At 52.3% G+C, this 68,619-nt stretch overlaps 3 protein-coding genes across 13 annotated transcripts; 1 reads left to right on the top strand and 2 right to left on the bottom strand.

The window, feature by feature from the left end:
- The first annotated feature begins 22,053 nt into the window (after positions 1 to 22,053).
- Positions 22,054 to 29,183, top strand: TMEM9 (transmembrane protein 9). Of its 2 annotated transcripts, none has more exons than XM_041422512.1 (6): positions 22,054 to 22,097; positions 24,420 to 24,521; positions 24,618 to 24,709; positions 25,139 to 25,247; positions 26,700 to 26,831; positions 28,103 to 29,183. In XM_041422512.1, exons 2-6 carry the CDS (start codon positions 24,429 to 24,431, stop codon positions 28,250 to 28,252), a joined length of 576 nt encoding a protein of 191 aa, XP_041278446.1. In that variant the 5' UTR covers positions 22,054 to 22,097; positions 24,420 to 24,428; the 3' UTR covers positions 28,253 to 29,183. The 2 variants fall into 2 exon arrangements, with proteins under 2 accessions (XP_041278446.1, XP_041278447.1); XM_041422513.1 differs by lacking the exon at positions 22,054 to 22,097 and adding an exon at positions 22,358 to 22,379.
- Positions 29,184 to 29,315: 132 nt separating this feature from the next.
- On the bottom strand, positions 29,316 to 40,516 carry LOC121345499 (alpha-1,6-mannosyl-glycoprotein 4-beta-N-acetylglucosaminyltransferase-like). 8 transcript variants are annotated; one of them, XM_041422504.1, is made up of 4 exons: positions 39,547 to 40,516; positions 33,029 to 33,149; positions 32,587 to 32,737; positions 29,316 to 31,639 (listed from the first exon to the last, which is right to left on the bottom strand). In XM_041422504.1, the coding sequence occupies exons 2-4, from the start codon at positions 33,128 to 33,130 to the stop codon at positions 30,498 to 30,500; spliced, it is 1,395 nt and encodes a 464-aa protein (XP_041278438.1). In that variant the 5' UTR covers positions 33,131 to 33,149; positions 39,547 to 40,516; the 3' UTR covers positions 29,316 to 30,497. The 8 variants fall into 8 exon arrangements, with proteins under 8 accessions (XP_041278438.1, XP_041278441.1, XP_041278435.1 ...); XM_041422507.1 differs by lacking the exon at positions 39,547 to 40,516 and adding an exon at positions 36,696 to 36,717; XM_041422501.1 differs by lacking the exon at positions 39,547 to 40,516 and adding an exon at positions 35,799 to 36,635.
- Positions 40,517 to 40,658: 142 nt separating this feature from the next.
- Positions 40,659 to 54,105, bottom strand: TMEM183A (transmembrane protein 183A). 3 transcript variants are annotated; one of them, XM_041422510.1, is made up of 8 exons: positions 53,957 to 54,105; positions 53,162 to 53,251; positions 50,085 to 50,240; positions 47,752 to 47,908; positions 46,165 to 46,345; positions 42,895 to 42,975; positions 42,111 to 42,266; positions 40,659 to 41,129 (listed from the first exon to the last, which is right to left on the bottom strand). In XM_041422510.1, exons 1-8 carry the CDS (start codon positions 54,051 to 54,053, stop codon positions 40,944 to 40,946), a joined length of 1,104 nt encoding a protein of 367 aa, XP_041278444.1. In that variant the 5' UTR covers positions 54,054 to 54,105; the 3' UTR covers positions 40,659 to 40,943. The 3 variants fall into 3 exon arrangements, with proteins under 3 accessions (XP_041278444.1, XP_041278443.1, XP_041278445.1); XM_041422509.1 differs by having other exon boundaries at positions 47,752 to 47,911; XM_041422511.1 differs by lacking the exon at positions 53,957 to 54,105 and adding an exon at positions 53,847 to 53,865 and having other exon boundaries at positions 47,752 to 47,911.
- Between the last annotated feature and the right edge of the window lie 14,514 nt (positions 54,106 to 68,619).

The raw sequence follows: 68,619 nt of genomic DNA on the forward strand, positions 1-68,619 counted from the left end.
AGAGGCAGTTGTACCCATTGTCACAATTGTCACATCCCAGACAGCCTTCTGACCCCCAGCACACTGTGTTGACAGGAGTGTCCCACACAGACACCACAGCATTGTTTGAGATCCAAGCACAAGCTCCACACCACCCCAGGATGCAGCTGGCAGCAGAGCACCTCTCTGAGGGGACAAAGATCTCATTTTTTTTTACATTTGCCATCCCTCAAGCAGCCATCCAGTGTGACATAGTGTGTCACAGTCCCTTCAGACACCTGAGCTTGTACAATTCACTGTCCCTTTAAAGGTCACACTCCTGCAGGGAGCACTGGAAGTCTGGGCTGTGGAGAGGCTGATCCAGTGGAGAGCCAGCCCAGCAGCTGAGTGACCTGTCCATAGCCAAGAGCTCAGCACACACCTGGATACCAAGTGAAAGATACTGAAATACAGAAACTCTATCAGGGAAAGTGCAGGGGATCCATTCCCTCCATTACCCTCTCCCAGGGAGGAAAGCCAAACTCCCCTCCCCGCTGTTCTACAGCCTTGGACCAAAGGGCTGGGAGACCTGTGAGGCAGAGGAGTTCCTGTGAGAGCAGGGTGTTGGGGAGCTGTTCCCTGGTGGAAGGGGCAGCCCCAGCCCTTCTGACCCCCAGCACACTGTGTTGACAGGAGTGTCCCACACAGACACCACAGCATTGTTTGAGATCCAAGCACAAGCTCCACACCACCCCAGGATGCAGCTGGCAGCAGAGCACCTCTCTGAGGGGACAAAGATCTCATTTTTTTTTACATTTGCCATCCCTCAAGCAGCCATCCAGTGTGACATAGTGTGTCACAGTCCCTTCAGACACCTGAGCTTGTACAATTCACTGTCCCTTTAAAGGTCACACTCCTGCAGGGAGCACTGGAAGTCTGGGCTGTGGAGAGGCTGATCCAGTGGAGAGCCAGCCCAGCAGCTGAGTGACCTGTCCATAGCCAAGAGCTCAGCACACACCTGGATACCAAGTGAAAGATACTGAAATACAGAAACTCTATCAGGGAAAGTGCAGGGGATCCATTCCCTCCATTACCCTCTCCCAGGGAGGAAAGCCAGACTCCCCTCCCCGCTGTTCTACAGCCTTGGACCAAAGGGCTGGGAGACCTGTGAGGCAGAGGAGTTCCTGTGAGAGCAGGGTGTTGGGGAGCTGTTCCCTGGTGGAAGGGGCAGCCCCAGCAGAGGCAGGACAGGAACCTTACTGACCAGGTAAACTCAACCCCGCGCCCGAAGTGGGTGAGCAGAGAGGGAACAGTGACAGGGTCCACCAACTGTCCCCATCAATGGTCCTGTGATCATCAAAGGCCAGGAAAGAAGTCAGGTCCAAGGTCAGCCTGAGAAGGCCAAACAGTTTCAGGAAAACCTCAAAATCGGTGCAACTGCAGCAAAGCACAGGAAGTGGGTGAAAGCTCAGGCCTAAGTTTAAGCAGAGCCCCTTGGCCCTGGGCAGAGGTATAGGAAGGGACCCCAAGTGATGTTGCTCAGGGTAATTAGGACCTAATTAATGCCTTCATAGCCCTGTTCCTGGATTCCAAGAGAACGTTTCTGTGACACAACAGCTCACCCAAGTCTTGCACAACTGGGGCTCTCAGCAGCACACTTCAAACTCAGCTCCCTCCCCTCCCACTCTCCATAAACTCTCCTGCCCCTGGGGTGGATCTGCTCTCCTGCTGGTTTCCAGGCCTGGATAGTCTCCCTATCCCCTCTGCCAGTCTGTGCCCTCAGGAACACTGGTGTGCCCATGTGCCCTCCCTGTCCATGGCTGCAGGGAAGGGCAGGAGCAGAGCCCTGGGAGGAGGCAGGGAGCGGGCAGGGAAGGCACCCAGCAATGGACAGACAGTCAAGCAAACAGGGATTTACCTCTCTCTTCTATCACTCCCCAGCATGTGACAGGAAAAACTGTACCATTTAATGAATGTGCCACTCCCTAGTTCGGAGCTGAAGAGGAAAGTCCTTTCTTGTTGGGAGTTTCTGTTGTTCTGATAAATCCAGACTGAGATGTTACTCCCTTCTATGCTCTCTCGGTGTCTAGAAAGAATCTATGAGATCCCACTGTCTTGACTTTCAAAACCATTGCAAGACTTTTCCCAAGGAATTTAATTTGATTCCTGTGCATATGCAGTGAATTGATCAATGCTCTCCAGCACAAAAGTTCTCATCCAGGTTCATCCCTGCAGGTGCAGCTTCCACCCTGCTTTCACACTAATGCTGACTTTCTAAAGTGTCACAGGAAGCAATCCTTCTGTTTAGGATCAAAGTTGCAGCAAGGAAGGTCTCAAAAGTCTCTGCCAAAGTAGTTCTTTGCTAGGGCTGTGCTGTGAGACTGAACCAGCTGAGAACCCAACCACGGGAGTCTCCTGCCAGTTATTTCTCTGCCCCAGGGATGAGCCAAGCCCAGAAATGGAGATGCCCAGGAAAATCATGGTTAGATGGCCATGTGGCCTGGCGGAGGCAGTGGGAGAAAATGAAGCCACTTCAAGGCTCCTGAAGACGCAAAACTTCATTTTTCAAGTCACCTCAGTTTGAAGCATCCAGACCTAAGAGGTACCGAGTACCTGGAGCCTTCCCTAACATCACTGGGTTCATCTGGATGCACATCTCTTGGTGCCTGCATGCTGGGGAAACCACTGGAATACATCTTGGTGCTAAGGGATACCTGTATTTGATCCTGAGTGAATGAAAACATTCTGTGTTAAAATAAATCACTTTCCCCTCCTTTAATGTCTCACACTGATCTTTGTCACCTCTCTGCAACATTATTCCCTTCACCACAGTTGAGTTTGCAACTGCCTGGGAAAAGCAGAGCCTCTGAGAAGAACAGGCTGGTGATCTCGTGTCTGCAGCCCAGTTTACAAACTGTCTTTGGCAGTTTCCAGGAGCTGGTTTTCCTGGATTGCTTTGATGGCTCACAATCACACACACACTGTGTTTTCCACCCCCAGGCACGTCCTGCTGTTCCCAGACAGACAGACAGGCAGGCTCTGGGCTGGGGAGGGACAAGTGGGCAGGTCACTTTTCAGGTAGATGGATAGATGAGGAATGGATGGGTGGATGGATGGATCATTGAAAGGAGCAGGATAATGTCAGGGGTGCTGATCCATCCTGGTCAGACTGGGAGAAGGGAGGAAAGGAGGAGTGGGTGTCAGAGAGGGATCCTGTGTCAGAACTGTGATGGATGAGGGAGATCTGTGTTCTGGGAAGGGTGGCTGGGGCAGACAATGCCAGTGCCAGGAGCTGAGCAAGAGGAAACCAGACCCACGCAAAGGCCCTGATTAACCCTGCATTGAGACAGACCTGGGCTGCTCTGGGGCAAACTGAAGGGCAAACAAATTGCTCATAGTTTGAGCATTTCCAAATCCAGTATGTCCTTGTCAATCTCTTGGACTGACAGACTGAGTGTCCCAGGTGGCTCAGGGCTGTGTGTGACCATAACAGTGAATGGGTCATGCTCTCATTCATGAGCTCTTCAGCTTCATTCAACTTATTTTCCAGACATCTCTCATTTTACATTCACCTCTCACTCCTCTCTTTGCACACAGTGAGTTCCAGTTTGAAGGCCTAACCAGAGCAAAGTTTCTTTCCCCACAGTGACCACAGAGAGGCTGAGGTGTCCTGGCAGCCCTCAGTGGAGAGGAGAAGGAGAGAAGCCTCACATGTTTATCACCCAAACCAGCTGACCTGTATTGCTCAGTTCTACTACTAGTCTGGACTCCCCCTGGCTCCTCAGGCCAGCTGGGTCACACTGCAGTTGCCCAATCCTTGCTGGAAGCAGGAATGTACTGGTGAGATGCTCTCCTGGCCATCCTTCCCACCCTTTCATGGCAATATTGAGGGACTTGGATCCCACTCCAAGCTGGCAGCAGAACAGAGAGCAAGCTGATGCAGGAAGGTCAATGCATCAGAGAACATCAGCAACACAGAGGAAAACTCTAAGGAGCTCTAAAAAGCAGGGAGCAATCCAATAAACCATTAACTGCTGCTTCTCACCTTCTGCAGGTATATGAAGGCAAAAATTTCTGGGCTTTGTGCATGTTTGTATTTTAAAGCACAATTTTAGCTCTCTGTCCGATTTATCTACACTAAAAATCCAGGTTTCTCTTCCTGGTGTAGTATTTACCCATTTATCCATCATCTTCTAAGTGGCTATCTGATACTCCAGGTGCCTTTCTTGTCCCTGTTCTCCCTCTTTATTTATCCTGTTGGACAATTTGTGTCTCCTTTGTAGCTTATGAATATACACCTCATTGATAAGGACATTGAGATCTGCAGTTTGTCTTCTCTGGAATGGTTCTGGCCTCCTTCCTGACTCTCTAGGTATGCCTGCAAATATAGCACAAGTGCATCGCTCACTGCTGACCACAGCCTTGAGAAATAAACTTCCTTAAACAACAAGCCACAGCCGTCTGCGGCAGAAGCCAAGACTCACTGGCCTTGCCACATGCCACAAAGGTCACCAGCCCCAAACTGCCCCAGCAGACAGGACAGAATGCCAGAAGCAAAGGACATATAAATCTAATGGCTGTCAGCTTAACTATGTCAGCTGATTGCTGAGCTCAGCCAAAGGGGGAAAGAAGAAGATTGGCCCCAGTTTAACTTTGTAAGTCTCAAGGAATTGGGACCCCTTTAAACACAAGTGATTTTAGCAATTCCTTAAACATTTCACCCAAGAAAGATTCTTTAACCCTCAGCTCTGCGGTGTATCAGTCGAACCATCCACAGGTCCCAGAGCTGGTCAGAGGATGGCAGGAAGGCTGGGAGTCTCCACAGAGCAGCTGAGACCTGTAGGATTTATTTATCTGCTGTAATTCTTGAAAAGGGTTTATTATTTGCCACTTTCCATTGCCCTAATCATTGTTTCCAGAGATGCAAGGGCAGAGCACTCCTACAAGGCTCAGGGTCAAGAACAGTCACAGAGTCACAGAATCGTGGAGTCATTTAGGTTTGAAAAGTCCTCAAAGATCATTGAGTCCAACATTCTCCCAGCACTGCCATGCTCACCACTAGACCCTGCCCCCAAGTGTCCATGCATTTTTGGACACTTCCAGGGATGGTGACTCCACCACTGCCCTTGGCAGCCTGGTCAGGCCTGGTGAAGCTGAAAGACACCTGGCCTGGCAGGTGGCAGAGAGATACAGCTGATAGTCACTGCACCATGGAGGTGGCAGTGACCAGGGGCTCTGGAGGTCCCCAGTCCATCCTCCCACTCAGGGCAGGACTATCTGGAATACCCGATTGGAGCAGCCAAGGCTTTTTCACTGAGTCCCAGGAAACACCCCAAACTCTCACAAGGATGGAGCTTCCCCCTCTCTCGTGACCTGTCCCAGGCCTGCACCAGCTTCCTGGAGAGATCTTTTCCTAGTGCCCACCCTGGACCTCCTGAGATGGAACATTTGGCCATTGCCTGTTGCAATTTGGAAGCACAAAGACGAGTTTGTCCCTCTGTCCCCTCTGTGACCACCCTTGCTCTGCTGGCCACACATCTCTGGATTTAGCCTAGGGTGCAGAACTTTATGATGGGCACACAGAACTAGTTCATCTTCAAGCTGGCACGCACCCAAGAACATCACCTAGAATGGTTGTGCTAACTTTGAGCAGTGAACATGAGATGATAGTGAAGTTTCTGTGTACAAGTACCACGACAAAACTGCAGACACTTGCTTCATTAAATGTGTGGAAATGGACAAAGGGCTAAAAGGAGGCAACAAAAATTAATACAAGAGAGCTCAAGATGAAGGTTGGAGTGACAGTGCCTGTCAGCAAAGGCATGTAGAAGGGCAAGCACTGCAGAAATGAAAACTCCTGAGCTGAAAACCATCCTGACAAATCATGTCCCATAAGGCAGTTTGGAGATGGAAGCTTCTAAACCTCAGCATGCCAGAGTCAGGGATTTAAGATTCCTGGCAACATTTCCCTTCTAATGATTTTGCTTACCAGAAAGTCTGTCATTAAGGCCCTGTGAGGAATTGCTGTCATGCTGCAGTCTGATATCAGCTATTATTAATAACTGGGGAGTCCTAGCTTATGAAAGGAACACATTTGGGTGCGCTCCGAGAAGATCCATGTTGTTTCATCTGTGTTCATTGTGGAGGAAACCATGAGTGATCAGCTTCCTTTGACCTTGTACAGATGCTCTGAACATGCCATTCTTGCCAGGGAATTGGGTCTATTGCTGCACTCAGGGGCCTGACTCTGATCCTCAAGTTTTTGTCACAGTACAAAGTCAACTTTAAGTATAAGACCGCAGTTCAGGTGTTTCATCCCTGTACTGGGGGAGATTTTCATCTCTCTGGTCCATTTTCGTATCTCTGTTGAAATCCGCTGGTTTCCTTCATTTCTACATTCCACAGCTTCCTGAGGCTTCAGTCTGAGACTGACTTAAGTGGAGACACTCACAAATGAGAGACCCAAGCATGGGGACCTCCATATGAAACACAGACGGAAAAAAATAATAGGTTATTTTTATTTCTACTATGACCTTGATTCCCCAAGGTACTCCCTTCACATCTTCCTCACATCTACAGACTCTGTCATGTTTCTTGTCCTGATGAGTCTGAGAAGGGATGTTTTGCCAGCTTTTATACCTTTTCAAACTGGTCTGTTTGCAAAGCCTGGTTAAGTGTTAAGTAAGAATTGACAAATATCAACCGAAGTAGGACAGTACATATTCCTTAAGACAAGCAGTGAAAAAATCCAGACCAAAAAAAGAAGATGAAATGGGTTGACTCTGCAGCACTGAGAGAGCGAGAATATGTGAAGCCTCCATTTTAAATCATAACGATGGCAAAAATGGTGATGACAAAGATGACTGGAGAACAGAGGACACAGGAATGGAAATCACCATGAGCGTGTGGATGGAAAACTCCAAGTGCAATTCCAGCATGAGCTGGTAAGTATTGCTATTAGGGAAATATCCCAATTTCTGAGGCCTCCACCACAATCCAGGAAACATGGCTGTTTGTCCATGTTGAAAACCAAGTTTCTCAAGCAGGAGGATGTGTGGAGGTGGCACCATGGGCTGCTTAGCCAGGGGAGGACAAGTTGTATTAAAATAGAGTGAGTAAGGTTACTTTGTTCAACCCAACAAAAGAGAGAAGGGTGATAAAAAATACTAAATATCTTACAAAGGTAAATAACAAAAGGGGACACAAGGCAAGAGAAGGACAAAGAAAATAACTGTCCATAAAGAGGAATATCAGGAGACTTTTAACCACCAGATGTGGTTAGTCCAGCCTCCTTGTTGGAATAACAAGGTGGAGTGTCTGACACAGTTACCATAGATTTATTTTATAATGGGAACTTGGTGTCACAGCTTTCTGCCACTCAAATTCAGAGGCCTTTTCTAAGGTCAGAAGATCTGGGAGGACAAATGGCCAGGAGACACTGAGGTCAGAAACTCTTGGCTGCAGTAAATGCCAGTTGGGGGTGACTTGCTATACAACTATTTTGGCAATTTGTTGTCCTGACCCTTGGACATTCTCTTTGAATTGCCAACCTACAGTGAACTGTGTGCGCAGCACGATGGCTCCTGTGTCCCAGCCCAGCAGCAGGGCCATGGGCACAGGTCTGGATACTCCAGTGCACTCATTTGGGTGAACAAGGCAGTGTCACAGAAAGCTTACAGGCTGCCAACACCCTGCCAGAGAAGCCCTTGGAACAGAAGGTACCAATTCTTACCCACTGTAAGACCTCCATGTCCTTTAGACAGAAATCCCAGATGGGTGTTTCATCCAAACAGAAATACACCTTTTGTGTGTGTCTGTTCTCTGCTGTGATGGTTCTTCCATCATTTGTGTGCGGGTGTCTCTGACAGCATTTCATGGGACCTGCTGGGGGCTCTGGGGCCTCAGAATCACCACAGTTTCCTGGGGTTCATGAGTCTGCTGACTTGTGATGGAGAGTGTGGGAAGCTGTGACCAAGGAATGTCCCCTCCTCCCCCATGTACACCCAGCTGACAGCAGAGCTCCTGCCCCAGCACCCTGCATGCAGGGGCTGTGTCCCTGCTGCAGACCATAAATTACTCACAGCCAGCTTTAACACCTCCACAGAGTTATGCCCCAAAGCTTTCGGTCCCAGCAGCTCTGGAAGGGGTCAGTGCCTCTGCATGTCCAAGCAGGTGTTGATAATAAGGAAATGACCCCCCGTGGTGAGAGGAATTTTAGAAGCTGTGAGGAGAGGTCGCAGGCGCAGGGAGGGCAGTGCAGGTGGCTGCACCCACTGATTGCCCTGGGCACTTGGCCTCAAGAACAGAGCTCTCCCTGCAAACAGATCCCTGGCAGAGCCTGTGCCAAACACAACAGCTACAACAGCTTTTGGGCCATGCCTTATGGTTAGGAGCAGTCTGCTGCAGCAAAAATCCCCAGGCTTTCCTGAGGAGGTGGGAAACGCAGAATTCTTGCATCATTTCACTTGAGAAATGAGCATTCCTGAGGCAAAGGCTAGGAAAATCTTTCTCTGAATTTCAGAACAAAACACACAAGACACAACCATTCTACAGTCCACAGTCCCTTTTGGAGCTACAGAGTGCATACAGAAGCTCTCAGTCCTTTCCCCATGTTTGATGAGATGCACTGAATAACTTGATTGTGAATCAAAGAAGTCTCAGTGCCACTGTTCAGAAAGGAAATTCAGCATGGAAACAGCAGAAAGCAAGCCAAATAAAACTCTCTTCATACTAATAAATGATGTTTTCTCACGCTCCATCATTCCCCAAAGGCGAGGAATTGCCTTGCTTTGATTACTTTGGATGAAGAAGGTGAAGGGGACCCAGGCTGAGGTGCTAAGACCAGTGCCATGCTAACACAGCTCTGGCACAGCCCCATCACCACTTGCAGCACCTGGCTGTTTGTGCTGACTTCCTGTGAGTACTTGGGGTAACCCCTGAGTTCCCAGCATGCTGATTCCAAATGACATCTTCCAGCAGAGCCTCTATTCCCACCAGCGCTAGAATCCACCTCCATTTCATGCCTCATTCCCTTCACGGGACTGCAGGAAGGGAGCTAGCCAGGGCCTGCTTAAATTGAATATTAGGAAAAATTTCATCACTGAGAGGGTGATCAAGCCCTAGCACACCTGTCTGGGGCAGTGGTGGAATCACCATCCCTGGAAGTATCCAGAAAACAAGTGGATGTGGAGCTTAGGGATGTGTGTTGGTGGTGGCTTGTGCAGAGCTGGGTCAATGGTTGCGCTGGATGATCTTGGAGGTCTTTTCGGCATAAATGATTCTGTGATCTTGTGGCTCATGGTCACAGGACCTCCAGCCTGAGTACTGCTGGTCCTGAGAAGATGCCATTCCTGCTCCTGGCTTTTTGTTTGCACTGACATGGCCACACAGTGCTCTGCAGATCTCCTATTTTCAATGGTGTAGGACAGTTAACTCCATGTTAAAGCTAAGGATTGACCCTGCAGAGGAAGCCCTGGAGCTGGGAAGGTGTGATCCTATCCCAGTCTCCCAGAACAGGCCACCGAAGCAGGTCTCCGTTCCTCTGCCCTAGAGTCTGTGTGAGGAGGGCCTCCCCTGAACCATCAATTACAGCACACATTTAGTTCCACTGAGCCAGAGTCTCCCAGCACAGTCCTGGCAAACTGCCCTTCCTCCCACTTCTCCCTCATTAGGCTGCTCCTCCCTTGCTTGGTCTTTAATTAGCTTGTCATCAGCAACTTGGCCTGGACTGAATACCCTGCATTGTCCCAAATGAAACTGTGTAAGACAGATGGGACACCAAAGCAGCAAGAGAGGAGGGCAAGAAGACTTGCAAAGTGTCTGACTGCAGGGACAGGCTTGCCAGGAGCAGCAATAAGATTTCATCTGGTTTGGCAAACTGGGGGTGTTCAAACTGTAGATTGGCTGAGACCCAGCAACCCGATTTCAGCAAACCCAACAGAAGTCCAGCACAGGGAGAGACAACCCCTAGCAAAACCAGTGGCCTTAAGGAGTGAAGCTCTTTATTGTGGCATTGAAGTTGTCAGTCAAATTAATCCACAAACACCAGAGGTTTATGTCCAAAATGGAGACAGGAGTCCTGTAACCTTATTCGAATAAAGGGAGAGGCCATGGGGCATTTCCCCTGGGGTCTCTCAAATTTTTAGAGGACACAGCCTCCTAATTTCCCAGCCACATTTCCCTCTCTCTTCCCCCATTGGCTGAGGTACTTGACAGGTACAGACTTCCCAAACTGCCTCACACAGACCCCCTTCTAATGTATACCCCCCTCCCCCATTTTATTCTCCTATGGGATTTATGGTTCCTCCCATTGCTTCTTTCATCTCTCAGTATCTAGCTTTACCCACAGTTTGTTTATAAAGACAGGTCCCTCTCATTCCTTTCAAAGTGAAGTGCTCAACCTGGTTTGGAGCGGCTTCACAAGGAAGCATCACACCCTCAACTCCCTTTTTCCCCTAGTTCAGAAGCCAGCCGGTGGCCTCAGATCCCCTTTTCCCTACATTCTGCAGGAGGTTTGTTCCCTGTGTGCCACACACAGAGCTCACAGATACTCCTGGCGCCGCTGCAGAGCCTGGAGCCAGCACACAGGAGAGGACGGGGCAGCAGCAGTGCAGGAGGGGAGAGCAGCCCAGCAAAGTGGCACCTGTTGTCAGGAGAAGCCAAGGCTTGTGTCAGCCTGCTGAAAATGTTTCCCCTTCGACCTTGGCGACCTTTCCCATCACACTTTATGAGGCAGACTGCTCCCATTAAGTGCCACTTGATCCTCTGCTAATGCAGCAGTTATGAAAGGCCCATAGCACTTGTCACTAGGATAAACACCTTCTGAGCGAGAGAAGCTGTGGGGAAGGGGTACACACACCCTCCCCTCTGATCCCTCACGTCCCTTCCCTGTCTGTCCATCACCACTGGCACAGCCCCTGGTTTGGAGCAGGAAAGCTGAGCCTGGCTGCAGCACTGCCCTGCCTCTGCTGCCAGGGCCTGCATGATTACACAGAGAGGGGCTGCTTGGGTTAGGCAGACATTGCCCTGCAAGAGAGGGATTCAGGACACAGCACTGGGTGTGTACTGTCTCTTCAATCCTGCAGATCACACAAGCTCAACCAGCTACGATGGGGACAGGTCCTGCTGAGGCCACCCCTGTCCAGTCAGGGCTCAGAGCCCTCTACAGCTTTAGCGTGCTCAGGAAAAAAGGCTCAAGGTGTGCCAGGGAAGGCTGGACATTAGGAGACATTTCTTCATAGAAAGGGTTATTAAACATTGCAAGGGGCTGCCGAGGGAGCTTTGAAGTCCCCAACCCTAGGAACAACTGGATGTGGCACTCAGTGCTCTGGGCTGGGTGAGGTGGGGGTTGAGCATAGCTTGGGCTCAATGATCTCAAAGGTCTTTTTCAACCTAAATGATTCTGTGACTCAGTCTCAGGGGAAGCATAAAAACACCTTCCCTGCTGGAATGCTCCTTGGCACTGCCCACAGCCTCTACAACTGTGGCTTGGCTGTTTGGGTAACCTGAGCAGGATCTCCAAGGGGCTGGCACTAATGGGGGGGTAGGTGGGCACTACTGCCCTGCAGGACTTGCCCAAAGAAAAGAAGAGCTTGAGGGCCAGGGCAGCCTGCTCAGAGTACAAACAAGCTGCTGTTAATTTCCTGCCAGCCAACCCTTCCAGGTCCTCCACATGCTCACAGGAGTGACCAGCACCAATTCTGTCACCCTTTGAGAAGGGTAGCTACATTGATTCTTCTACCCCAGAACAGGATTGGACACACACAGAATGTAGCTCATCATCCCTGTGGAGAGACTCCCAGAAAAGGGACTGACTTTGGAAGAAATAGCACACGTGGGCAGATTTTAGCGAATTGAAAGGTTTTCACCATCTGCACTGGAATATTTGTCAAAGGAGAAGAAAAAGCAATCAAATGAAGTCCCTTTCTTTTCCAGAAGCTCTGGTGCACCAGTCCTGGCTCTCTGAACTGTGTCAGAGGCCTCCTGGGTCTCAGGGAGCAAGAGAGCTGTCAGCCAGCAGAAGTATCTGAGGTGTTTTCAGTAGCTGCGATGAATGGTGATGGTGGCAGCACTGTTTGGGCTGTGGGTTACCTGGTGAGAAGTGCTCAAGGCATGCACATTTCCCCTGTCCCGGTCTGACAAGGGCTGCATGGGCTGAGATTGCTTTGGGGCAAACAGGAGGTGAGTTGGCAGAGACACTTCAGTATTATCTGCTCTGGGTTTGAAATAAATCCCTTCTGGACCAGACATCTACGCAGGGGGCTTCTGCTGGTCACTAATCCCTGTGCAATGCCTTGAATCATGACTGTGTCACAGAACAGAAACACAGAAGGGAAGGAACTTTTGAAGTCCCTAATCCAAGCCCAAACTCTTCAAGAGCTCTACCTGCTCAGGCATTTTTGGCTCTTGTGGAAGCAAACTTAAAAAACAACAGTGGTTTGTAGGATCGCAGCTCTCCGCACCAGTAAGAGCTGGATACTGTGAACACAGTGGTGATCCCTGCTCCTGGGACACCCTGCAGAGCTGGGACCACTCCTGGGGACTATGGTCATTCCTGTATTATCCATCATGAGCATTCCCCAACAAGGAAAGCCTGGGAAGGAGCTATGAAATCTGCCTATTGCATCAAGTTCAATTTTCAGGAGAATTTCCCCTATTATCTAGCAGGAATGGGGGCAGTGAAAGAGACTCCCTCCACTGTCTTTGAATGTCTCCTGTCTTTCCACAGGAGACATTTCTGCCCATTTGACCTATGGCTGAGTGGCTTCCCCCCACAGCTTTCCCTTGCACAGAAAAGACAAATTGCACAGCTCTGGAAGATCAGACTGTTGAAATAAAAAGGGAGTGAAGTTATCTTAGCCCTCAGAAGAAATGTTCTGACGTGTGACTGCCCTCTATGTGGTGATAACGGGGTATAATTTATATGGGTAGAAATCCCTCTTCCCACTCTAACAATGTTTTGTTTGCTTTGTCCTGAATATTGAGCCCACTCATGCCCTGGAAATGATGGTTCAGAACACATGTGCAGAGTTCCTAACCCTGGGCAATGCCAAGAAGTTTCATCAGCTCAAATAAATATTCCTAACTCACCAGGAGAGGCCCTCATGCTTCAAATGTCTCACTTCCCTACCTGCCAACATTGGAACTCCATAAATAGGGCCAGCTGGGAGTGGAGCTGGGATGTGCACTGCCACCCACAAGATACCTATGAGGCCAGGCCACACTTGGAGGGAGCTCAGGGTGTAAAGAGCACAGCACCAGGCAGGAGAAGCCTGGCTCCCAAGGCTGGAGCAGTCTGGTGGATCACTGAGCACTCCAGAGCTCCCTCTGGAGCAAGCTGGCTATGAGTATTTCTCTGCTCTCACAGCACCTCTGCACTGCTTCAACACCTGCAGCAAGGCTCCAGTGGAGACTCCACATCCCTGCAGCAGACTATGGTTCAGGACATGCCCAGAACATCCAGTGCAGTGTTTGCTGATGTTGGTGTCAGTCTTTCCATCCCTGCCAGTGCATTCTGAAGCAGGATGTGACCACCTCCTGCCAGCACCTTCCCATAATCTACCAGTATCTTCCAGTGCAGATACCAGTTGGCATAGCAGCTCCCACCCCCTTTCCCAGCACAAAGGCTGCTCTCAGAGGTTTGTGATTCCCAGCACTGTAGGTCCCCCATGTTTCCACAGGAAGGATAAGCACAGCCCTCCACAGATGTTCTTCACTCCTACAGCCACGGGCTGAATCTTGCTCTGCATTACAAACTCCTCCCTGCATTACACAGCCCTCTGTCACTGAGCCCAGAACAGCAGTGGAAGGAAATGGGACTTTTGGCTCACTCCTACTGCTCCTGAGCCCATCTGTTCCACAGGGCCAGAACCATCCAGCACAGGGTCAGTGATGTGGAAGCACTCACTGGTGATGTAACCACCTGCACAGGTCATTCCTAACAAAAAACACCACTTGGAACCAACTCTTGAAATAATCCTGCCCAAAGAGAAAGCCATCACAGTAGAAATGTAGAGCAGGTTCTGTGTCCAGGTCCTCCTTTGTCTTCCCTTCCAAGGAGAAGGCTCTTTGACAAGTTAGAAATAACCTCTATCCAATCAGACCCTGCATGCTGGAGAAGCTGTTAATTGCCTCTTGAAGTCTTCTGTCAGCAACATTATCCTGTCCTGCCCTGCCCAACCTGGCCAGGGACTGTCCTGGTCAGTGGCTGCAGTGGGACATGGAGAAGGGGAAGGTGAAATATGATATGAGAAATAAAACCTATGGCAGCAAGCAATGCTAATAAAAAAATCGTGAGGGAAGTAGCATTCCAAGGAGGGGGGAATGCTGGGGGAGGAAAAGCATGGACCTCTCTTGACAAAGGTCCAGATAATTTTAAAAGGACCCAAGAAATTATATTTTAATGTCTATTTTTAATAGAACCTACAGTGTGCTGAGAGCACTGCCTGCCACACCACTATCTTGTTACTTCCCAAATTAGCAGCAAAATTATTAATTTAGACAGGAGGGAATAATTTTTAACAAAAGTGTCACTGCCTTCTGGGTAAGACATCTGACCTGGAAAGATCATGTCTAGGGAAACCCCACACCACAGACAATCCCTTGGGGCTAGGAGCCCCACAGGTGGAAACACAACAGCTTGGGGTAGTTCAGCACAGCTGGGTGACTGATAATGATGTCAGATGAGTGGAACACATCACTTTAATTGAACATAAATATATGTTTGTCACTACAGCTGACAACAAAAGATGTGGAGATAAAAATGACCAGTGTATTACTGGGAGCCCTTGGCAGCTTCCCACCTGCATGTCTGTGTTTGCTTTTCTGGTTTACATTTCATTTCATCCAAGCAATACAGAAATGAAAGGCTTGTACTCATTCCCTGTTCCTTTTCTAAGGGCTGCAAAAGCCCCTGACAAGCCCCCAGTTCTCTCTGCGCCGAGCCCGACAGGAGACAACCAGTTACTGGAGCTTCCCTGGCTCTCCTCCTCCCTGAGCTCCGCCCTGCAGCGAGAGGCAAAACTCCCACCCACACTGCTGGATCCACAGGGATGACCCATCTGGGGGCCCCAAATTAAAGGCTGATGGCAGAGCTGAGAAAGCACATTTAGTCGCACTGAGGGAGCCTGCCCACCCAGTAACATTTATGTTCTCTTCTGTGTCAGAGGAAATGAGCATATACTTTACTTGCACTGAAATCACTTCCTCCGAACACAGCTGAGTCACTTCTCCAAGCCTCTACTAAGATTTCTGGAGAGCATCCTGTTCCAAGGGGGCAAATACAGGTGGGATCCTGTAACCACAGTGCCCTCCCAGTCCCACCAAACAGAGAAATTAATCCTGCCCAGGGGTCTCCCCAGGAATTCTTTTATCCTTTCTGAAACAGAGCAGCTGTTTAACAGCAACTCAGCATGGCAGGTCAGAAGATGATGAATTCTGTATCCACTTGGGAATTTTTAGGGAAACAAAACCCCAACTGTGCAAATTGGAAGAAGTCTGAGACATGTGGTCCAATACTGCACTGAGCAACCCTTCCAAAGCATAGGGTCATCACTCCCCAAAGGCAGTGACCTCTATTAGCAAACACTTCATTGGTCTTTCCCTCCATTGTTCCTGCTGTTGGGACATGTGAATGAATCTCTTGTTTTACTTTGTTTGTGTGCATGGCTTTTGCTTTACTTATTAACTGATTTATCTCAAGCCACAAGATGTCTCACTTTCACTCCTCTGACTCTCTGCTCATCACACTGTGAAGGAGTGAGTGAGTGTGGGGCTGCCTTGGCCGCTGGGTTAAACCAGGACACCCACTGGGAGGCAGGAGGAGACCCCGACTATCAGCCCAGCTCCACAGCTCCAAGCTGGCCAGGTTTAAGGAGCAGTCACAGCATGAATGTACTGGGGTGACTGCAGCCCTCCTGTACAACCTTAGAAGGCAAAACCAAGCCCCAGAAGGCCTCATGCCAAAAATACACTTACGCATAATTGTTCATACAATTCCATCAAAAGTCTTGGATAAACTTATTTTTGGCTGAATCAGGTGTTACAGAAAAGGCTGCCAATGGCACTGATTCTCTGCCAAGTAAGGAGGAGCCAGACATCCCAGGACACCCCCGCGGAACAGGAGTGGGCGCAGCACAGAGCAGTCCCCAGAGGCTGCATCTACTCAGCCTCACAAACAGGATCCATCACAGCCATCCTGATTCTATTCCTTCCCCTCTTCCCTCACATCACACACATGGCAGGGGGAGGACAGTAGGGAGGGTGGCACTGCAGCTTCACCAGACATCTCTACATCCTAAGAGCTGGAAGCATCCACACTGTGGGCAGTGCTCTATACCCCTGGCTTGGAAGAAGAAAGTATTTTGGGTCTGGTTTTGCCAAGTCTCCACCTGCCTCAGGTCCATCAGAGCACAATTCCCTACCCCTTCCCATGGCAGCTCCCTCCCAGGAGGCTGAAGCTCTTGTTTGGTTCACAGCAGGACTGCACCACCACCCAGGTTCCAAGGCTCCAGGGAAGAGCATAGGCTCTTGAAAAATACCTCAGGTCACAGAGAATTCCCTCTTCCCTCTGTTTCCTTGGGAAATCAGGCAGGAGGAAGCAATGTGGGCCAGAGCACTGCTCTGGGGTGCAGCCACTCTCTCCTTTAGTCTCAGTACTGCAGAAGTCTTGGCTGAACCCAGAGGAGGCCCTGTTCCTCAGCCATCCTGTTTTACAGAGTCACAGAACCACAGAATCACTGAGGCTGGAAAAGACCCCTGACATCATTGAGTCTAACCTGTGACCAATGCCCACCTTGTCAACAAGACCATGGCACTGTGTGTCACTCCAGGCTTTCCTGAAACACCTCCAGGCATGGTGACTCAACCACCTCCCTGGGCACTGCATTCCAATATCTAATCACCACTTCTGAGAAGAAATTCTTCCTAATGTCCAATCTGAGCCTTCCCTGGCACAAGGTTTGTGACTGGCAGGGGCAGAAATTATTAAACACAGCACAGGTGGAGAAGCAGTGTTTAATAATTTCTGCCCCTAGACAGGAGACCACTGCCAGTGGGATAGCTCTGGGCTGGTGAGGGGGAACCAACCCACACATGGCTGACCCCAGAGCCATCCCATCACCAGCTGTGAGCGTCCTCCCCATCACACCTTCATGGCCACACAACTGTGACCCACAAGAACCAGCTCCAAATTCCGTTGTCCAGAGTTACCCTTCATGGCTGGGCATTAATGGCTGTTCTCTGCCTGTCCATGCCATGGGAGGTCATGCTGGACAGAGGGTCCTGCACAACCCCAGGCTGCATGTGCATGGCCCAAGGGCACACACTGACACTGGATCTCCCAGGTTATCAGAGCCCAGCCTGCTGGGCAGCCACATCTTCTGTCAGCTCCCACGCACACAGCAGCTGTTCCTGCCTGGGACTGACACTGTTTGTTCATTAATGTGTGCTCACAAATCTCCATGAGGCTTTTTAAGACCATCAGGTCTTTCAGGGTGAGAGAAGCCCTCAAGAATGGACCACCACAAGCAGCTCTTGTGACCCTCACGAGCTCTTCAACCACCCTCACAGAGCCCCTCCCAGTGCTGTGGTACCATTTGACTGAGGAAACAGAGGCACAGCACCACAAACCACTTCCTTGGAGCTGGAAAGGAGCTGACAGCATAAAGAGAAGTAGAATTGCCATTATTTGGTCTAACTACCCGTCCTGCACAAGGAAGAGAGTCCCACAGGTTGGCCCAATGCCCAGGCACCCTAGATTTTTCTCTTGTCAGCTTACAATTCCCAAAGCATTTCATTTCATAGGCAATAGAAAGACCAAATAATCTTGTTGCAGGTGAAGAATGAAATTTCTTCCCCCTGAATTATAGGATGCTTTTTATAATGGCAGGATGTATTTCTAGAATATTTACAAGTCAATGAATCTGTTCACAATTTAAAATAAACTGCCCTTTAAATATGTGCCAGCTGCTGTGACCCCGGTGCTGGGCCGGAAGGAGGTTTGCAGTGTTGTCACCAACACCCTTGTCCAGAGGGAACAAGGACAAGCTGTTCCTGTGTGTCCTCAGCCACTGCTGTTAACAAAAATGCCACCTGTCCTTCAAATTGACACCATGAGTGCCAGCAAGGCCTAATTACGTGGGTAAAGGGACAGGAACAGGGCAGGGTATTAACAGCTGTTGCATTTCCCCTCTTTTACACGTTCGTGTTTGTCTCCTATCGCCCATTCCCTCTCCCTCTGTGTCACGTGAATTGTTTGGCCTCTATTCCCAGGGCACTGCCCATGGAAGGCTCCTCTGAGGCACCTCTCACCTTAGTGCTGCCAGAAAAGTGGGAATGAACACCCCAGAAATCAGGAATGAACAGCCCCACGGTGTCGCTGGTAGTCCCAGTCTCCAAAGCCTCTTCCCAGACCCTGTGTGTGTCACAGATCCCTACAGGGTGGTGTCAGTGGCTAACATCAACCCAAATTACTGGGAATTCAGGGCAAGATCTCTATAGGATTCAGAACCCATTGCTGGAGAGATTTTTGAAGGCACCTGCATTCAGCACACACAGAAATTCAGGAAACATGACCACATGTGTTGGGTGTGTGCAGTGGTGCACTTAGGAATGAGGACAAGACTGAGCAACAGGTAGGAAAAAATAAAGCAGCAAATCCTGCTCCCTTCAGACAAACTCACTTTTCCCACTGCTGCTGGGCTTTAAACACAGCAACAGGGATGACATCCAGGACATAACTGAGCCTGCTGCATCCCAGTTATCTGGGACAGACAAAAAGGCAGCTTTGCCAGGGGGAAAGTCAGCAAGGAAACAGGAAACAGTCTCCTGGAAGTGTGTGTGAGATCTCCCACTCATCACTGCAGGAAGTGTACATGCAACTCACTCTCCCATCCAAGAATTCTGAAAACAGCCTCTTGGAAAAGGAACTTGAACTGAAATGCAACTTTCAAACTCATCCTGTATTGGGCCAGTCTGTTTTTGAGGTGCTCACCCAAAAAACCTGATCCCTGGATGTGGTCCCTCATCTGCCTAGGCCATTCCTTTACTTCCTCCAAAGGCATTTCCAGGGTCTTGTCACCAGTCCAGGCTGCTTCCTCCAAGTGTCTTCTGTAGCCCCACAAGAAGCAGTGGTACGGACCTTTGGTCTGCAAAAGACACAGAAGAACAGATTGCTGTGACAACAGGTATGTCAGAGACAAAAACACCTCCTCACCAGCCAGAAGAAAGTCAGTCACAGAAAATCCCTGTGGCCATGGGCTTTTAAACCTGAAAAAACTCACCTGTGTCACAGCATTGAGTGTCCCGTGAGCAGGCCCAGGGTTCTACTCTGAAGAAGTAGAAGCTCTGATTTAGCACCAAAGAGCTTCTTTCACTCAGCAACACTGGAGTAGGAGGAAGGAATTAGAAGTCCTTTGCGCATCTAATACCCAGGATTATCCTCATGGAATGTTTCCTTGGATCAGTCCAGCTGATTTAGACTACTATCCTATACAGACTCCAGTGAGTGGGAGTAGAATGCAGCCATGGGAGGGCCAGGATTTTAAACATTACAGCAATGGGTGAGAAAACTCTTCAGAATATTATTTATGAGACTATGTAAAAGAACATGCAGTGACAGGACAAGGGTGAATGGCTTCAAACTGAAAGAGAGTAGGTTTACATGAAGTAATAGAAAAAAATTCTTGCCTGTGAGGATGGGGAGGCCCTGGCCCAGGTTGCCCAGAGAAGCTGTGGTTGCCCTGTCCCTGGAGGTGTCCAAGGCCAGGCTGGATGGGGCTTGGAGCAACCTGGGATAGTGGAAGGTGTCCCTGCCCAGGGCATGGGGTGGGATGGGATGAGTTTTGAGGTCCCTCCCAACTGAAACCACCCCATGACTTTATGACTCTAAGGAAGCACTTTTTCATTAGTAATTCCTATGCCAGGGGCATGGAACAGTGTGGGACATTTTAAAACCTAGCAGTGTCCATAACTTATACATTCTACAAGCCCTAAAACAAGCAGTCTCAATTATTTACTCATTTCTAGAAAGTTAAAACTATCGGAAAGAACTATCTGCCAAACAGACATTTACCCTCTGATCTACACCTATTTCTGGCTGAATGTATCTCACCTTGCTATTTTCACTTTTATTTTCATCAAAGGAGCAAACTCTGTCAAGACTGGGAACACCCTCCCATGAGGTGTCCATGCCAGGTCGGTTCAGGAAGGACATTGAGGGGCTGGAGAGAGTCCAGAGCTGGGAATGGAGCTGTGGGAGGGTCTGGAGCACCAGGGGTGGCTGAGGGAGCTGGGAAAGGGGCTCAGCCTGGAGAAAAGGAGGCTTGGGGGGACCTTCTGGGTCTGCACAACTCCTGACAGGACGGGACAGCCGGGATGGGGTTGGCCTCTTCTGCTCCCAGGGAACAGGGACAGGACAGGAGGAAATGTCATGAAGATGTACCAGGAAAGGTTCGGGTTGGACATCCAGAGGAATTTCTGCATGGAAAGGGTGGTCAGGCATTGGAAGGGACTGCCCAGGGACTCCAGGTGGTGGAGTCCTCGTTCCTGGAGGTATCCAAGGAACGCCTGGACATGACAATAAGTGCTCTGGACTGGATGACAAGATGGGGGTCTGGCATAGGTTGGACATGATGATCTCAGGGGTCTTTCCAAAACTAGTTGATTTTGTGATTCTATTTCTAGAAGTTAAACCAGGCGTTTGGGTCTCTTCTTTTTCCATCAAGGGATATTTTTTACCTGAAAAAAATTAGGTCCTGACTTTATCCAGCAACACAGACCAGGTAAATCTGCACCAGGTAAAGCAGCAAAGTGCCAGAGAAGCAGGTAAGCCCCTTCAGAGGAAAGCTAATATATTTAGGAACAATTTGATGGGTGAGGGTATGGGTGTTAACGTCTTTGAAATGGGTCTTAACGTATCTGCTAACCTTGGGCAGCAGGTTTGTTGCAGAGCCCAGACAGCTTGGCTCCTGAAACAGACAGTGTCTGCACAAGCCTGAACTTTGGGGTAAAATAATGAGTTCAAAGGCGTTCATGTGGTAGGCAATTCTGGAAGGCTGTACCTTCCTAGTACCTCGGCCAATGGGGAAAGGAAGAGGCAACATGGAGCCCAGAGTTTGGAATAAAAGGAGGCTGTGCCCTCCAAAATTCGGGAGAGAAAGGTCCGTGGGTGTGTGCTTTGATGGACTTTCTCCCTTTATTGGAATGAAGTTGCAGGACTCCTCTCTCTCCTGTTTGGACATAAACCTCTGGCGTTTGTAGAATTTTCCTGACACCCTCCATCCCTCCAGCTCTGAATGGAACCTCCTGGGAGCTGCCACCGGAGCAAAGCCAAGGCTTGGGGGTGTTTGCACACCTGAGGGGTGCCGACACGGAAAGTGGGGCAAACCCGAGGTACTACAAGAACCACGTCTGAGGCATGTTCTCTGGGCAAACACCAGACACTGTGGCCTTGGAAAGGCACAATGTTCCTCTTGGCACAAGGACCGGGCTTTTAAAATCAGTCACAAGTCTCAAACACAAGAGGTTTGTAGCAAGACCGCAGCCTTTGAAACTGAAGGCGCACTGATATCATCTATAACCACAAATCAGCCAAAACCAGAAGCAAGGGCACCACTGCGGCCAGGGCTTTTCCCTCTCATAGTCACAGGACCACCGTCGGTGGGAGGGGAGAGCAGAGCCATGACGGGAGAATGGGGTGTGAGGGGGAAACGCAGACTGCGAGAGAAGAGAGGCCATGACGGGAGAGCGGGGCCGTGAGGGGAGAAGGGGGTGTAAGGGGAAAACGGGGATGTGAGGTGAGAAGGGGCTGAGAAGGAGCGGGGCTATCCCGCATCTCAGCCCCAGGATGAAGAGGCGCAGCCCCAAAGGCGCTGCCCCGGGAAGCCAGGCGGGAACTGCGCGGGCCACATCGGCCGAAGGCCCCTCCGGCAACGGCAACGGCAACGACCGGCGACGCCATAGCATCCCCTCAGCTCTGCGGGACGCGGGCCGCCCTCAGCACGGGCTGGGCTGCCTGCTCTCCGATTGGCCAGCGGAGCTGTCCGTCACTGGGCGTCACGCTCCATGGCCAAATGGGCACGCGGGGAGGGTCTGGCCGGGCCTGCAGGGCGGGGCTGCGCTCGGGCTGGAGCGAGCGGCAGGTAAGGGGCAGATGTGGGGTGGGTATGGCCATGGCCATGGCCATGGCCGGGGGCTGAGGGGCGTTGGGCCCCGGCCCTGCTCCTTCTGCTCCTGCTCCGCTCCCCTCCCCGCACCTGGGGCGGGACCGTGCGGGGCTGTGCAGGACCCGGGGCTCGCGGCGCGGCGGTGGCTTGCACTGCCGGAGGCATCTCGGGTGGGACCGGGCGGTGGAAGCCCCTGGAGGGCTGAGGGGGCATCCGGGCCCTCGGCGGGAATTGGGTCCGGCCCTGCCCTGGGTCCGGGTAGGTGTAGGGGGTGGTTCGAGCACAGGTCCGGGGAGGGAAACGGGCTGGAGTCTTAGAAGTGCTCCATGTGATGTTCACAGAATCATCCCAGAATGGTTTGGGTGGGAATAAAGCTCATGCAGTCCTAACCCCTGCTGCGGCCAAGGACCACGAGACCAGGCTGCTCCAAGCCCCGTGCGGCCTGGCCTTGGACACTTCCAGGGCTGGGGAGGTTAAAGATGAGGTGATTACTGGGCAGTCCCAGGGAGAAGAGGGGGTGGTTGTGTGCAGCCATGCTCTGGACAGCCTTTTGGGGGGGTCATCCTGGGAGCTGTCACACTCACAGCCCCCGAGAACTTCACCTCAGCCGTGCACCTTCTGCTGTGCTTACTGCGCTGGCGGGTTTTGGTCCAGATGCAGCTGGTTTTGGCTGCGTGGCTGTTGTGGCCTGGGCTGATGGTCTGGAAAAAATAGCTCTAAGGCATGTGTGCATGCGTCCCTTTGCTGTCAAATAAATTGGACATAAATGTGCCTTAATCATCCTTTGTGTGGTTGAGGATGTTCTGCAGTTCATGGTGCGTGAACTCTGCCCAGGTTCTAAGTTTTTGTTTATGGTATAATAGATCACGTGTTTTCCCCTCCTATTTTTAAAAGTGACATTCATGAGTTGTTCAGATATTCTGAACTCAGCTGAGAGCTGGGCATTGCATGCCCAGCAATGGTACATGCCCCACTGTTGTGTTAAAAATTCAGACAAAAGTCCAGACCCACTTAAAATGGGTAGCATGCACTGGGCAGCTTAGACAGTCCTGTTCCCCAGATCCATGATGAAGATCTGAACCCCTGATGTACAGGGGAGTCTCCCTGGAAAGGATCATTGTTTGAGGAGATTTTTGAAGCTGTGGTGCAAAACCTTAATAAATCGTGGGATGAGGTGATAAGACTGGAATGCATTTTGGAGGTCTGGCAGCTTATTAGAAGTTGCTGGTGTTTTGTTTAGATAAAGAAGAAAGGAACTTGGTATTTGTAATCCATTATGTGAATCCAAAGTGTTGACTAAAGATAAAGCAAAGGGGATGGAATATTGCAGTGATTTAAATCCCAGTGGAATCAGGTCAGGTGATGGAGTACAAGTACCTGGAGTAAGCTGTGGGATTACCTGGGAGCTGATTAATGAAGGTGTAAATTCCCTTCCCCTTCCTCTGCTGAAACAGCTCTTCCCTGCTGTCCCAAGGTCCCCCAACACCCGCTCCACCTTTTCTCTCTGAGGGTGAATGCCAGGCTGACCAAGGCAAACTTGCCTTTTGTGGCACAGGGAATAAATTCATATTCTTATGGACTTATGGAAGCACACATCTCTGGAACAATTTATCCACACACATGGGGGCTGGAAGGAGATAATCTTTAGGGTCCCTTCCAGCCCAGCCCATTCTGTGATATGTAGCAAAAGGCGTTAATGAATTCACCAAGCTACCAGCTTGAAGTAATTTTAAAATCAGGATTTACTGAACAAGTATCTTGAGATAAAGGAGGTTTAGGAATTGGTTTGGAATACTTAGGAATATTCCACCCCTTTCCCATAGCTCATGACAGGAAAATACATAATTCCCTTCAGCAGCAAGACTTTGAGTGTCGGAAGATGAATGATTTGCCATTCAAGGCAGTGCAGCAGGGAGGCCCCAGTGTATTGCTTTAGGTCACCCTTGCACCTAGTTCTGCATCTTCTAGTGAGCAAAACTGTCAGCACCAAAATATCTGCAGCTGGGCTCCAGGGTAGTAAGAGATGAACAGGAGGTTTTCTGCAAGTCCAGTTGTAAGGAAATCAGCAATATTTTTGCAGGGCTGGGGTAGTTTAGATGTGTGGCTGTACAGGGTGGAAGCTCTTCTGACAGGAGCGTTGTTGGTTTCTGGCTGGCATCAGCTGAGATTCAGGAACAAATTTCTTCTTCCTGGGCAAAACAGAGGCAAGTGGGCTAAAAAAAAAAATCTCCTGACTACCTCATTGTGGCTGCATTCAGCTGAGATGCTCTATCCTGGATGTGAATTTTGTTCCCTCAGGCTCCCAGGATGTTTGCCCAGAGCTCCCGGAACTCTGTGAGCCCCATGCTGCTGCTGGTGCTGCTGGGCTGTGTCCTGTGTCCCCCAGCACAGGCCAGCAAGGTGGGTGACACCGAGCCACGTGTGGGGCACAGCAGAAGTGGGGTGTGAGGGGACAGAGCTGTGTCCCCTCCTTCACATGGCTCCTGTGTCCTGCAGAGCTCTGAGGACATTCGCTGCAAGTGCATCTGCCCCCCGTATCGCAACATCAGCGGGCACATCTACAACAAGAATGTGTCCCAGAAGGACTGGTGAGTGAGTGAGCAGCCTCGGGTCGGTCCGTGACAGGCAGGCTCTGGAGTTCCCAGCTGATGCTGAGAACGGATTCCCTGCCTGTATGTTTGCAGAGGGAACTGCTTTGGTGTTCAACCTAGGCCAGGGGCATTTTCTTAAACACAAATTGAGGAATCTGGAATGATACGTTTACCTACCGCTCTTGGCAGACGTAGTGTGTGCCCTCCAATCCTTTCCACCTGGACTGGATCCCTGCAAAAGCTGCTGAGGGACAATCTATCCCAGGGACTTTGGGCAGCTAGGCTGTGAGGGGAGCTCTTAACACCAGATCAGTCTTATCAGCCTGACCGGAAAACTGGGACACAGACAAAGTCACCCCAGTGTCCTTGCACAGAGCACTGCTTTCAGCTTGTGCTGCTGCTGATTGTGGTTGGTTTGTGCTGCAGCAACTGTCTGCACGTGGTGGAGCCCATGCCAGTGCCCGGGAATGACGTGGAGGCCTATTGCCTGCTCTGCGAGTGCAAGTACGAGGAGCGCAGCACCACCACCATCAAGGTACCTGAGCTCAGGCCCGCGCCCGTGTCCTGCCCCCTGCTGTGCCACACAAGCCCAGGGTGACTGCAGTCACTGGCTGTGCCCTGCCCCTTGCCGTGCCACAGCGCTGGCACTGCCACACCGGTAGGTTCCTGGACAAGAGCCCAGAAAGTTTTCTTTAAGAAAGGAAACCGTCACAGCCAGTACATGGTGGCAGTGCCAGGGGCTCACTCTACAACTCTCTGAAAGAAGGCTGTAGCCAGGTGGGGGTTGGCCTCTTCTCCCAGGCAGCTAGTGACAGGACCAAGAAGACGTGGTCTTAAGCTGCACCAGGGGAGGTTTAGGTTGAACATTAGTAAGAATTTCTTCACAAAAAGGGTGTTGGATACTGGAAGGGGCTGCCCAGGGAGTCACTGTCCCTGGAGGTGTTCAAGGAACAACTGGATGTGGCACTGAGTGCTCTGGGTGGGGTGACAAGGTGGGGATTGGTCACGGGTTGGATTCCATGATCTCAGACATATTCTCCAACCTCACTCAGTGATTCAGGGATTCTGTGATTTCTGTGATTCCGTGTTTGAGGCAGGGGCATTCCTGGTAGTCAGGAGCTGTGTGGGAGCCCAGTCTTCTTGCTGGGGATGTGGACAAGTGTGACAAGGGTGCCAAGCATCTCTGATCAGGGCCCCATCTTGTTGTCCCTTATGTGCAGAACATGCCCTCAGTTGGCGTGAGAGAGTTTTCTTTAAGAAAGGAAACCGTCACAGCGAGTACATGGTGGCAGTGCCAGGGGCTCACTCTACAACTCTCTGAAAGAAGGCTGTAGCCAGGTGGGGGTTGGCCTCTTCTCCCAGGCAGCTAGTGACAGGACCAAGAAGACGTGGTCTTAAGCTGCACCAGGGGAGGTTTAGGTTGAACATTAGTAAGAATTTCACAAAAAGTGTGTTGGATACTGGAAGGGGCTGCCCAGGGAGTCACTGTCCCTGGAGGTGTTCAAGGAACAACTGGATGTGGCACTGAGTGCTCTGGGTGGGGTGACAAGGTGGGGATTGGTCACGGGTTGGATTCCATGATCTCAGACATATTCTCCAACCTCACTCAGTGATTCAGGGATTCTGTGATTTCTGTGATTCCGTGTTTGAGGCAGGGGCATTCCTGGTAGTCAGGAGCTGTGTGGGAGCCCAGTCTTCTTGCTGGGGATGTGGACAAGTGTGACAAGGGTGCCAAGCATCTCTGATCAGGGCCCCATCTTGTTGTCCCTTATGTGCAGAACATGCCCTCAGTTGGCGTGAGAGAGTCAGCACACTTTGTGCTGTGATGGCACAACCTTGGCCTCCTGGCAAGAGCTAGAGACTCTTGTGAGCAAAATGAAAACAAGAGATCAAACATCAGATGCAGCTGCAAAGGACCTTCCTGACCTCTGTGGTGCTTCTTATCTACACTGCTTATTCTTTCCCCCTGCACTATCCTCAACTGCAGGTGATCATCATCATCTACCTGTCCGTGGTGGGGGCCCTGCTGCTCTACATGGCGTTCCTGGTGCTCGTGGACCCCCTGATCCGCAAGCCAGACCCCTATACCCAGCCCCTGCACAATGAGGAGGACAGCGAGGTGAGGGGGCAAGGGGTGCAGACAGGGGGAAAGGAGAATGTGGGACAGGGAAACAGTGACCTGCTTGTCTCCTCTGATCCGCTGAGTGACCAGCACTGCTGCTTTGTGGGTACTTACACAGGTGAACATTTGGATCTCTGCACATCATGCAGAGGCACATGGAATATTCAGAGTTCTGTGTAACGACCCCAAGGCAAGCCTTGCCCTCAGAGGCAGAGGGGACTTTGTAGCAGCTGGCCTGAATTTGGTTTGTCCATCTAGAGGGAAAAAAAAGTCAAACAGTTTGTGCAGTGTCCCAGATGGAGTTTTGTGGTGCTGAGCTTCCAGGGAAGCATGAGCTTAAGTGTCAGCTAAAACATCTTCTAGACACTTAAAACACTGGCCTATGAGGTGCTGTTTGATCCTGCTCTGGGGCTGGGCCTTGGGTTGTATCCAGGCTGCTGTTCCTTGTGCTCCTGTGCTGCGGTTTGCCCAGAGCACAATTTCATTCAAACCCCATCTTTTTGTGCAACGCTGGTGTACAAACCGTGGGCAAAATGATTAAGACCCAGTAGCAAAGAAAGAGCCACTCTCCCTCTTTCTCTCTGTCACACACTAGTTTTGGGGGAGGAAAAATTTCTTGCTACATAAAATTAATGCAGTTGCAGCACTGGGTTAGATTGTCCTATTTGTACTTTGTTGTGAGTATAAACTATTTGGCCCAATTCCTTCATACTCGGATGTGAGGAGCAGCTGCTCCAGTGTCCACAGTCTATCCATTGCCTCGCTCTGCTGAAAAAGGAGGTCCTGCAGGAGGAGATGAATTGTATCCCAAAGTCATGGGTTTGCAGCAGTAATTCAGATCCAGGTGCACATGGTAAATGCCTGGTGCTAAGTGATATTTATCTCACTCCAGTATGCTGGACTAAGTCCTCTGAGATAGGCCTTGTTCCTGTGCCACTATGGATCTCCATCCATTGTCACCTGGTTTTAGTGAGGGGATGTGGTTCACCTTGGCACTGTGGTCCTTGTAGACTCCAAGAGTGGTTTCCAGCAGAGCTCTACACTTCGTGCAGTTCCTCTGCTGGGAACTTTTGTCTGGAGTCGTGGGTGATCCCCAAGAGCAAGGACTTGAGGGCTGATGTTGAGGAGCTCTGAAAAGGAGGTTTTTCATCAGAACGACTCAAACCTTGAACTGCTCTTTCAGGTGCAGTTTCTCCCCAAGTCAGCTGCCTCCCTCTGTGCTTGGGCTGGGCATTGCCTGGTCTCCAGCCCCATTCCTTTCCTTGCAGGACACTCACTCCCTGGCCGCAGTACCCACCCTGGCTGGTGCCAGGGCCAACACAGTGCTGGAGCGGGTGGAGGGGGCACAGCAGCGCTGGAAGCGGCAGGTGCAGGAGCAGAGGAAGACGGTGTTCGACCGGCACAAGATGCTGAGCTAGGCCCTGCTGTGCCCTGCCGCATCAGGACACCCCAGCGTTGGAATGGAACCTCCAGCCCTCCCTGATTCACCATCTCTAGAGGGAGCAGCAGCCCCAAAGGCTTCTCTGGTCGTGTCCCCTGCCCTTTCCCTGCCCAGCCACGCTGGCCCCTGGGCTGCCCTGTGGAGCTCGGCCGAACACGGGACTCCATCAGCCCACCCCAGCAGGGACAGGGGCTGGGAACGGAGTGCTGCAAGCTGGCTCAGTCCTCCTGGGATAAAAATGGTGGGATAATTTTGATGTGGGATAAATTATGTCATGTTTTTCCAGGATACAGCAGCCACCTCCTCCTCCTCCATCAGTGTGCACTGATGGTCCTTGGGCATTGTGGTGCTGAGCCACACAGGAACAGCACAAGAACAAAGGGGAGGGGGTTTCTGCCAGTGCGCACTGCTGCTTCTGCTTATCCTGATGTAAATGGAGAGATTTCCATACCTCTGGAGTCTGTCCAGGTTTACACCAGCATAATTGAGACTGCAGCTTGCTTCTGGGCATGTGATATCACAAAACCTGTTAGTACCTACATCAGTAAGAGTCCAACAGGTAAAAAGCTGATTTACATTTCTATCTTTTTGCGCTTTACCAGTAGATAAAAACTTCCTGGGGTGAAACCTCTTGAGTTGTACCCATACTGGTGACCTTTGGTGTTCTCCCGCAGTGGGCAGCAGCATTTGTGTCCAAGAGAACTGGGGCACAGGCTCTCCTGGAGCACTAGAAACACTTGTCAGGGCCCTGGGAAGTGGACACTTGTGCTACTCAGAACACTCCAAGAGCTCTGACAGGGCTTGGGCTCTGTGGAGGAAGCTGCAGTGGTTCTGCCGTGTGTATTGATCCCACTGAGAACATTTGGAGTTTATGGTCTAGCACCTCCATATTAAATGCAAAGATCTACTACCTGAGTGGGTTTTTTTTAGGGGAAAAACCCCATCTGGTTTTTTGGTCTGGGGCTCTCCTGGGTCTGGGGTCCAGGGCTGGGGCTCTCCATCTGCCTGCCAGTGCCCAGCAGGTGAGCTCATGCCACCTCAAACCAGAGCTGTGGTTACAGCGCTGCAGGAGTGTCCCTGGCACTGTCCCTGTCCTGCTCCAGGAGAGCCAGGCTTGGAACATGGGCAGACCAGAGTCCTGCTTAGCACAGGTTAGTGACTTAATTTCTCTGGGCTATCCCATGGGAATGCTGAGCAGACTAGAATTCTTCCTTTGCAGGAAGCTGAGAAATTGTTGCTAAAAGCCTAAATGGGAGAAGTGCCAGTCACTGCCCTCCATGCTGGGGCCCGCAGCTGCTAGTGGAGCATCCAGCCCTCCAAGCTGACCCTGCCAGACAAACCCAAACAGCAGCTTTTGGGAGCCTGTGTGTACCCCAATTACCCTTCAGCACCTCACTGGGCTAAAAAGGACCCGCAGCTTCTCGTTACACCGAGGTCACATTTTCCTTGGCTTATCTTTGTTCCCTGGAGCTCAATTCTGTGCCTTCCTCACCTTTCTAGAAGCCCCATCTTGACTGTCCTCGCTCCGTGTGAACCCCGCAAAACCACAAAGTGAGGTCCCTGGGAATTGTTTTTTTCCCTTCGAGGGCGGGAACAAGGAGCGCCGGGGGAGGCGGTGCCCGGGGCCGGGCCGATGGGTCCATCTGGTGGCCGTCGCCCCCGATCGGCACCGGGAAACGGCCGGGCACCAGTGGGAGCTTGCTGCGGCCACGAACCTGCTGAACCTGCAGGGTGAAGGGTTTGGTGAGCAGCATCCCCAGACTTTCCCCTGACCCCTCCAGGAGCAGCTAGGAAATGGGATCAGAAAGGGGGGAGTTAGAAATCGAGTTTTGGAAAAGGTTAGAAAACTTAAAGCAGGTAAGGTGTGGAGAGGCTCCAAAAAATACCACTGCCTGATTAATTATTTGGTTTGTTAATTGGCTGATCAGCTTTGTCCTGTACATCATCCTTCCTGGGAGGAAAGGTTTTCTACTGCTCAGCCTTGATTTCCCAAGCCCCTTCCCCTTCCTGTGCCCCCCTCCCTGGCTCATTGGGGCATCCTCCAGCAGGTACATTCTGATGTGCCCTGCTCCTAAACCCATCCACAGCCCACATCAGTGGTTCCCATCTCTCCAGACATGGACCAGTGAGAGCCAATAACTTAATTTCTTATCCAAAACGGCAATGTGAAAAATAAAGGAACCAAATCCAGGGGCTTTGACATCCTGCCACAGGTGTTATGCTTAAGTGCCTGCTGTGGTCCAGATGTCGATGCTCTGGATGATGAGCCACTCGCTCTGGTCCTGCGTCACCCGGATCCTCACGCACTCCACGGGCCCAGGCAGGACCCTCTCCAGGCCCCGCTGCTCCAGGGTTCCCTTCTCGAAGGAGCCCACAGGGATGTAGGAGGAGCAGTCCCGGCTGCGGTCCCGGCGCTGGCCCAGCTCCAGCAGCCCTGCACGCAGGAAATCACCTGGGCGCTCCACGGAGCCCGTGCGCACCCGGACACGGCTGACTCGGGCTGGCTGCTGGAACACGATGGAAAAAGTACTGCCAGCTGCTGGGTCTTTGCCCCAAAAGTACCCCTGTGCTGAACTGTAGGCCTTGAGGGGCTCATAGTTCTCAAAAATGGACATGCTGGTGTACAGGGATGCTGGCGGGTTGTCCGGGAGGTCCAAGGCATCGGCTTGGAAATCCTCGTCCTCCAGCCGGTTGATGGTGCCCTGGAAGGAGGAGTAGAGGCCCATGTGCTGGAAGAGGGATGGCTTGAAGCGGATCACGTCCTTCTGAGTGAGCAGTTGGCGGAAGTGGACCAGCAGCCAGTCACAGGGCATTTCCTGGTAGAAGAGGAGGAGGAATTGAGCCAGGCGAGGAAGGTCACTGGAGCGGTAGAGCTTTCCGATGTAGCCCAGCTTGGAGAATTCGAGGGTGGCCCAGTTGGAGCCCTCCTGGGAAGCCACTGCCCTGCGGATGGCCGTCAGGAAGGACCTGGCGCTCCACACGTCATCCTCAATCATCAGGTAGTAGGAGGAGAGGTTGGCGGCAAAGGCGAGCAGGAAGGCATAGTCCACATTCTGCTTGGAGCGAAACCTCACCCGCTCCTCTGCATCGTTGAAGTTCCTCTTCAGGCCTTCCAGGGTGGGGTAGAATTCAGGGGGAGCATGGATGAGCAGGAGCCGTCCCAGGAGGATGTGGCGAGCAAACTTCTGGGCGATGGTGGCGGCAACACGCACATTCCAGCCAGGATCAGTGTCAGCCAGGTGCACCACCACCACCATCTCCTGCAGTTCCTCCTCTGTAGACTGGCTGAAGAGGGACTGGAGCGTGGCCAGGAGGTAGAAACCACGTGGCCTTTGCACAGATGCCATTCCCACTGCCAGGAATTCTGCAAGGTAAAGGAAAGGCATGAGCAGGCAGAGGGGTGACCTGGGATCACCACATCTTCCTCCCTTCAAGACGTAATGAAAGGGCTCCAAAAACTTCTTCCCATGGCCAGCCTCCAGGGTCAGTGCTGTTTGTAATCCCATGTCTAAGGCCAGTGGCTCCTTCCTGAAGCTGAAGCCTTCAGCATCTCAGGAGGGGCCCAAAATTGGCCCAAATGGCAGCAAGAGGCAGATTGAGGAGGCAGGGGCTTCACTGAAGAAATATTCCTGAAAAACACCTAAAAAAGCCATACCAAGGCAAGTAACAGTGCAGAGAGAGAGTCCATAGGGTAGGAATGGCCTATTGGTATGGGTGCACATCCTGAAAGCATTCCCCATTCCACACCTCATGGAGATGCACCCACACTGGGATCAGGCACCTTGTGTCCTCTCCATGGCTGCCTTGATTCAGCTTTTCTTGCTGATGGTTAGGACAACACCATTCCTGTGCTGGTTCCAGCACAGCCTCACAGGTTGCCCTGAGCTACTTCCCACAGGGTTTGCATGGGAATTGCTTCCTGTGCACCTGTCCAAGAGCTTGGCCCACTCCTCCCACACTCTGGGGTTGTCCCAGTGGTCCAGCTCACCATCTCCACTGGAACCTCAACCCCCAGGGAGATGGGATCTCAGCAACCCCTCAAAGAGAGGTCTGGGAAGACCAAAACACCTGTGATCACCCCAGTCCCAAGCTGCAGAAACCTGGACCCTGCGTGCAGCATGTGGAGCTTCCCCAACCCCTCCATCCCCAGAGCGAGCAGTGAAGGCTGTGGAGGTTGTGAGCAGGTCCCCACCCAAAAAGGCGGGACACAGCCCCTCCCTGCCCCAGCAGCAGTAAGAGGGCAGGTCCGTGCTGGGATGTGCACCTGTGCACACCCAGATGTGCATACCCAGAGGGTCCAGAACCACTCACTTTTTCGGGGAGCTGGGGAGCCAGCGAGGAGCCGGTAGGAGATGTTGTGGAGTGCAGAGAGCTCAGCTGTGTCCCTGAGGATGTGCTGGGCTCCCTCCGGCTGCAGCAGCTGCAGGATCGTGTCCTGCAGGGGATCCAGGCTGAGCTGCACCTGCATGGGAGCCACAGGCAACAGGTCACACCCCAGAGCACCATGCAGCAAGGGGGCATGACAAGAGGGGGACCCAGAAGTGAAGGGGAGCCCCTGTCCTGCCCTCCCTGGATTCAGGGGGGTCCAGCTGCCCAGGGCAACCCTAGGGAGAGGAGAAGGCAGAGTTTGGGGTTGAGGATGACATGGAGCAGGGAAGAGAGCAGAGCTGAGGCTGGGGTTCATGTCGGGCAGGAAGGGATAGAGGATGCTCCACTAGCCTCTCCAGTGGGAAGTCACTGGTTGGGGACTCACCTCCAGGGGATCCTGTTCCTGCCGGCTGCCCCCATGGAGGAGGAGGAGGAGGAAGGAGGCAGCAAGCAGAACCATGAGGGAGCGTTTCAGGGAGCATCGCATGGCCCCTGCTGGCTGAGGCCTGGGGAGAGGGGACATGTCAGGGCACAGCCTGTGAAAAGCCACCACCCCCAGGACAGGACAATGGGACAGCACCCGGATACACCCCTGGGACTGACCTCCTGCCCCAAGCACCCACAGGCACACACCTGTGGGCAGCCATGGGGCATCAGGGGACACTTGTGCACTGTCCCCTTTGGGCAGGCAGGGACAGGGACACCCCAACCTGACCAGGATAAAATCAGCCAGGTACAAAATCTCTCCAAACCAGCCCCAGGACACCTTGGCTGCCCTGGGACACCCCAAGCAGCACCCCGGAGCTGGAAGCAGAAGAAATGCAAGTGGACAGGGCCTCAGAAAAAATTTTTGGGTCATGGAGACACGCCATGACCAGTCACCAACACCCCAGGATTTGTCACCAAGCCCTGGGAAACACTCACATCTCAAATGGGCCCAGGGTGCTCTTCCAGCACTGTGAGGAGGAAGCAGCTCCCCACTTTCCTCCAGGCAGGCACCAGCTTGCCCTGTCCCAGCAAGAAAAGTGTCCCTGAGGGGATAGTGTCACCTTCAAGTAAGTTGCAGTGAACTTGAGACATTGTACTTTGTAGAGTTGTGGCAGGAGGCTAAAAGGCTCCTGTGTTTGCCTGTTTTTTTCCATTATAAATATGACATTGCTGCCCTGGAAGAGAAGCAGCTGAGCCTGCGCAAGTGCCCAGCTTGATGGGGCAGACACCCTGAGCCCCATCCAAACTGTCTACAGTGACTTGGCTTTGTCAAAGCAGCTTTGAATGTAAACGTGGAGGAAAAGCCCTCCTAAGCATTCCCAAACCAAGGCTGGGCTTCCTAGGCCGGTGCCCTAAATACTTTCCCGCCCCAACCACCGCTGTGCAGGGGATGCTCTGAGCCCACCCGCGGGCCCACAGACTGGAGCACAGCACCTCTGGGGCCACTGCCTTGAAGCGTGTGCTGGGCTTATTTTAAGGAGAACCCTCGTTTTTGCACCCAGGAGTCCTCTGGAGGGGTTGCCAGCTCCCCAAGAGGCTGGCGCCGAGCAGGTGGCCCCGATCCGATCCACAGGCACTTCGCCCTTGGAGCACTGACCCCGCCCAGGGACACGGCTCCTCCCTTGGAGATAAACACTCGGAGCCAGAGAGCCGCGCTCCCCGGCAGGGCAGGGCTGACTCGCAGCAGAGACAAGCAGCTCCTGGAGCTGCTCAAAATCTCTCTCAAAATCCCAGGTCCCAGCAGAGAGTGTGGCCTCTCCATCCCTTACAGATCTGGAGACATGGGGGACCTCACCAGCTCAGGGGGAGCAGCATTAGGGATCTGTCCGAGCCACAGGGACATCACACCCTGATGCCACCCTGGACGTGGATTTCCAAGCCTGGACCTCCGGGATCTACAACCAGGGCCACGGGGTGAGCTGGGAAGGGCAAGACCTGGCCACATGCCAGGCTGGGCATTTGGCCACTCTGGATGGCCAAAGGTTTTTCTGGCTGCTGGGGAATGTCTGGCTGCCAGCAGCTCATCCTGCATGGAAAACAAGATGCTGCTGAGCACCCTCAGCTCCCACAGGAGCAGCTTCACCCAAGGAGCAGGCAGCCCATGGGGAACAGGGGTCACCGGCACAGAACAGAAGGTAAGGAGTGCAGCTGCATAATTAACCCCCTAATTGGACTTTGGATTTCTGCCTCTATGGAGGAACAAAGCAGCCCAAGTAAGTGGGCACAACCAGGGGTGCAGCATCCTTCTGCTCCAGCTCTAAGTATCTCCAGAGAGTATCCCTGCCCCACACTCTGCTCCAAGCACCTCATGCACCTTCCCCACACCCCAGCACCCCACTGCAGATGTCCCCAAAAGCCACCCCACTGTGGGGACATTGGCCAGGAGGAGCTGAGAGCCACTTGTGTGGAGCCAAACTCCTCCCCAGCCTCAGTCCAGGACAGGGGGAAGGAACAGTCCATTCCCAGCCTCAGTCCCACGAGGCTCGGAGGAAGCTCCCGGTGTGCAGGCAGCTCCAGCTGCTTCCGCCAGCACTGGGGAGAGCAGGGCTGGTTGCACAATGAGAAGGGACCAGCAAGGGGGTCTCTTCCCACTGCCAGGAGTGCCTTTCCATGCTGGGGGAAACTGAGGCACAGACAAAGGCTGTGTCACCCAGCAGGGTAAACACCAGCTCTCCCGCAGCACAGCTCAGTGCCCCGCCCTGAGGGTCCCCGGGATGGAAAGGGCTGGCATGGAACCCAGCACCAGAAATGGGTGGGGGACACTGCAAATCGTGGCAGCACAACGGCCCCCATGGGCAAACTGTGGCCATTCGGGACTGTGGGGGATGGGGGCTCCTGGGCTCCCTGGGAGTCCAGCCAGGGTCTGGCCCCACTGTACGTGTCTCTGCTCCAGGGGTTGTCCTACAGGGACAAAGGAGGGGAAATACCCTCTTCTAGTAGCACACGGCTCCGGGGGCCAAAGCTTTCGGTCGGTTCAGGTGTCCCACAGCACAGGGAGGTCCCTGCAGGGAGGGACACACCGATCCTGTCCTCACCGCTGACAGCTGGGAACCCCCAGCCCAGCCCCCTGCCCTCATCCCCGGTCCCCAGGCACCCGCTCCCATGGCAGCAGGAGATGGCTCCTGGCCATCCTCCTCTGGACGCACCCACCGAGGGCAGAGACTCACGGGTGGGCGGCAGCCTCGCCTCTCCAGCGTGCTCGGCCCTCGCAACTTCCCCAGGCTGGCCGGACTCTGAATTCTTGCTCGGTAAAGCCACACCCCGAGTCCTTGCCTGCCTCCCGCAGAGGAGGAGCGTCCGCCGGCGGCCTCAGTCCCAGGAGCTTCGGGGAACCGGCCAGGTCGGCGGGGACCCACATGGGACGGACCAGGACCCCCAGCCCACTGTGGGACCTGCGACAGCCTCACGGACGGGCATCCCAGGATGGCATCAGCTGTGTCCCACCGACCCCATCCTCGCAGACAGCTCCAGTCTCCCGGGCAGCACTAACCCCCGCTGGGGGCTCTTTGCCAAGCCCCAGCATCCCAAACTCTGGCACGAACCTGACGCTTCACCGAGCCAGGAGCTGGTGACACGGAGCTGGCACAGCTTTTTGCCCATTTATTTTCCAGCTCTTGTGCTGAGGTGGCAAAAACCTCTGGGGCTGCAGAGCCAGAACTGCACGCCTGGCACCCTGGACCAGGGCAGAACCTGGATCCCACCTGGGATGTAGCCCCAGGACACCACAGCTTCCCCACACACTCCAGCTCCTCACTGGAGCATTGGGCATCACAGCTGGGCTGGGAATGAAGCCCTTTCTGATCCCAGTGAACCAATGTGGGCCACATGGGGCCTGGTTTGTTCCCACCTCCCCCTTTTCCCAGCCTTTTCTCCCACTGCTTCCCTCCTCCAGACCCAGAGGAGGAACATAGCTCTGGAGCATCCATGAGTCATCAATGGCATTGCTTGTCCCCAGCTCCCAACCAGATCAGCTCCTTCCCACAGCAGCCCAGTGTAGCAGAAACCCCTTCCCTTCCCCTTCCCCCTACTTCCCTTCTCTCCTTGCTGGCCTGGACCGCTCCTACCTTCAGGGAGACCTTGCATCTCTTGCCAGGCTCCATCTTCTACAAATCCCCCATGACAACTTCCAGCCCCAGCTGCTCCCGTGGGAGCACATGGAGCTTGGAACACCTCTGTGAGAGAGATAGGGCAGAGCAGGAAGCAGGTGATGGTGCTGGGAAGGCAGAAGAGACGTCCCCAGGCTCCCGGATCTGGTGGCTTTTGCTTTTCCTACATCGTTTGGGTTTAAATCCTTAAATTCCTATGGTGGGATGGCAGTGGCTCTTTCCCAGTGGGGACACCCCACCTGCACTGGAGCAAAGGCAGTCTGGGATTCCCACCTGCGCAGGGGCTGGAGGACTCCAGGGCCGACAAGGCAGCTGGGACGGTGCAGCCCAGCAGAGCTTTGCTGCTCAGTGGCCCAGGGTGGGAAGGACTGTGGGCTTGGCGGCAGCTGCAGGAGGGGGAGGGCTTTTCGCACCACAGCTGCCCCTGACCCCCACCCCTGCACAGGAAGGAAATCTGGTCCTTCCTGCCCCTGCAGAAAGGAAGAGGGGGAGGGCTGTGACACCCAGCACAGCGCTGGGTCCCCAACGCTTGGGGTGCAGCAGCCCTGCCAACAGAACAGCCAGCACTGCCAAGGGGAGCAGGAGAGCCACCAAATTCCCTGTTGGTCCCCACAGGCTGCTTCAGGGTGCAGTGCTAGGGTAGGATTTGACCCTCTTCAGGGACATCCACGAGTGGGCCTGGAGCAGGAAAGGAATCCAGCTAGGACACAGCTCCTGGTGCCCAGGCAAACATTCTGGGTCCTCTTGCCCTCAAAGCAAGTGCCACAAATCCAGCCTGAGCCAGTTCATCCAGTCCCCGCTTTGTGCTATGGAGCAAGTCCCAAATGGTTTTTGGGTGCTGAAAAAGTGTCCCTCCACCTGCCACCCTGTGAGTGCCATAGCATAGCCCCAGTGCCCAGGAACCAACCAGAGCCTGGCACCAAAGGCTGCTCTCAAACTTCTCTCTGGCCCCAAACCCAAACATGCTCTGCTCACCTTAATATTTGACCAGGGGAAACAGGGAGGTGGCTGAAATGAGGCTAAAAGGCACATTTTTGCTTGCTTTTATAATAAGCTGAAGAAGAAAGACAAGCCCCAGGTGCAAAGGCTGCTCTGAGAGGGCCCTGTGGCTGCACAGGCACACCCAGCTCAGAGGGCTAGGGAGGACCAGTTCTCCCAGTTGAGGCCAGAGCGGAGGGACTGGGATAGGACAGGCACAAGGGGACCCACAGAAGGACCTAGCCCCCTTCCCCAAGCCCGCAGGCCTCACCTTACCCAGCTCAGCTCCTGTTGGACACCGGATCCCTGACAAAGATCAGGAGCAGGGTGAAGGTGGTGGCCAAGTCTTCCTGTCTCCCCTAGGAAACCTAGGCAGGATCTGTTTACAGCCCTTCCATTATTCAGGAGCAGGACAAAGCAAAGGCAGAACAGAGCCTCACACAGAAGGGAGAGCCACCGTGATGCTGATCTGGGGCTCCATTTCCACACCACCAAGGACCCCTCTGAGCCATGTCCTACAGAAATGGGTGGCACCAAACCACAGCCACTCCTGCCAGTGCACTCACTGCATCCTACCCTGGAGGACACTGAAGACGACTTTTTTTGGCAATCAAGCTTCAAGACAGGCTGGGCTCAGGGACCAGGGAAATCCCCTGCTCAGGGCTGAGCTTTGGTGTCACTCCCTCACTGAGCAAACCTCAGCCCAGGGTTCAGGGTCTGAAGCTCTGGGTAAGGACCAAGGGGAACACCTGCAGCTCTACACAGAGGCAGAATCCCCCCTCCACTACATCCCTGCCACTCCCCATCCTCCCAGCATGGATCAGAACAGGTTCCCACTCCCTGCCAACACTGCTAATCAGCACAGCTCCAGCACCAGGATCACTGGGAGCTTTGTAAAGGAAAAGACTGAGAATTGTTCTTGTACATTTTATACACTTCAATCTACAAAAAGCCTGGCCTGGGAGGGGCACCTCTGGCTTAGGAGCATCTGTATCTAAATATCCATATTTGAATCCAGCAAGTCTGTTGGTAGCAGGAAACATCCCATCCACCTGCTTCCTGCTGTCACAGCCTGTGCTGCCTGCTCCGGCTGCACCGCCTGGGATCAGCCAGGGAATTCTGGAGCTGCCAAGCACCTTTGCCCCCGGACTTGCCATATGCCTGATCAGAAGGTATTCCTGCTTTGCCAGATGGCAGGAACACACAGCCCTAGGAGCTGTTCTGTAGCTCTGCACAGAAGCCAGAGCAGGGCCCGGGCTGGCGTTCCCAGCCCCGCTCAGCCCGAGCAGCTCCCCACAGGTAAGGGCACAGCCTCAGACAGACAGCAGCCTGCTCCATGCCCCTGCCATCAGCCTGAGCCAGGAACCAAACCCCTCTGCTCCCACCCTCCAGAGCCTGCATAAACAGCAATCACCAGGCACATAGCCGTGGCATCATCATGAGAGAGTTTTCAGGGAACAGAGCAGGTAACAGCCTGAAGCTCAGCCAGACCATGCTCTGAGTAAGCAGCCACCCCACTCCCCCCGCCGCCAAGACAACCAGAAACTACAGCCTGACCACATTTCACTGCCTGAGCTTTACCACCTGTCCCCATCTTCAGTGGTGTTTAAACCCACAGCAAAAGATTGTTGTCCCCCACTGCCCTGGAGCAGCTTCCTTGCAGCCCCTGCAGCCCTTACACACAGCTCCAGCCCCGACCTTGTCCTGCCTCTCCTGCACCACAACCACAACACAGCCCAGGCTCTGCTATCATGGCAGCCCCAGGAGCACAGGGACAGCACATTTTTCTTGCCTTTTATCTCTAATAAACCAACTTAACTTCAAAACTTACCTGTGGCATCAACAGAAGTTCAGCAGTGGTGGAAAGGGGAACCTGTGAGGCAGAAGCTGTCACAAATGTGTTTGAAGTCAACACAAAGAGCCTCCAACATAGATCCAAGGTCAGGGCAGATGTCCTTAGTGGTGATTTACAGAGTGGCAAGAAACTCCTGATCAGCTACACGAGGGTCATGCGGGGTCACAGAACCACTGGATATTCTGAGCTGGAAGGGACCCACTGAGACCTCAAAGACCACCAAGTCCAAACCGAGATGGCAGAACTCCCTCTCCTTCGTGAGCTTCACTGAACATTCTACAAGGACAAGTACTGTTCCTCCTGCTTGGAACCAGATGTGGTGTGCAGTAGAACTGAGGAGCTGATGTCTGATAAGCAGCAAAGCTCAGTCCAGGGTCTGTACCTGCACAGCTGCTCCCCTACCCTGCAGCACCTCCTGTGAAGCTTCCCAGGGAGCCACGTGTTCAATTAAACCTCCAGCCACGTTCCTTCTGGTCAGACTACATTTCTGACAGGCCCTGTACCCCTCACTTCTCAGTCAGCCCAGAACCACAGGAAGCTTCATGGTTGCTTCTTCCTCACAGAAATCAAAAGCCAGATCAGTGGTTGCTTGGGGGCTTTCAATGGAGAATATTTCCACACTGCTCTTTGAAAAGACACAGAGTCGAGTCCTTCATCACTGCTTCAGTTATTTTAGTTTGTCCCCTCCTCTCCCTCCCTGTTTATGTTCTCTGAAAAGCACCTTCTGGTTTTAAAAGTTTAGATCTCATTTTCAAAGAAAAACACCAGTGTGAGAACTTAAGTACCTTTACATACTTTTGCCTTACAACTCCTCTTTCAAGTAATTCTTTTGTTTGATCATTTATGCCTTTCTTTCCTTAAACTGGGATCTGCTGGGCTGGGAATTAAGATTATTGTTGATGACTGCTGTCTTGCTCACTGCTTCTCAGACACTGAAATATCACACTGTGCACGAACACAATTCTGCTGCAGTAAAACAAACATGGATTTTGTTTGTTGATTGTTCCTGGAAAGGAAAAAGGAAAGTTCTTGGAAAGCAAAACCTCCTACTTCTTCCCGAAGAAGAGAACACAAGACCACTTTGATTAGCACCAAAAGGATTTTAAATGAACAGTTCCAGGGAGCTCCTTTCAAATCATAAAATGTCAATTTTACATAAAAGTGTGTTTACAAATAGTTTCTGCTTTACACTCAGCTCTGCTCATTACTGACCAGAAGTTATATACATACAAACTAGCTCAGCAGCTTCAACCACTTGCAAGGAGACTGCAGAATTTATTTCAGAAATAAAAATAGGATTTCCTGGTTCCTAGAAATTCTCTTCAGCCTGCCAGATTCAGTCCCCTGTGGGCTCCTGCAGCCTCAGGAGAGCACTAAGCCTTTGGGGAGAAGGGGTACTGTGGGTGCCACCAGTCCAGGAGCCTGACACTGTGCACAGGGTCCAGCACCACCTGCACCCCCTGCTCCATGCGCGGCTTCTTCCCGTTGCGCACGGGCGTGTCCTGGAACACCAGGCGCACGCGGTGGTGCCGCATGTCCGTGCTCACCGAGATGGAGAACTGCAAGAGAGGAGACCAGAGCTGCTTCAGAGAGTCACAGTGACCAAGAGAGCTCTCAACATGACAGACACTTCTAGACTTTATAAATTCCTCTGAATTGTACAGGGTGTTTCACAGTCACATTCTCTAGGCTACAGCACTGTATCCAAACCAGCTGGCTGGCTGGCAGCCCCAAATAATCATGCCGGAAGCTGGAAGCGATGTCAAAGAACACTGGAACTGCCTGGGCAGTGGTGGCATCACCATCCCTTGCAGTGTTCAAAAGGCCTGTGGATGTGGCACTTGGGACATGAGTTAGGGGTGAACACAGCACTGCTGGGACTTGATCTTAAAGGTCTTTTCCAATCTAAGTAATTTTATGACTCTGATTCTAAGTGAACCTGAAAGCAAGTGGCTGTCAGGAGAAGTCTGGAACTCACTGCCCAACTCCTAAGTGAGGCCAGACAGAACCTCTACTGAGCACTGGCCACTTCTGAAACCCTTACTCCCAATCAGGGACCAAACACACAGTCAGAGAGTTTCCTCATGTGGGATTTTCCTCTCAGAATTTACTGCCATAAAGAGATATTCCTGTGAGGGGCAGACCTCCACTTGTACTGCTCCCTGTCTCCTGTACCTGCTGCAGTTCTGGTAACACCTGCAGCCAGACGCTGCACAGCCACAGCTCCTGGCACATTCTCTACATCCTCTCTATTCAGTGCACCAAACAGGGAAGAGCCAACAGAAATGGAGAAGTTAAACTGAGATTCTGAGCACTTCCTCTCTTAATTAACCATATGATTCCCAGAACTGGTTTGCTGATACAGCAGTAGGATTTATACAGCCCAAAATAGGCACTGGGTGGGATTCTTGGGGCTGTCCTGTGCAGGGCCAGGAGTAGGGGACCCCATGAGTCCCTTCCAACACAGGAGATTCCAGGTGCTCACTTCATGTCCTTACAGGAACCTCATCTGCAAAGCCTGGCAGCTTTCTCCCACTCACCAAGGTGAAGGTCATGCCCATGACGATTGGCACAAAGATGAAGTTGAAGGTGGTGATCTGCAGTAGGCAGCAATCCTGATCAGGGTTTGTGTGCACTTCCTCATACTGGATTGGGGGCTGGAGACCTTTGCAACACTTGCTCTTAAATCTGGGAGACTTAAAAGAAAGAGAGGCCGATTTAGAAAAGCAAGAACCTCTGCTGGGTTTGGCTGCTCCTCCCCAGTGTGGCCTGGCAGGGTCTCTCTCCTCCTCCCCAGGTATTTGGGCAAAGTGTCACAATAATAACAAAATGCCGTCACTCAGGATGGGCAATTTTCAGAACCATTTCTTTAGAGGGGAAAGCTGCACAATTCCCAAGGTTGCCTGAAATTACTGGCTTCTCCCAACACCCACTACTGGAGGCTTTCCCTGGCAGTGCTGGCTGCCTTCACTTCTCTGAGAAATCTTGGCAATGGCATAACAAGAAGTTTCAGATTTTGGTCAACATTTTGACCACTGTAGTCAGACAGTCTGGTTTTTGGTAACAATCAGTGGTGATGATCCACATCTTATAGCAGGGAAAGGATACCAAAGGAGGAAATAAAAATGTGGGATTCTAAATGTCTTGATAACAGAGACTGAAAACTGAGTGTAGTTGCACAACGTGCTTCAGTTTACCACAGGAATCTGTATTTATTCTCTGAATGGACAAAAAGTTTCCACTTCCCTTCTACCCCCCGCCCCTCCAAAAAAAAACCCCAATTTCTGCTTAAAACAAGTCACAGCTGATCTGGTTCTTTCATACCTGCTTTTTGAACTTGAAGTTGAATTCCCACATTGCTTCTTGTCTGTTCCCTACAATCTTTTTGCACCAGAAAAGCAGACACTGAGGTGGAAAAAAGAAACACAAAATTATGAAACCCTTAGAAGCACCAGTTTAAGTAAGTTTTAACAGATCATAAAGGCTTTCAATTGAAAACACAATTACATAGGAGTAATTAGGAGCCGCTTATTCAAATTAATTATGTTGAAAGAACTCTCTCAGTAGTGTAGATCTCCCAGTTTCAAGCTGGCCAACTCCTCATGCAACCCGTAGTCACTGATGTGCCAAACAGCAAAATCCTGATGTGCCATTTGTCCCTTTCCTAGGGCAGGTATGAGTGGCGCACGTTCACCCATTCCCTCCACCCACCAGCAACTCCCATTAAACTGGGTTCCAAACAAGGTTAAAGCGAGGAACAAGAGAGAACAGAATAAGGATTGAGAAGGAAAGGATCCAGAGGGAAATGCAAAGACCCCAACATGAGCTATGAGGTGATGGATGAAGAAGTTCCTAAGCCATTGTGGTGTCAAATGGAGACCCTGACCTTGCCATTACCAGCACTGACTGTCATCATTTCGAGTCCAAAACCACTGCCAGGACAGCACAGTCTGACCAACCTTCTATCTCTTTTCAAAAGAAAATGAGAAACCAGCCTCAAAGAGCCTCAGAAGTCACCAGCACTGCTCTCTCACGCAGACATACACCAGGACTGCTCCAATTTCACTTGGTTATCACTGTGTGGGCCACAGGCTCCAGCCCAGGAGCTCATTCTAGAGCAGAAGGCTCAGAAAAACTCCTGTAGGAGGGAAATCCCTGCCTGCCAGTCATAGTACAAGCAACCAGCCTTCAACAGCTAAGGAAAGAACCTGGCAAGTCAGTCCAGCCATCCCACAAAGCTTTTCCACACCACAGATGCCAGCCCATCACAGCTGGTCTTATCTTTCATCAGTGTCAGCAGGTAAAGGAGGAATAATAATGTGGGTAAAGAGAAATCCCTGTGATCCATACACAGTCTGTCCTGAAGAGAGAAGGCCTGACTGGGTTGCAGGACAAAGCACACATTTAACTTCATTCCAGGATGGAGTGATCCTAATACAACTAAGCCAGAGCCAGCCTCCACCACAGGGGCTCTGAAGAGACCAAGGGGGATACAAGACCCTCTACTTCAACTCTGAGTCACATCCACAAACAAGTCCTTAAAAGACCTTTTTTCTCCACAATCCTCATGAGGTGAACAACAAAGCTCTGTGGAGTAAAGCTCAGAAATATGCATGGAATGCCTCCACCTGGGAGGAAGCAGTCCTCAGGTTTTTTCCAATAAAAACATTCTCCATATCTTTGAACTCAGATGAGCAGCAAATGCTGCTGAGTTTAACTCCACCGTCAGTGGCATTTGTAGTTCACCTGCAGAGGCAGCCTGGTCTAGCAACCTGTTTGGTCATGGCAAGTAGTGAAGCACAAAAGGTCAGTACCTCCTAAGGGGCAGAGGATGTCGTCCTCGGGTCAGCCGTCCTGCCCTTCAGACGCGCCGTGCGGGGCCGCTCCGCCCAAAATAATGGGGTGTCTTTAAAGGGCAAACACCTCTGCTGACACCATAACGGCTCCAGTGTCCCACACAAGCTAGGCTAGGGAAAGAAAAAAGGAAATTAAAGAGGAAAAGCTAGGTTGGATAACACCCGGGGCTGGGCTCTCCTCTAGCCACATGCAGTTTAGGTAGGCATTGCCGTTAGTGTCAGCAACCCACAAAGGTAGAACCAAAGCCCAGGAAAGCCAGAACGTGGGGAGGCAGTGCCAGGTCCTCCTCCAAACCCTCTGTGCTGAGGGATTTGTGTGCACAGTCACACAAGTGGAGCTCAGAGTCCTGCAGTGCAGCAGTACAGCAAGACCACACTCAGGGTGGCTCTTTCATGCTGCAAGGGGTTAGGTCAAACCTCTACTGCTCTGACAAAGTCTTGTCCCCATTTAATTTCCTTTTTTAAAAGCTGAACAATGAAAGACTGCACTAAAGGATCCTCCTCCATCTGTTAGTACAGGAGAAGCACTAGCAGTGGGCACCAAAGCCGTTATGATGTCACCAGGAATCCTCCCGAAATGTCAACCCTGCCAGCACTGCCTTGGGGTTTCAGCTCCTACAGCCACGAGCAGTGGCAGCTTGGGCTCAGGACTACTGGAATTTCCTCAGAGTGTTTTGCTTTTTCAGTTGATAAGAATGAAGATCCCCAGCCTGGGGACTCAGGAGGAGAATGAGGAGCTCTGGATGCAGAGTAAGACCGCACACAGAGCCATGTGCTTTTCCCTGTGCTGCAGCACCACCTCCTGTGTGCTGCTGGATGCTCCCCAAGCCCATGACAGCCTGTGACAGGGAGAGGAAGGAAGAAAGGTGGGATGTCATGTACAGATAGATGAGGCCCCTCTATTTTGAACAGAAGAGAAAGAACAACTCCTCAACGAAACCAACTTCAGTGTGGCTCCAAAAACCTCTTTCAACAGGTTTTTGACCTAGGATTTGGAGGGTGGAGAATTCACATCGTTGCTTAAGCTGCTCACAGATTATTGGCCAGTTGCAAGTTCAAACCAAACAAGAGACACAAAGGCATTTCAGAGTTAATGGTCAACAGCAATTAAAGAGGAATGATATGCAAATGCTCCAAGCTGGGATAGCACAGGGAATTACCTTGCCCACACCACAGACAAACCCTTCACAGCCCAACACAAGTGCAGCCCAGTCCCAAAGCAGACACTGGCTCTGCACATTTGCCATGCTCACCCCAGCATCACCACCCCACCTCACCCACACACCAGACCATGGATGACCTGCAGGAAAGCAGGGTGACACAGCTCCTGACATCAGTGTCACTCCTGAGCTCTCCAGAGGCCTGTTACAGAGAGAAGATGTACTCTGGCAGTGTCAGAATAAAGCAAAACATATAAAAGCTGATCCTATGGAGCCTTGATCAGAAGAAGGGAAGCTGCAAACATCCCTGGCAGTTCTGACATCCAGTGATACCAGGGCCCTTTTGCTGGTTAAAATGGTGTAGGACTTAAGCAGAAGTTACTCCAAAGAGTAACTCTACAGGTACAAGTAACCAGCCCACTTTTACAAATCCCACTGAGAATACCCAGTTAATGACATCCTACACCAGCTTCACTGGTGACCATCTTCATATCATCTGTTTTTCTTCTAGAAAGAAAAAACCAAACAGAAACAGCAACACCTCAGACAAATCCCAGCTCCTGAGTGATGCCACTTACTCTGGAATTCTTTAAAGTGCTGGGAGTACTGTCTGGGATGGCTGGGTTCCTGGAGAGGCGGGCGGCGAAGGGCTCGTACATGTGGAACAGGGAGCGGATGACGCAGGCGCGCAGGCAGTGCAGCTTCTCCATGGACTCGGGGCGCAGGCGCAGGGGCAGGTACGCGTCCAGGCTGTAGTGCCTGCAGAACCCACAGGAACGGCGTCAGCTCCAGGGCACAGCAGGGCAGGGCAGGGACAGAGCCGTGCCAGGGGACAACTCCACGTGTGACAGACTACAGGACTCTGGTCAACCCTGAGGGCTGCTGACAGGACATCACATGGCAGGCTCAAAGCCCGGACCTGCACCAGGCAGGCTTCCAGCCCACACATCCTACTACAATTCCCAATAATTTGTAGTTTGCCCAGAGACCAGCCGGGGATGTAGCTGCAGGCTGCACAAAGGGCTGCAGGTTGCTGCAGGTTCCCAGGGACTCCCAGGTGAACTGAATGCAGCTCTCAGTACTGCTTGAGCAGCCTGAACACCTGCACTCAAGAGCTATTACTTGATCACATTCCAAAGGAGCCTTTGCTAGGGAATGTCACACTAAAAACCAGGGGCAAGGATGACCACAGCCACTCTACTCTGTGCCCCTGCTGCTTGTGCCTCCTGGGCAACAGGTAGAGCTGTGTAAAGAAAATATTCTCTCCTGAAGGAACATCCCAGTGGAATGTACTGGGACAGAAGGGTTTGTATCAAGTGTTGACAACCCCTTTGCCCTCCTTGCTTTCACTTACTCCTGTCACTGTACAGCTCCAGAATTCCCAAATTACACGGAGGTGACTGTGATTAAAGCTTGAGGTAGGGCAAGTTGTCATCAATGACATTTGCCTTTCAGCACCGACCATGCCACACACACTTGGATAGGTTGATATATACAAGTGTTGGGCCATGGCAAGCAGAAAAGGACACAAAGCTCGGAGATTTTGCAGGGAACATACAGGAATACACCACAAAGATCCATTTCCATACCCAAAGCAGATGTGATTTTAGAATCGTACAATGGTTTGGGTTGGAAGGGACTGTAAAGCTCAGCTCATTCCACCCCCTGCCACGGGCAGGGACACCTTCCACTATCCTAGGGTGCTCCAACCTGGCCTCGGATACTACTGTGGATGGGACAGCCACAGTTTCTCTGGGCAATCTGTGCCAGGACCTCACAGCCTTCACAGTCAAGAATTTTTTCCTAACATCCAATCTAACCCTGCCCTCTGCCCACAATTTAAAACCATTACTCTTTGCCCCGTCACCACCCATCCATAAAAAGTTTCTCTGCCTGCCTTTTATAAGCCCCCTTAAGGTACTGGAAGGTCACAGGGATGTTTTCTCCAAGCCTTCTCTTCTCTTCTCCAGACTGAACAACCCCAGCTCTCCCAGTCTGTTTTTGAGGGATAAGAATATTCCACAAGAGAGGCCCACATCACCACGTCAATGTGCAAACACAGGGCCCAGGCCTACAGGGAATTATTCCCTTATTTCCAGCTCTGCAGAGAACTGCTCTCTACAGAAACCTCCCACAACCAGTTTTAAAACCCTCTAGAGTCTCACCTTCTGTAGAGCCTGGTCCAAAAGGCAGCAGTGCAAGTGACAGTCCAGGCTTTCTTGCAGATCAGAGAGAACCGGACGATGTCCTCAGGGCGGATGTAGGAAGCCAGGAGCAGCCAGATGTCGATGGGATATTCCTCTCCTCCTCCCCCTTCGGCATCTTCTAAAGGCAACGAGGGTGTATTAGCACGGGCCATCACATCTGCACCAATTCCCACCCAGAGACACGTGCTGCACACCTGGCAGCACACGTGGGCCGCTGATTTACACACACAGGGAAAGCCCAAGCCCCAGTCTGCACAGCCTCAGTGGCCCTGCTCTCTGTTCCCACCAGCGTCCACACAGCCATGACACCTCCCCTGGGCTGGACACCTGCCACTGTTATCCCCACTGCACAAATGGGTGAAGAGGCAGATTCATAACGGAATTCAGGATGAAAGGGTTCTCTGGATGTTTCTAATCCAGCACCTCAGGTCAAAGCATACGCAATTAGGTCATTTTGTTCAGCATCTTGTCCAAGTGAGTGCTGTGTGCAAGGATGGAAACCACAAAGCCTTTCTGGACCCTGTTGTGATGCCTGACCCTGGCACAGCTGAAATACCACACTGAAGTTGAGAAATAAAAACTGGATGTCAAATAAAGAGGCAACTTTATGTAAAGGAGAGCCAAGTTCCTGCATTTTTAATGAAAAGGGCACATTTTTCAACAGGTCACTAAAATAGCTTCACACATGAAGACCGTGATCATTGGTACTGCCAGGCTTGTCCAGTTGGTACCACCAGGTCTTTGTTCCAGTGGTCACAATATTTTGGTAGGATCTCTGTCAGGGAGGGAAATTCTGTTCTGCATCTGGCAATCAGCTTATTTTCTTAAATCTCTTAATTTCATTAAAACTTCTTGGATGTGAACTTTTAATGCAATTCAGATGGAGAGAAAGGCCTGTTCTTCCTTTCAGAGGTGTCAGAGCTGCTCAGCTGGAACTGAGGGCTCACACTCCTTTCATTCCTGGAGTGTTTTGTAGTTTACACCACACTTTTTTCTACAGAATTGCTCCAACTTTAGGAGTAAAAAATACTTTTAAAGAATATAAGTAGGTGAACAACATGGAGCATTAGGAAAGTTAAGAACAGAGAAGGAAAACACAACTTGTGCACAGTGCCAATAGGAAAAGCTGCTGTGAGGTCTCTGGCATAGAAGAGGTGTTTGGGAACTTGAGGGTGCCAGATCTAACTCTGAGACATCAGGTTAATACAAAGGGCAGTTCTTTATCCTCATGTGATAGTTGCCAAAGAAAGCTCTGGATGTGATCACTTCCCCACAGCACTTCAGATTTATGGCAGGCACACCCACAATGGGCTGCTACACCCATTTTGCTGGGTCAGCTCTGCCTCAAGAAGCCATCAAACTTGACACTGCTGAACTCAGAGGGCAGCCAGAAGCATCACTGTTCTAGCACCATTTTTTCCTCCCTAAACATGTAGCAGAAACAAGACAAGGCTGTGATAGAACAGAATATTGTCTTCCCAGTCTCACAGCTCCAGCTACTCAGATATTATTTTGCCAGGATTCTGAAGGATGCCTTAATAAAAGAGGTTAACCTCTTTTAACTCCCTTCCCAGAGGAAGTACTGTCCACCCTCAGTCTGTGGTGGATGGATGATCATGTGCTACATAAATTGCTATTAAGCTCAAGAAAACTTGTTAAAATTTGATTCTCAACCTGAAAGCAACTTGATACTAGAAACTTCCACAGGGTTCCCCAGTCCAGCAGAGCTGTTTGATGCTTACACTGCATTGTCAATGGATTTCTATGGAGTTGCACAAAGTGCAACTAATGAAGGATACATCTCCCTTGAATTAATGTATTAAGGTGCCACTAGGATCAAATGCACTTCCTTGCTGGAAAAAGAGCCCTTTAAACCCATTTGCAACAAACCACAGCCTTGGAAACACACTGAAAACAGAGCTTGTGTTTTGCCAACAAATGCATCATGGACAGCAGCACTTCAACCCCAAAGCAAACCTGCTGCCACCACCCCATGTTGCACAACTCTGGAATAGCAGTGTTTGTTTTCCAAGGCTGAGGAATATTTGTTAAAAGCAAGGAGCTCTCAGGCTCTGATTTCATGCCCCAGGCTCTGCCTGTGTGCAAATGCAGCTCTTGTGACCAAGTGCCAGCAGATTTACAAGTGACTAAACCCTTGGCATTTCTCTGTGCACACACAAATTCCAGAATGCTCCAAGAGCCCCATGACCATCCTGTAAATCCCCAGCATGAGCATCCCCCATACTGGACACCAGGAGCCCACAGAGCCCCAGGATGACAGGTGACCACACCTTTGTGCCTTTTGCTCTTCTTTTTCCTCGAGGCAGCCCTCCCGTTGATGCTCTCCTTGGTATCCATCTCATCACTGCTGTCACAGGACTCTCCTGACACGGAGAGAACTTCCTCAGTAGGGACACAGGAAGCTTCCAAACCACACAGGGATTTTACTGGAATGAAAAATGACAGTAAGTACAACAGCAGAGAGGAAAAGGTGATCCAAGTCCAGGAGATGCTTCAGTGGAACCACTGCCTTAAAGCCTTCTGGTGAGTGACACAAGCAAGTAAATCCTGAGCTCAAGGATTACCTTGTCAGAGAAAGATTAGCAGGAGTGAGTGAATGGGAAACATAATTATTCAGCTGCTTGTTTTAAGTAATGAACAATGAAGATGATTACCAGAACATTATGCAGATCCTACTGATTTAGCTGAAGCTATTTACAGCTCCAAATAAAACAACAGGCTCTTTCTAAGGGGTAACTGGTTTCCCTTAACAGCAGAGTTGCTTTGCATGGCCACATTCAGCCTGGAGCCAGCACCTGCTCTGGAACTGCTTTATGAGCATGGAGAAGACTCACTCCCTTTGCAGCAGAACAACCGTCCTGTGGCCGATGACACAATCCACTGGAGCTGGAACTCAGTGGCAAGTGCACAGGAGTTCCACTTACCCCGGAATTTAGTGAAGGGGAAGGCTCTGGCCTAGCGAGGAAAACAGCCAGCTGAGTCAGCTGGAGCTTGGGGCCGTTTTTTTCCAGTATTTGGGGACATGTTTAGACACATTCCTGTTCAGGAATATTATTTTTAAAACTCGATCTGTAAACTGAGGGCTCATTAGGGCAGAAAAGTCCACATGAGAGTCAGTAATGACAGTCTTGGAAAAGAAAGGTGTGGCCCTGCATTACAGCTGTGTGAGGCACTGCCACAGAGACCAGCACTGCCACAGCAGCACCAAGGCTAACAAACAGCCTGTGAAATTCATTAAAGAGCTGAATTTCAACCCAACAAACGGGGTGAAGAATAGAACATGACCAGTGAGGTCAGAGGAGGCTTATAGTGTTCAAGCTTTTCTACTCAGCACAAACTGAAGCCTAGGAAGGTTTTATACATGCCAGCTCCAGTCACTGCAGTCACCAGAGTCACTGAAGAGCAAAATGTGCTGTTTGAATCACAGAGACAGAGTGGCAGAAAAACAAACAACAACAAGAAGAAACTAAAAATATACTCAGGTGAAAAATATTCTCATTTCTAACCACCAAACAAGGTTTTAATAAAATGAAAAGACAGCAGATAGAAAGTCTTCAGACAGGGCTTGACTGTACCTGCTGACTAGACACACCTCAGTGCTTTGCTAAACCAGTTCTACCTCGCTTTGCACAGTTTGTTCTGTAAACTGGATGCTTTCCTGGCACCTGGATGTATTCATGGCAGTTGTTCCTCCACTGCCCTCTCCACATGACCTTTCATAGGTAAAAAGAGAGTGAAATATGTGGCAACACAAATGGCAGTGAGTTAGGACATCAAATACAGCCAAGCAAGAGAGGACAAAACTGACAGGGACTCAGAGTGGGGTTTAGAAGAAGAGTCCACCCCACTCTGCTACGGAAAAGTCAACCTCTGAGTCAACAGCATGAGTCCACCGAGCAGTGAATGGCTGCGCTGCAATCCTGCAGAGGCACCCTCTCTTCACCTCACTCCTGCAATCCTCTCATCCTGGGCACTAAAATGGGTAAGAAAGAAGCCCAGAAAAGCTCCTCCTGGCCGCGGCTCCCCTGTCGGTGAAGCTCCCATGGGATGATGAAGCTCCCATGGGATACTCGCTGTGGGAGGCCGCTGCAGTCCCACCCAGCAAACCCAGGGGGTCCCACCCAGTAAACCCAGGGGGTTTACTCTGAGCGGAGTTTCTGGAGGGCAGCAAGGCCAAAGGTTGGAGCTCCTGTCCCCACGCGTGGCACCCCAAGACGCACAGATAAGGCTGGGCCAGATAAGGCTGCAGCACAGTCATGGCTGCACCAGATAAGGCTGGAGCACAGCCCTGGAGCTGGGGAGGAGAGATCCCGAGAATGAATCCGGAGGGGAAACCCCTGAGTCTGCACTGCAAAGACCTGGGAAAGGGGTGGGCACGGAACTGCTGTGACCTGGAGGCACCAGGATGAGGTGGAGGGGGGCCAGAAACACAGCAGGAAAGGGGATAAACTGGGTGAAGCAGATGATGCCGAGGGCAGGGAGAACAGAACACCAGCAGTTTGCCAGCATGATGCTGAAGTGCTGGACTCTGCCTCAAGGAGACAGAACACAGATGGGTGAACAGGAGCAGGACTGGGAGGAGGGAAGCCCCAAACAAAGGAGGCCACAAAAGAGGGAAGTGTCCTGATCTTAAAAGCTTGAGAAGTAGAAGCTGAAGAGGATGTTCAAGAGCACCACTGCCCCTGACAGGCACTCATGCCAAGTGCATACTGCCTCCAACAATGCAAGATTTCAGCAGCATATCAAGAGTTTCTCTTTATGAAAAGTTCAGTCATCATTGTCAACACAACATCCACCCCAACACGTGTGACAGCTACATTTAAAAGGCCTAAACATCACCACTTCTCAAGCAAGTGGGGTGTGTTAGCTCAGAAAGCTCCCAGACAAGGAGAAAGATGTTAACAAAATACTGCACTACCTTTCCAGGAAAACTCCTTCTTTGCAAAGTTCACCAAAAAAACAGCAACACCCTCCCAAGACCTCCTCACAACACATGTTTGACAGACCTATTACAACCTTACTCCCCTGGCAAAGAACTTTACCTGCTAATAAAGTTATCTACAGTTTTATATGTGGTAATAAAGTAATTTTATAATGTTATTTTCTGCTTTAATCAGGAGATGACACCCAAGCCTTTCCATTTCAGGCAGTAACAAAGACTCAGCAATTCTTGCAGCAGGATCTCTGCAAAACCTTCTGTCTAAATCTGGTTGTCTACAGAGTAGCACGGGTTCATTTTCAGCACTAAAGCACACTTTCTCAGTTTAAGGAAAAGGAGTTTCCCATGTCATGCAGAGCAAAACCTGAAGGCAGTGTGGGTAAGGCTGGGGCCCCGTGGCATACTCACCTTCCTGCTGCACTGCGTTGGCCACAGCCTTCTTCACCCGCCCAGACTTCACAACAGCTGGGTCTGAGTTGGCATAATCTGCCACCGTCACTGCAGAGAGGGGGAAACAGGGGTCAGAGGGATTAGGGATTACGGGGAGGGGACAAAAGGGCTGAGAGTCACGATGACTAAAGGGAACAGTCCCCAGAGGAGCAGAGGCTCGAGGAGGAGATGCACAAGCAAGAAAATGAGCCTGAGCAGAGACATGCAGACCAGCAGTCCCCAGAAAGTCTCTACTCCAGACCAGGCTACCAGGCTCAGGGGACCAACGTCCCCACCCAGCTCAATGCAATTCTCCTTCTCCCACCACCTCAGCCAGTGATAATCCCATTCTCCCTCACACAGCCCAACTCGAGCCTCGCTGATCCTCTGGTCTCAGGCTCCTCCTCCACAGGCAAAGAGGTCTTACTGCCACACATCCCTCCAGAACCCTGCTGGGGGATCCCTCCTGGATGCAGCTCTCTGCCCGCACAAACGCGAGAGGGCCCAACTCACTCCTAGGTGAGACCAGACCGTCCTCCTTCCCCTCATCCCCCTCACCCAGGCCAAGCCCAGGCCCTTTAACTATCTCCTCTCTCAGGCCCTAATGCGGGCCCAGGCCTCCTCTCCGGCGTGCACCAGCACGGCCAAGCTCGGCTCGGCTCACCTCAGACCCGCCTTTCCTCACAGTCCCGCTCCCCTCATCAGCCCCAGCCCATCTCAGCCGCGGCCCAGGCTCGGCCCTGCAGGCCCGGCCCGGCCCGGCCCGGCTCTCACCCCGCTCGGAGCACACGTCGTCGGCGCGAAACTTGAGGCGTTTGCGGGCGCCCCTGCGGGGCATGGCGGCGGCGGCGGGGCGGCCGCGCGGGGCCATGTCCGGCCGGGCCCCGCGGGGACAGCGGGGACAGCGCCACAGCGCCCGCCCCGCGCCGCGTCACCCCCGCGACACCGCGCGCCGCCCTGACGTCACCAGGGCTGTGACATAACCCCCAGTCCTCCCAGTGCTGAGGGATCCCTCTGCAGCGCTCCCAGTAACGGGGACCCCGAGGGGCTTCCCCTAGGGTCCCCCCGGCGCGGTCCCCATAACGGGGGCCCCCGAGGGGCTTCCCCTCCCAGTGCTGAGGGATCCCTCTGCAGCGCTCCCAGTAACGGGGACCCCTGAGGGGCTTCCCCTCCCAGTGCTGAGGGATCCCTCTGCAGCGCTCCCAGTAACGGGGACCCCTGAGGGGATTCCCCTCCCAGCCCTCCCAGTGCTGAGGGTCCCTGAGGGTTTCTCCCTCCCCTCACAGTCTTATCAGTAACAAGAGCACTTCAGGAAATTCCCCCCATTCAAATTCAGGAGATTTCCCCCAAGTAAAGGGGATCCCTGAGGAGATCCCCCCTCGTAATGAAGATCTGTGAAGTAATTGCCCCTCCCATAATGGGGGTGTTTGAGGGATTGCCCCCTCCCAGTTCTCCATTAGCAGGGGCCCTGAGGGGCTTCCAGCCGGCCCCAGTCCACCCAGTAATGGGGCTCCCGTAATCCTCCCTGTCCAGTATGAGGGTGTGAAATACAAAGCTGTGTTTGGTGTCAGGTACATACAAGCAACGTGTGTATTTGTGATTGTGATATGTGTGGAAACTGGCCATGGGACAGTTATAAAAATTCTAATAAATAACTGAGGAAGTAAAGCATGGAAGAAGGCCTTTGAACCTATCCTTTGTTTGCAATTATGTAGTCTTAAGTTGATTTAGGAGCATTTGAATTAAAGCTTTAAGGATGTTGCTGTTTGACAGGAACTTTCTGCTTCTAGCAAAAAAAAAGTTTTGCAGTAATAACCTTTTGAAGTATAATTTTATAAATACCTGTAAACCCCAACTATCGGCGTGAAGTTGGAGGGAAAATTTCCCCCACTGTACCCAGCGCTGTATTGCTCATACTTTACCATATTAATTAATAAATTGATTGCTGCTTGAATATTGGCCTAGTCAAGTTTCTCATTTATAACAAGGGTCTGTGAGCTAACTGCCCCCTCCCAGTAAAGCAGGGTGCTTGAGGGGATCCCCACACACCAGTCCTCCCAGTACTGAGGGTCGCTGAGGTGAACGGCATGAGGAGAACCCCATCCTCCCAGTCACAAAGGCCTTTAAGGGTGCTGGCTCCCCAGTGCTCCCAGTAATGAGGGCCTCTGAGTAAGTGCGTCCCCAGATCTCCCAGAACATGGATCTCTGAGGGAATTGCCCCCACGTCCTCCCTGTAATGACAGCCCCTGAGGTAACTTCACTCTCCAGTCCTGCCAGTAACGAGGGGCTCTGGGATAATTGCCCTTCCCAGTCATCCCAGTAAGGGGGGACTCTGGGATACCTGCCCTTCCCAGTCATCCCAGTAAGGGGGAACACTGGGATACCTGCCCTTCCCAGTCATTCCAGTAAGGGGGGACTCTGGGATACCTGCCCTTCCCAGTCATCCCAGTAAGGGGGGACTCTGGGATACCTGCCCTTCCCAGTCATCCCAGTAAGGGGGGCCTCTGAGGGGATTCCCCCCATCCTCCCAGTAGGGAGGGTCTCTGAGGCAACTGGCCCCCAGTAAAAGGTTCTGCGGTGATTGCAGGCCCCCCCAGCGCTCCCAGTAAGGAGGAACTCTGAGCTGATTGCCCTGATGCACCCCCCTGTTGGAAACAATGGAACTTTTAAATATTAATTTTAGTTAATGGTTTTAATAAACTTTTAAATTAATTGCTTTAATTAACCTAACCTATATATAAATTATAAATAGTGTGTTATTTTTAAATTACTCTTTTCCAACATTTAGTATAGTTGCCATGAGCCACTTCCATAGGAGTCTTTTCCACAGATTGGGAAAAGTACTGAAATTGAAGTTTTGATAAATGAAGTCTGTTATGCTTCAATGAACAAAGCCTGGGAGAGAAGAACATATTGGTGAGGTTGGACATATGGAATGTTGAATTTATGAACCACAAATACATTTTGCAGAAACCTGGAGATAAAGAAGAGGCAAACAAAGACTCCATCTATGTGTTAAAGGTTCCTACTTTCCAAAGATACTAAAAAGATGGACTAATTAACATAAGAAGTGAGAAATCAGTAACTGGTAGAGGAGAGAATAGTATTAAATGAAAGTGAACTATAAAAGAATTATGGAATTTAAACCAAATTAAGTTTTGGGGGTTTTTTGTTGTTGTTGTTGTTGGGTTGGTTTTTGGGTTGTGGTTTTTTTTTTTCGTTGTTGTTGGTGGTGGTTTTTTGTTTGTTTGTTTGTTTTGTATAAACACGTAGAAAGGTTCTGTATTTCTGTCTATGTGGAGGCTGGAACTCTGTTGGCCACACACACCCTGGCCAAGGATAAAGTAATGCCACTGACACTAAAAAGACAGTCTTGGCGGGGTTTATCCTGATGATTTCAGAGGATTTGGAACACTCCCAGGAGACACCCACTGAGCAGTGCCCATGCACAGCCCACACCATGGGCTCTCAGTGCCACCCACACTTCTGTGGTGGGAGCAGCGAAGGGTGGGCACCAGCTGTAAACTGCATTTGCTATTTTTTAGGGTTGAAATGGGTGCTTGGAGCTTGCTGAAGGAGTGGTGCCACCCCATGGGGGAGGAATTGGTTCCAGGGGACCTGCAAAGGGAAATCGTGACTGGCAGCCCAGGGGCCGATGGTGATTTTGGGGCCTGTGTCCCCTGAGGGCTTGTGCCCTGCTCACAAGGGGATGTGGGCACTGGCAGGAGCTGGCTGGGAGTCCTGCCCAGTCCTGGGGTAAACTGGGTGGAAGGAATCCTGCTCCCCTCCTTTGGGGTTTACACAGCGACTGAAGAGCCCAGCCCTGCCCCATTCTCCCTCAATGACTCTGAACACTCCAGAGTGCTGCATTCCCACTTGTGCCCCTTTCCTACAAAACTTCAGGAGAGGATTGGAATGACAGTGAGATGTTTTCACAGCTGTGGTGTCAGCTCTTGGGCCTCCCCAGAGCAGGATAAAGCACGGAATATGGACAAATCCAAGAAATCCACATTCCTTCTGCTTCCCAGGCATGGCCAGGAGATGGTATGTCCATAACCTCCCTGCCTGACCCTATTTCTCTCAGTGTTTCTTAAATACACAAAGAGCATTTTATCAGCAAGGAATATATTTGATTGAGAAAACTTCTGATCATCCCAGGCAGGAAATGCCATGCCTTGACAGAAAGGCTACTTCTAATCCATCTCTTCTTAAAGCAATGTATACACATTAATGTGGATGGCAGTCAATAAAGCAGATCCTGGTACTCCTGGCTGCACACCCCTCTTTACTTGAAAACGTTTTCCTTGGATTATCGTATTCATCATTGTTATTTGAGAACTGTATCACAGTATTATTTTTAAAAAGTGAAGCTTGTCTTGGCTTAGAAAACTCTGGCATGTGGAAAAGAGATGAAATGTTCTTGGGATTGAAGGCAGTTGTTCCTGAGTCTGGCTGGCGGATCCAGCACACTCCCTCCTCTGGTGGGTTGGAGGCATTTATGTGAGACTTCCCCAGAGTGGTCCAGCAAAAATCCTGAGGATGAGCTCGATGTCCTTCCTGGAGAGAGGAGGGTGCTGCTCTGTGATGATGCTACTGATCCCAGTTTTTCCCAGCGGGGTCACAGAAAGGAGCTCCTCCTTGGTCGGCTGGGTGAAGACTGCTGAGGAATCCCAAAGGCTGTGCCAGGGGCTGTGCTTCCAAGGCTCCCAAATTAATTGTTTGTGAAGGATGCTCCTGTGCAGGGCAGGATGATGAAGCAGGGTGGGTTTTTGGCTGCTCCCACTGAAGTTCATGCGTGCCCTCTGTCCCAAATCCCATTTATGATGCTGAAGACATCCTTGAGGGGGGCCTGGCGTGACACATCTCATCCCCCCAGGGCTCAGAACCGAGCTTTGCAGCGTGAGGAGGGGGCTGGGGCAGAGTCTGGGGGTCACTGCCTGGCCCCATCGCTGCTCCCCCCATGGTGGTGGGGGACGGGGCACCCAGGGCTTGGGACACCCCAGAGCCCATGTCTGCTCCTGCCTCCCTCCCTCCAGGGTTGGACAAGACCCCTGGGGAGTCCTGCCCCTGTGGGGACTTATAAACCCCGAAGAGGTTCCTGCCCCCAGGAGAATACTAAGCCCATTCCAGGAGGATTCCTGTACCTCCCCCAGGGAGGAGCCTTGCCCACAAGAGAGTTTCCTACTGCCATAGGGGCATTTCTGCCCCACCTCAGAGTCTTCTGTCCTCCTGGGGGAATTCCTGCCCCCCAAGAGGGTTTCCGCCCTCAAGAAGAGTTTCCCTGGGGGAATTCCTGTCGCTCCTGAAAGTCTTTTAAGGCCCAGAGGGGGGTCCCTCCCCTCTCCAGGGGGATCCTGTACCTAGGGAGGTTCCTGTCTCCGGGAGGACCCCCGGCCCCCGGTTCCGCCCTGACCCCCGACCCCCTCCCCTGGGGGCGTGGCCGCTCAGGGGCCTGCTCGGGGGCGTGTCCAGGCGGGGACGGTGACGCAGTGGGCGGGGCAGGGCGGGGCGGCAGCGGCGGCAGCGGCGGCTTCCAGCGACTTCGGCGGGCGGTGAGTGCGGGCGGGGCCGCGCTGCCCACGGGGGATGCTCAGCCCCGCGCGGGGCCGCCCGGGGGGAGCTCTGCCCCCGTGATCCCCGTGGGGCCGCCCGGGGGGTGCTCAGCCCCCCGGTGGGACCGGACCCGGAGGGCTCTGCCCGTATTGCCTCCCCCGGGGATGCTCTGCTGCCCCCCGAGAGGATGCTCGGCCCCCTCCGTGGGTATGCTCAGCCCCCGGCGGGGCTGGACTCGGCGGGCTCTGCCCTTTTTGCCACCCCCCGGGGATGCTCTGCCCTCGTCCCCCCCACCCCCCTACTGGGGATGCTCCCCATTGCCCCCCGGGCGGGGCCGCAGTAGGGATGCTGAGCCCTGCCGTGCCCCGGGAGATGCTCTCCCCCCTCCCCCCCCGGAAGAGGCTGACTCGCTCCGAGGGTGCTTCATCTCCCACCCCGTTACCCCTTGGAGGGGGTGTCTGAGTCAGGGTGTGCTGGGCTCCCTCATTTCCCTTGGGTTGAGTCTGAGCTGGGGAGTGTCATTCTTACCCCGAGCTGGGTTGGAGGGGGGACTTGCTCTGCCCCGGCTTTACCGGCAGACCGAGCATTTGAGCTAGGGTTGCTCCCCTCAGTCCGCTGGCCCCGGACCGAGAGCCGGGGAGATATGCTGCCCCATCCCCACTGGGTGTGCAGGCAGGGGGTGAAGGGTGGGCACATCCCCCGAGGCCGCATGGTATGGGGGACAGAGAGGGGGCAGTGATTCCTTAACCCGGTAGAGGGGGACTTGATTTTCAGCTGCTCTCTGCCTCTGGCAGGCCCCCATATGCTCCCAAACTGTCCCTTTGCATCCCGTTCCCGAGTTCTACCTTACACCGAGGGGAGGGCAGGAATGCGGGTGAGCCTGGTCCTACCATGGCCTTCTCCTAGTCCTCTGATTTCCCAGTGCTGTCTCCTCCCGCCTTCCTCAGTGCTGCCTCCAGCCCTGGAGCATCCACCCAGCGCCGAGCTCTGTGTCAGCCCCACTGAGCATCTACCTGGCTCCGAGCTCTGGGCTGGACCAGCTCGTGGGGATGCTGCCACACACATGCTCCTGGAGCTCAGCACCAGGTAAATGCCTTCCAAGCTGGGCCAGCTCGGAACTGGGAAGATGCTCATGGATCTGGTTCAGCCTAAACATTGGCCTGTGTGCTCGGGGCCGGACCAGAAGAGCATCTGGCCAGCTTGGCTAGCTCCAGCTGTGCCCACACTGGTTCCCAGCCTCTGTTAGCTCTGTTCACAGGGCTACTGCAAGCTGCCTCCAGACAGCACTGTTTGTTCCTGAATAACCAGCCTTGAAGGGCTTGTTTATCCCCTCAATTGCATCATTAGAGCAGCAATTGGCTTAGGGAGCTGGGTTTTGTTAAAGCTGTGCAAACCCTTCTGGGGAGGCCCTGGTTTTGGCCAAGTCAGGATTGGCAAAGTGTTCATTTTAGCTCATTTTCCACCATCTGCTGGATGCTGGAATGAGGTTCTCCTGGTGGGTTTAATACCACCAAGCCACTGTGTGAGCAGGAGCTGGTCCAGAGGCAAGTGTGAGCTAGAGTTTGGGACCTGGATGAATGTGCCTGTGTGGTTTGGGAGTTTCTTGGTTGTGGTGCTACCCACATAGCAGGAGGTGGAAAAGTTGGGTGTCTTTGTGTCTCTGATGATCAGTCTGAGAGTCTCAGGTACCTGTGCTCTTTGAGACATCACACTGTGCTGCTCCCTGCAGGTGCTGGTTGGGGAGCAGGACTGATCTGTAGGGACTTCCCTGGAGATTTGTCAGGGAGCCATCAGCACAGGTCCCTGCTGCCATCTCCCTGGCACCCTGTGGGGCTCAGGTGCACAGGTGCCATCTCAGCTTCAGCGCTTGCTTCTCCTGCAGCTCTTTCCCAAGAGTCAGACCAGAGGCTGGCTGGGACCAGTGTCACCAGCAGGAGGGTGGGGTGCCTCTGAACTGGCAGGTTCCTGAGACACCAGTGGTGGGACTGATGGACAGATCCAGCGTTCTGGAGTGTCCAGCTTGGAAGATGTGGGATTAAACATCTCATCCCTGTGCAGCTTTGTGTCTTCGTGGTGAGTGGCTCTTGCTCTGTACTGGTCCAGCTGAGCTTGGCAGCAGCTCCAGTGCAGATGCAGAGGAAACGGACAGCTGGAGATTTGGGTTCCTGCCTGTCTCAGCTGTCTCAGAAGACACCAGGGCTAAAACCCCCACTGAAACCCTTCTCACCTGCATCTTTGGAGGGACATTTTTGCAAGTCTTGTCCTTTGGGGCAGCTCCCACTGGGGGCTGGGAATGAGGACAGGGATGAGGAGGAGGCTGAGTGAGTGTGAGTTGTGGGTCCCACTGTGCTGGGTGAGGATGTCCTGAGTCAGTGCTGAGAAGGAGCCTGACACTGTGCTGGAGCTGGAAGTTCACACTGGAACTGAGAGAGGCATTCTTGGAGCCTCAGAGGGAGCTGAACTCAAACTGGGGCCCAACTGGGAATACCTCTGGAGGGCTCCACTCTGTGCACATCGTTGACATGAGCGTCCATCCTCTGCCTGGGAAGTGCCATTTCAGGGTTTTCAGTAAAACAGAAAGATACTGTATTCTTTATCTAACCTTGAAATCTTAATTCACAATTAATTTCCTCCTAAAGAATGCTTTGTTGAGCCAGAGGTTTCCCAGATGGCTCCCAAAACTGAGCTGTGAGGTCTCTGAATATTAACTAGGGGAGAAGGTTGTTGGATCCGTTGCCCAGCTGCCCTCCTAGAGAGGTGTGAATGACAGCGCCTTCCTTATGGATGGTTTCTGGGATGTTCCAAGCACCAGGTGTGGGGTGACAGACCTGACCCAGGCTGAGGGCTCTGCTGTGGGCCTTGCAGGTGGGTCCAAACCTTGGCCAGGCTCCTGGAGGACGAGGTTGGGAGTTTTCAGTGCTTAAAGGCCTCTTCTGTGAGCAGACGAAAGGCTTGGAGGTAGACTCCCGTGTGGGTGTGCTCACACGGGCTGGCATTTGGGAGGGAGGAGGGAAAATATCACATGGAACAACTGCAGTGTTGGGGGACAGGTCTGTGCTTGGGCCCATCTGGAGCAGAAGTTGTGGGAAATTATTCCAGGCTCTTTGCTATAAAAAGTTGTACTGATATAATTGGATTTTATTTCTGTTTGTTGTGTGGTCAAGCAGGTTCAAACCCTTGTGGGGACAAAAGCCTTGAGTTCATTTGTAGGGTTCGGATGTCCTGAGGAATCAGGCTGAGAAAGCTGGGGCAGTTCAGCCTGGAGAGCAGGAGGTTGTGTGGAGACCCCACAGTCTCTTCCAGGGTGTGAAGGGGCTACAGAGGAGCTGGAGAGGGACTCTGCATAAGGAAATGGAGTGACAGGACAAGAGGTTCACACTGAAAGAAGAGATTTAGATTAGATATTGGGAAGGAATTCCTCCCTGTGAGGGTGGGGAGGCCCTGTCACACCACCTGGTTCCCCAGAGAAGCTGTGGCTGCCCCTGAATTCCTGGAAGTGTCCATGTCCAGACTGGACAGGGCTTGGTTAGTAGGGGTTAGCAGGAGGTGTCCCTGCCCATGGCAGGAGGTTGGAATGAGCTGAGCTTTAAGGTCCCTTCCAGCCCAAGCCATGCTGTGATTCTGTGGTTTTATGAATGAAGTAGCTGCTCATCTCTCTCATTTTTGTGCAAAACTTGCTGCCCCTCAGCCCTGGGCAGCACTGGCAGCACAGTGATTCCCAATCCACAGGAGGATCTGGGAGCTGGGTGTTTGACCTTCTCCAAAAGTCGCTGGCCAGGAGGGGACTGACCCTGTGTCCTCCACATTGTCCTTCCTTAGCTGAATCTTCACTCTGATGTTTTAAGGAGCTCATGGGTCGCTGTCTCCAGCTCTGTAATCCTGCAGGACTGACAAGGCTGGAATTTATCTGAAATGCAGATTTTTTTTTTTTTTTTTATTTTTTTTTTTTCTGCTCCTGGTTTTCAGTTCCTGCCATCCTTCTCTTAGCAAGTGCGAGGAGGTACCGGCTGGGTGGCTGCCTTTAATTGCATCCAAACATTAAAAAAAGAAGAAAACAAGTGGCAGATGAGAGCTCGTTTCCCCATCCTCCTGTCCGTGTCGAGCGGTTTCCAGGAGAAGGCAGTTCCTGGGGATTTTTGCTGCATGGTGCCTGCAGCTGCTGCCGTGCCCATCCCCTCTGTCGGGGGTCCCGAGGCAGAGCCGTGCCCGGGAGCGCGGGGCCCGGCCGGCTTCTCCGTGGGGCGGCGAGGCGTTGTCAGCGGGGCCGGCTGCTTTAAATAGCGGGCGCAGGGATGTGCGGCAGGGAGGGAAGAAAGAAAGGAGGCTCCTCCTGCCTGGACTCAGCATCCCGCCTTCCAGAGAGGGCAGCATCCCTCGCCAGGGCAGGATGACACGGCAGGGAAGGGGCCCCCTCCCGGAATTGCTGCCCGTGCGGCAGGTGCGTGCATTTAAACTTCTCATTTCCACCCTTTCCTGGTGGAAATTTCTCTGCAATTCCAAATTCCCTCCTGGCCACGTCATGATGTGATGTGCTGGGAGAGGGCAAACACTGCGGCTGTGGGGTGCCTGAGGGGTCCATAGCCCAGAGGAAGGAGCTGGGCTGAGCATGGGATGCCTGGAGCCTGGGAGAAGGGGACGTCTGGCCCCAGCCCAACTCTCACCTTTTCAGAGTCTCATTAGTGCAGAACATCCTCACATGGATTTTCTCCTGCCAAAGCCTGGCCTTTCTGGTTCCAGAGTTGGGAAGGTGATTATAGCCTCACTGTGGCATTAACACAGGTGTCATAAAGCTGATCTCAGGCTCTGGATCATGAGTTAAATAGGCTTGGTGGTGGTGCCTAGAACTGCTCCCCATGCAGACATTCCCAGTGCCAGGAGCTGCGGGCACAGAGGGGAAAGATGGGCTTGTACAAAATCCATAATCCACTTAATCTGCCCTGTAATTCAGTGTCTGGCAGCTGTAACTAAGTAGATCTGGGCTTCTGTCAAGCAGCAGCCCCTAACTGTTTTCCAGGAAGGAGTCAAAAAATGTCCAGAGGTTATTTTTAGCTGTGGCTGATTTATTCACACACTGATCAGCCAGGAGAGGAGTTATTCTGGTCCCACACTGCCCCACATAACACCAAGTGCCGTGTGTGGGTGTGGTTTCCCTGGGAGACATTGGGGGATGACACTCCTGTTTGTGGATGGAGCTGTCAGGAACCTCTTGGAGGCTCCGTGTCCTGTGAGCACACTCAGGGTCCTCAAATAAGGCCAGAGCCAGGGGACACAGGCTCTGTGCCCTCTCACCCTCTGTCCCTGGGGATGGACCTGAGCCCTGTGTCCTGGGGTGGTGGAAGGCTCTGTGCCTTACAATTCCTACTCCATCCCGAGCAGTACCCAGCTCAGTTGGGGTCTCCCTGGGTGACACCTGGATTTGGGGAGTGCAGGGAGTTGTTTCAGGGCTCTTTTGGGCATGGTGTTGTTTCGAGGCTCAGGAAGGGCCGCAGTGTCTGGGATGGTTTCTCTGCAGGATGTAGTGGCTCTGGTGCTCCTGGATTTTTCCCTCCTGTGTTTGCTTTCCCTGGCATGCTGTGAAGCTGAGCTCCTACTCTTGAGAAGGGGTGGTGGGAGTGAAGTGTGAGGGTGGCAAAGCCAAATCCTGCTTTTCTTCTGTATCTGCAGAAGAGAATGTTTCTCTGGGGCATTCTGGTGTGGCCACAGCTGGTTTCTGGCCATGGATTGGGATCTGCCAGGATGGGAATCACTGGGATGTTGTGCTGCTGGAGCCTTTGCCATCCCAGCATGCTGATGATGTGTCTCCCACCTGGCTGAGGATGGAATCACTCTTGGCTGTGTCCCTGTGCAGAGGTGCTGGCAGCAGTACAGGTCCTGTCCCTCTAGGTTGCTGTGGGACTGGAGCATCAATGAAGGCCATGTCCAGCCTGGATGCACTGCTGCATGGGCAAAGGGCACCCGATCCCCACATCTCCTGCAGCCAGGGCTGTATCTGCCAGCAGTTTGGGCTAAGGCAGGAGGGTTGAGGAGGCCATGTGGGGGTAGAGGATCAGAAAACCAAAGCCTCTGAAGGATCCACAGAGGTGTTAACCAACCGAAATTTTCAAGCTTTGCTGCTTGGAAAACCTGGTGTGCTAGAGAGTGGATGGGTGGAAATTCTGGAGATTCCCATGTGCCTGTGGAGAGCTGCTGTCCCTGTTCTGCCCCAGCATCACAGCACCTGGAAGCATATGTGCCTTTACTGGGACATGGGATGGAGTCTGAGGTCACTGCCAGGGTCCCTGGGAGAGCCTCCTCCCAGAACCCTTCCGGGAGCTTGGGCTCTCCATGCACCATGTGCTCAATAACATGACTTTACTAATTTTAACCCATCAGGTTTTAATTAGATCCAGAAGGCTCATCTCTCCTGACCTGAGCTGTCTTTCCTTTGATCCCAAATCCAGAAAGGGTTTGCTTTGCTGCTGTTATCTATCTGACATCCAGATGTGCCACCCAGAGAGCAGCTTGTGTTTGATGGGGAGAGAATCTTCTCCCCAGCATCAAAACCTGGATGATAATCACTTGATTACAGCCAACACTTTGGGCTGCCATATTAAAAAAAGAGCATTTTTTCCCGCTTTTGATCATCTGCTTCTAGTTAGTTTAGTTAGCAGACTTTCACAGTGGCCATTTTTGGAGTTGGCAGCCAGAGCATCCCTGCAAGCAGAAATGGCTTTTGTTACATGTGTCCTTCGTGTTTACACATTTATAGAGAAATTTTCTCCTAAACTGAGGCTGCCATGAGTCCCAGCACTGCTGATCAGTGCCTGCCTCTCTGGGAGCACCGGTGTCGCTTTCAAATCACACGTTGTCAATAAATCTCGTTCTGAGTGCCCTGCAGCAAATGGCATCAGCCTGCACGGGGAGAGCTCTCCCACACGTCCTCCCGCTGCCTAAAAATACCAGTGCTTGAATTCTCCAATGGCTTGGCTATTGCACAGCCTCCATTCCTGCCTGAGATCCTGCTCATGGCTCAGTGCAGGACATCTGCTGCACTCCCAAGGGTCACACTCTGCCCTCCAGATGCAGCCTTTAGGTAATGCAGCAGCTGCATCAATTTGGGGGTAAATGAACATTTATTACCTTTACTCTCCATGCTGTGAGGTGTGTTCGTGATCAGGGGTGTAGAGTCCAGGAGGGAAATGATGGCACCTTCTCTGGTGGCCACTGAGGGCCCATCTTATAGAGGAAAGGATGAGTTTTGGGGACTTCATGCGGCATCAAGCAAAATACCCTCAAAACCCTCTGTTAACTCTCTGTGTGTGTCCAGGGGGTCTGTTCCATCCTCTTTGTAAATAAACAGTTTTCCTTTTCACATCTGGCTTTGAGATGTGAGATACAGAAAAGGTGGCAAAGGTTTTGCTTTGAGAGCCAAGTCTCTGTTCAGTGGGTGAATGCAGAGGTGAATGCTGGTTTTTCCAGTTCACACAGGGCACTGGGCAGATTGGTGTGCAGGCAGCAGACTCTTTCCTCCAGCAGCTTTCAGCCTCCTGACCTTGCTGGCTTGTGGTAGAGCAGGGAGAGCTCATCACTTGAACTATGAATGAAGCCAAGGGCTGATGTCATGTGCTGTGATCTTGGGGGGAACTGGCAAACTGGTTTTGTGGCACTGACGGGGATTTGGGAGCAGATCTGGGTGTGGGGGATGTGCAAACTGAAGTTCAGCACAGCTGGGAGGTACTGAGCTGCAAAACAGGAGTGATGGTCTCAAGGGATGTGTTTCTTTAGGAGACCTTGGATTGAAGGTATTTGGATTTTCCTGTTCCATCTCCATGTGATTGCCCTATTTGCCGCTGGGAAGTTCATGAGGGAGCTGGAATCCAGCAGTGTAGGAGCAGCGGCTCAAGGAACACATTCACAGGGCTGGCTCCTCCCTGGGAGCCCTACACCCTGCTGCAACGTGGTCAGGCCATGGACACAGGCATTGATAGTTCCCCCAGTCTTGCAAAGAAAAGAATGTTTATTTTTGAGTCTGGAAAGGTGAGGAAACCAGTCACCAGCCCCACCAGCTAGCAGACACTGGCTGCTTGATTTCCTCCTTTCTTTACTACAACTCAAAGGAAATCCAACCACTGGAGATGCCAGGGAGGGGCTGTCACTGCCCTGGCCTGGAAACAAATGTAGTGACCCATCAGGGAGAGCCACCCTAGTCTGTCAGACCAAGGTGTGTCAGGTCCTCCATCACTCCGTGCCTGGACTTTCTCCTTTCAAGGACTCTTGACTCCTCATGGGCTGCCCTGAGGTGCCTCAAAGTGCCAAAACCCTGGTGTGGGGAAGGAAGCAGAAGAATCTTCCCATGCTGCTGCCTGCACCTGGAGCTTTCTCTCTTTTCTCTTGGTGCAGGTGGAGAGGAGAATGACATTGGTCAGCTCCTGTGTGGTCACTCCTGTGGTCACTCTGAATGTGTTCTCCCAAAAGTGTGAGAATTTGCAGGACTTATCCCCAAATCATAGAATCAAAGACTCATAAAATCATTAAGGTTGGAAAAGACTTCCAAGATCATCAAGTCCAACTTTTGACTTAATACCACTGTGGCCACTAAACCATGATCAGAAGCTGCTTGTGAGCGCCCAGTTTAACCAGTCCCTGAGGCAGCTGGGACCTCATGGTTTCCTTTTGTCCCTGTCTGTCCCCCCTGGCATGAATTGAGGCTTATCACTCTGACGCAGCTGCTCAGTGCACTTGGTGGTACCCAAAACATCTGTAAATATGAGAGGACTTCCTGGCCCAGGGCAGGTGCTGTTGGCACCGGTATCCAGAGCAGGCTGGCAGGGGAGAGCTGGTCCAGACTGGTGGTGGGAGGAGAATGCTGAAGGTGATGGTGACAGCTGGGATGGCTTTACTGCCTCTGTATTTTCCTCTGAAGGTGACAGTCTGGTTTGGAAAAGTCCAACCTCTGTGCAGCTCCCAACTCCCTGCCACTCTGACCTTACTCCGGCAGGAAATGTGTGAGGTTTAACTCTCACTTCTTGCGTCCAAAAAGTGAATCTTGTCAGGTTCGGAGGACTCTGGCCACACCGTGGCTGTGAACGTGGGACAGAGCAAGGCTGGGCTGGGGGAGCCGGGGCCGTGCCCGGGGTTCTGCCGATGGATGGATGGATGGAGCCGCGTGTCCGCAAACGCAGCTCTTGGGAGGCGCTGGAAGGAGACGTCAGGAGAGGAGGATGCCGCGGGGGATGCGAGCGGCTCGTGCTCCAGAATTCCCGGCGCCGCAGCTGCGGCAATGCCGGAGGGATGGCGGGGTGGGAGCAGGGACGGGCTTTGTGTCCGGCTCGGCGGGGATGGAGCTGCCGTGGCTGGGAGCGGGAGCGGGCGGTCCCGCAGTGCTGCGTGACGGTGACGGTGACAGTGACAGCGACACAGCCCCGACACTCCCCTCCCTCCCTCTCCGCAGCGCCGGGGCCGTGCGAGGCCGCGGCCGCCCCGGCTCAGGGCTCACAGGGATGGGTGTTCCCTCCTCGGTGATGCCAGCTGCTTTTCCACTCGGGATGCTGGCGGCTGCATTCCCGGCCGTGCTGCTGGCACCGCAGGAGTGTCCCTGTTCCTGTCCTCGAGCAGGCACAGCAGAGAAGAGGTGACAGAAGGGCGGGATCAGCCTCTGGAAGGATGTTTCAAAATCCGGGGGGATTTAACTGTGTCTCTTTGGGACTCGCTCGTCGGGGATGGGGGATATCCCGGGGCTGCTGTCACCTGCAGTGCTATCACCCTCATGACAGGCATGGCCTCTCAGGACCCTAAATTCCTCCCAGGTCACCCCAGGCACAGCTCTGTAGTCACCAGCGTGGCTTTCAGAACCATTCTCGAGTGGTTGCTCCCCCATTTGTTCTCTGTCTGTTCAGCTTCCCCCA

The sequence above is a fragment of the Onychostruthus taczanowskii genome, unplaced genomic scaffold (genome assembly GCF_017590055.1).
Source record: "Onychostruthus taczanowskii isolate IOZ18803 unplaced genomic scaffold, ASM1759005v1 scaffold74, whole genome shotgun sequence".
NCBI lineage: Eukaryota > Metazoa > Chordata > Aves > Passeriformes > Passeridae > Onychostruthus > Onychostruthus taczanowskii.

Coding starts and splice junctions, on each gene's coding strand:
- TMEM9 (XM_041422512.1), top strand. CDS start 24,429: ATGTTTGCCCAGAGCTCCCGGAACTCTGTGAGCCCCATGCTGCTGCTG. Junction 24,710..25,138: donor AATGTGTCCCAGAAGGACTG/GTGAGTGAGTGA, acceptor TTTGTGCTGCAG/CAACTGTCTGCACGTGGTGG. Junction 26,832..28,102: donor ACAATGAGGAGGACAGCGAG/GTGAGGGGGCAA, acceptor CTTTCCTTGCAG/GACACTCACTCCCTGGCCGC.
- LOC121345499 (XM_041422501.1), bottom strand. CDS start 35,989: ATGTGGGTCCCCGCCGACCTGGCCGGTTCCCCGAAGCTCCTGGGACTG. Junction 32,738..33,028: donor AGGAACAGGATCCCCTGGAG/GTGAGTCCCCAA, acceptor GCTCCCATGCAG/GTGCAGCTCAGCCTGGATCC. Junction 31,640..32,586: donor CTCCCCAGCTCCCCGAAAAA/GTGAGTGGTTCT, acceptor TTTACCTTGCAG/AATTCCTGGCAGTGGGAATG.
- TMEM183A (XM_041422509.1), bottom strand. CDS start 54,053: ATGGCCCCGCGCGGCCGCCCCGCCGCCGCCGCCATGCCCCGCAGGGGC. Junction 47,912..50,084: donor GAAGAGCAAAAGGCACAAAG/GTGTGGTCACCT, acceptor CGTTGCCTTTAG/AAGATGCCGAAGGGGGAGGA. Junction 42,267..42,894: donor ACTTCAAGTTCAAAAAGCAG/GTATGAAAGAAC, acceptor CTTTCTTTTAAG/TCTCCCAGATTTAAGAGCAA.